This window comes from Petromyzon marinus, unplaced genomic scaffold (assembly GCF_048934315.1).
Source record: "Petromyzon marinus isolate PM22_M1 ecotype Great Lakes invasive population unplaced genomic scaffold, UKy_Petmar_22M1.pri1.0 PM_G_Scaffold_27, whole genome shotgun sequence".
Taxonomy (NCBI): domain Eukaryota; kingdom Metazoa; phylum Chordata; class Hyperoartia; order Petromyzontiformes; family Petromyzontidae; genus Petromyzon; species Petromyzon marinus.
In genome coordinates, this window is record NW_027422839.1 from 1669464 (window position 1) to 1733871 (window position 64408).

A 64408-nucleotide genomic window follows, 5' to 3' on the forward strand; every position below is an offset into this window, starting at 1 on the left:
GCTGCTACGTGCGGTCCCAACTGATGTAGGCGCAGTGTCAATGTTTAAAACATCACTCACATGGACCACGATGGGCTACTCTTTTCACGTAATCGCTGGGGTGGCCTGCGAGATCCGAACCGAATCTCGAACATGCCACCGCCGGGCCATATCACCCCCCCCCTCCCCTCCCCCCCCTACCCCCCCAAGTTTTATTTTAGTCTGAGTCAACCTAAGGGGATCGTGGCCTCTCACCCGGAGCCTTTCGCGCGCGTTCGCTTTGCTCTTCCGAGCTAACGCAGCAGCAGCCGCTGTCCTCGGGGAGGCGGAGGAGCACCAGTGGGAGGAGTGCGAGGAGGTGGAGCAGACGGCGGTGGAGGAGGTGGAGCAGACGGCGGTGGAGGTGGTGGAGCAGACGGCGGTGGAGGTGCTGGAGCAGATGGCGGTGGATGTGCTGGAGCAGACGGCGGTGGAGGTGGTGGAGCAGACGGCGGTGGAGGTGCTGGAGCAGACGGCGGTGGAGGTGCTGGAGCAGACGGCGGTGGAGGTGGTGGAGCAGACGGCGGTGGAGGTGGTGGAGCAGACGATGGTGGAGGTGCTGGAGGTGCTGGAGTTGACGGAGGGACCCGTGAGAGTCCTGCAGAGCCCAGCAGGAATCTGAGACCCCTTGAGAACCACGCAGGACGACCCCGCTTGCAGCACCCGCTGCTGTTGCTGCTGCTGCTGGTGGTGGTGGAGGTGGTGGACCTGCTGCTGGTGGTGGTGGTAGTGGACCTGCTGCTGCTGCTGTGGCTGCTGCTGCTGGTGGAGGTGGTAGACCTGCTGGTGGTGGTGGTGGACCTGCTGCTGGAGGAGGACCTGCTGCTGCTGGTGGTGCTGGTGGTGCTGCAGGAGGACGATATCGACGAGACTTGGCTGGGAGTCGTCTCGCAGCTCGCCACGCTGCACGGCAGAGAAGAGCTCCGGTGCCGGGGTGCGGAACAACCGGGGGGGCGGCACCGGGGTACGGAGGCATCGGGCCACCGGGCCGCCGCCCCCCCGGTGGCCCGGCGCTCGGCGCTGCGGAAGGAGAAGCGCAGGGCAAGAGCGAGCGACCCCCTCTCGATGGGGGGGGGGGGGGGGTAAATGTGTCGGCCTGCTCTTCCACGCTGGCCAAGACGACTCGGGGAGAGGCGGCGGCCACCCCCACGCCTCGGCCCGCCGCACGCGACCTGCCCCGTTGGGCTTCGACTGCCGCGCCACATAGATCGCCACAGAGACCGCGAGTCACTGACAACACACCGCGGTCGCCCTCGTGGGAAACACCAAACAGCGAACAGCGAACACAACACAGCGAACACAACACAGCGAACACAGCACAGCGAATACAGCGAACACAACACAGTGAACACAACACAGCGAACACAACACAGCGAACACAACACAGCGAACAGCACAGCCAACACAGCGAACACAGCACAGCCAATACAACACAGCGAACACAACACAGCCAACACAGCGAACACAACACAGCCAACAGCGAACACAACACAGCCAACACAGCACAGCCAACACAGCGAATACAGCAAAGCTAACACAGCGAACACAACACAGTGAACACAGCACAGCCAACACAACACAGCGAACACAACACAGCGAACACAGCACAGCCAACACAACACAGCCAACACAGCAAACACAACACAGCGAACACAGCGAACACAGCACAGCGAACACAACACAGCCAACACAGCAAACACAGCGAACACAGCGAACACAACACAGCAAACACAGCGAACACAGCACAGCGAACACAGCACAGCCAACACAGCAAACACAGCGAACACAGCGAACACAACACAGCCAACACAGCCAACACAGCACAACACAGCCAACACAGCGAACACAACACAGCCAACACAGCACAGCGAACACAGAGAACACAACACAGCCAAAACAGCACAACACAGCGAACACAGCCAACACAACACAGCGAACACAGCACAGCCAACACAACACAGCCAACACAGCACAGCGAACACAGCGAACACAACACAACACAGCCAACACAGCGAACACAACACAACACAGCCAACACAGCGAACACAACACAGCGAACACAACACAGCGAACACAGCACAGCGAACAGCACAGCAAACACAACACAGCAAACACAACACAGCGAACACAGTGAACACAGCACAGCGAAGACAGCACAGCGAACACAACACAGCCAGCACAGCACAGCCAACACAACACAGCCAACACAACACAGCCAACACAACACAGTGAACAAAACACAGCCATCACCGCCCCTCACCGGCTGGCCAGGCCAGGGGTGCCCCGGGGGTCGACCCGGCTCCGAAGGCCCCGCGGGTCCCGGAGGCCGCTGCCGGAGTCTCGCCGGGTCCGTGGAGGCCACGGGTCCCGGAGCGGTCACGGAGCCCCACGGGTCACGTGACCCCCGGGAGCCGGCGTGCAGCCGCTCCGTGGCGCAGGGGACGACGCGGCTCTGTGGTGCATCAGAGGCGTTCACAAGGCACGTCACGTGCATCAGAGGCGTTCACAAGGCTCTGTGGTGCATCAGAGGCGTTCACAAGGCTCTGTGGTGCATCAGAGGCGTTCACAAGGCACGTGGTGCATCAGAGGCGTTCAAAAGGCACTGTGGTGCATCAGAGGCATTCAGAAGGCACCGTGGTGCATCAGAGGCGTTCACAAGGCACGTCATGTGCATCAGAGGCGTTCACAAGGCACTGTGGTAGATCAGAGGCATTCACAAGGCACCGTGGTGCATCAGAGGCGTTCACAAGGCACGTCACGTGCATCAGAGGCGTTCACAAGGCACGTCACGTGCATAAGAGGCGTTCACAAGGCACTGTGGTACATCACAGGCGTTCACAAGGCACCGTGGTGCATCAGAGGCGTTCACAAGGCACGTCACGTGCATCAGAGGCGTTCACAAGGCTCTGTGGTGCATCAGAGGCGTTCACAAGGCTCTGTGGTGCATCAGAGGCGTTCACAAGGCACGTGGTGCATAAGAGGCGTTCAAAAGGCACTGTGGTGCATCAGAGGCATTCAGAAGGCACCGTGGTGCATCAGAGGCGTTCACAAGGCACGTCACGTGCATCAGAGGCGTTCACAAGGCACTGTGGTAGATCAAAGGCATTCACAAGGCACCGTGGTGCATCAGAGGCGTTCACAAGGCACGTCACGTGCATCAGAGGCGTTCACAAGGCACGTCACGTGCATCAGAGGCGTTCACAAGGCACTGTGGTACATCACAGGCGTTCACAAGGCACCGTGGTGCATCAGAGGCGTTCACAAGGCACGTCACGTGCATCAGAGGCGTTCACAAGGCATGTCACGTGCATCAGAGGCGTTCACAAGGCACTGTGGTGCATCAGAGGCGTTCACAAGGCACCGTGGTGCATTAGAGGCGTTCACAAGGCACTGTGGTGCATCAGAGGCGTTCACAAGGCACCGTGGTGCATCAGAGGCGTTCACAGGGCACGTCACGTGCTTCAGAGGCGTTCTACCAGGACTTTTGCGTGCTGAATGCTGGAATCTGATCCCGCGTCTCCTCCCTCTCCTCCGGCCCTCCCCGCTCACCAGCGGCCTCCCAGACAGCCTCCCCCGGCCCCGACCCCGACCACGACCACTGCCGCCCCCTCCGCGAGGGCTCGCTCCTCCTGGCCCATCCGGGTGCCCAAGCACTCCGCGGACGACGCCGGAGGAGGAGGAGCCGAGTCCCACGCGGCGCCCTCCAAGGTCGCTCGCCCGCTCGGCGACGACGCCGGGGGGCCGGGGCCCGCGCCGGGGCCTCCCCGCCGCGGCCGTCGTCTTCGTCGCCCCGTGACGTTCCGGGCTCTCGAGGGGGGGCGCCGCCGCCGGGAGACTCCGGCGGCGGCGCCCCCCCAGGAGAGCTCTCGCGGCGGCGGCGGCGCCCAGACGACGCCGCCGCCGGGAATCGGCCCGAGGGTCGCCCCGGAGCGCGGAGACGGCGGCGGAGAGTCGGGGCCGGCGCTCGGCGCTGACGAGGCGGCGGGCGAGGAGGAGGCGGAGGAGGAGGCGGAGAGACGCAGGGAGGCCGCGGTTGGACCGCGTGCGGCGCGGAAGAGACACTTCGACTTTTGGTGGCAGGGCGTGGGCAGGAGGGGGAGCAGCAGGAGGGGAAGAGGAGGAGGCGGAGCGAGAGGAGGAGGAGGGGAAGAGGAGGCCGAGGCGGTGATGAAGGCGGAGGAGGAAGAGGAGGAGGTTTTGGCCGGGCGGTCGCCGCTAAGCAAGCGGCGGGAGATGGCGGCGGCGGAGGATTGCCCGGCGGGACCGAATCCCGATCCCTGCCCGGGCTCCTCTACCTGCCGCGCTCCTCCGCCTCCTCCGCCTCCTCCGTCGCCGCCGGCTCCTCTTCTGCCGCCGCCGCCGCCACCGGCGCCGGCGGTCGCGGGCAAGCGGCGCTCGGCCCCGCGTGGGGCGACGTTCCACTTCTCCTCGCTGATGCCGCGGCCGCTGGCTGAGCCGCCGCCGCCCACCGAGAGGCGCCGGGGTCGCGCCCTGGAGAAGCAGCGGCAGCGACGGAAACAAATTCAGCAACAATACCGGCAGCAGAGAGCGTCGCCATCGTCGTCCAGCTGTTGGTCGTTCTCGCACGCATCGTCGTCGTCGTCTTCATCATCGTCATCGCCGGAGGAGGTGGTGGAGGGGGACGAGGCGAAGGAGCGGAGGGACGACGAGGAGGAGGAGGTGGTGGTGGAGGGTGACGAGGTGAAGGAGCGGAGGGACGATGAGGAGGAGGAGGGGGAGGTGGTGGTGGAGGATGACGAGGTGAAGGAGCGGAGGGATGAGGAGAAGGTGGTGGTGGAGGGTGACGAGGCGAAGGAGCGGAGGGACGAGGAGGAGGAGGTGGTGGTGGATGACGAGGTGAAGGAGCGGAGGGACGACGAGGAGGAGGAGGGGGAGGTGGTGGAGGGTAACAAGGTGAAGGAGCGGAGGGACGAGGAGGAGGAGGAGGTGGTGGTGGAGGGTGACGAGGCGAAGGAGCGGAGGGACGAGGAGGAGGAGGAGGGGGAGGTGGTGGTGGAGGGTGACGAGGTGAAGAAGCGGACGGACGACGAGGAGGAGGAGGTGGTGGTGGAGGGTGACGAGGTGAAGGAGCGGAGGGACGACAAGGAGGAGGAGGTGGTGGAGTCTACAGGGGGCGTCCGCAGGCTGCTGCTGAAGTTTCGCGCCAGCCGCCTGCAGCCGAGCGTCGACAGAGCACGAGACGAGGAGGAGGCAGCGGACAACGAGGAGACGGAGATCACGCAGTGCAGCCGATGATGGCGACTGCAAGTCGGGCGACGGGGTGGAGGAGGAGGAGAGGGTGGCGAGTCTCAAGAGGGTGGAGGAGTGCCGGATTCTCAAGCAGATAGACGACATCATGGCTGAGATACACCAGCTGGAGGGGAGATGCAGGGTGAGGAGGAGCAGATGAGGTGTAGGGTGGTGAGGAGGGGCTGGGTGGTGAGGTGTAGGGTGGTGAGGAGGGGCTGGGTGGTGAGGTGTAGGGTGGTGAGGAGGAGCAGATGAGGTGTAGGGTGGTGAGGTGGGACTGGGTGGTGGGTCTTCCTCTGGATTTGGAAACTCGACAGATATAACATCGATTTGGATTGGATGATTTTTTTCTTTCAGCCAGATTAAAATATGAGCGTGGGGAAGTCATCTACATCATTAGACCTCCTTTGGCAGTACCAAAATATAATAATAGGGGTTTTTCCCCTTTTTTCTGGCAACAAACTGAAACCTTTTTACAAGGATTCATATTACAGCATTAACCACAATACCTGCAGTCAAAATGCAAGCAAAAAACACGCACTATGATAATATATATGTGGAATTGTCCTTGAAACCGCTTGTTCCACACCAAGGGACGGCTTTCTTGAGAGCCTCGACCCAATTGGTGCTCGACCAGAGGACGCCAAAAGGTTTCAGTTTTCTTGCCACAAAAAAAGGGGAAACCCCTATGATGTGGAAGTCCTCGTTTCTGCCACTCAGCTGAGTACATCCAGCATCGTTTCTCCAAAAAACACGACTCTCAGTGAATGCTCTCGATGAATTTGACTTGCTTTTGTCTGAACACCCTGGCTGTGAAGTCGTATCGACGGCTGGGTGTCTGGCCGAATGAAAGTTATTATTATTTTTGTTTTATCTCAGGCCAAGCTGGATTACATGTAAAGGTAATAAATAAGTCGGGGACATCCATACGCTTGAACGTATGACATGGCACCTTGAGCATATTTGTGCATGCGTCTAGGGCTTCCTGTGAACGTAGCAGACGCCTGGATGCTACAAGGGGGGGGGGGATGATGTAACGCCATTGTTGGGCTGTATGCGTATTACCACGGGAGCTGACCTGTAATAGCGGACATGTGTCAGCAGGGGGTGGTGTACAGACCAGGTGTGACGAACAGGGCCCCCAGACCCCAAGATGGGGGGGGGGGGGGGCTGGGGGATGTTCCAGGGCCCCCTAGAGAGTTCCAGAAGGCTTGGCCAGGGGCGGAGAGACCCTGGAACGGGGATAAAAGCCGGACCCCTGAACGGGTTTGGCGGTCCTCGTCCACCTGAAGCTCTGAAGAAGTCTCTGAGCGCTACCCTGAAGACCCTGAAGACCCTGAAGCGAAGAGCCCAGTGACCCTGGCTAGGGTCGGGTTCAGACATAACCAGTGTAGGGTTAGCGCTAGAACCAGAGTAAGGGCACCGTAGTGTGGAGGGACTGCCTCCTGAGGTTATCGGCTGTGAGGGGTCGTCACCCCTCTGTGCTGTGGTTTCCTTGTTGAATAAACGTGTTGCCTCCAGCGAACCGTCTCGCCTCGTCTTGGACCCACTGCACGTGTAACCTGTGGTAATGAAACCTCTTGTCGCAAAAAATTAGCGGCGTGCGAACGTGAAAGGTGTTAACGAAGTAAAAATAAATTTTGATTTTAAGCTTTCGTGACTGCTAGGAATTCATGTTCTTGGTTCTTTCGGTAAAGTCACCACGTAGAAGGGAAATAATACAATAATAAAAATATAAAACAATACAATTCTCACGACGTTTCAACTGCAACACAAGCAATCGTCGTCAGGTGTGAAAACCACAAAAAGAAAAATAATAAAAATATAAAATAAAAATTCTCACAACGTTTCGACTGCAACACAAGCATTCATCATCAGGTGTGAAAACCACAGCAAGAAAATTTGAAAAAAGTGGCGTTTTTTTAACGTTAGCACCACGGAGAGCGATTTGACAGTCATTCAGATGGACGAGCCCATCTATGTTCGGGATAGAGGAGGGGGGAGACGAAAATAATGGATGCGGTCTGAAAGCCACCATAAGTGTGAACAATCATTTAAGACCCGAAATGGTTTATCAAATCCTTCCAATGATTGCTAAGCCAGAATTCCTTCCTCTCGGTTGAAATTGTCTCTGTGTATATGTGGATAGCCTCATGAACGAATCTCTCATGGTAGCCAGATGGATTGCAAAGAACCTCCGTCTTGGAGAAGTCAATGTCATGTGAGCCTACTGAATAATAACAGTGATCTGCCACGGCCAAGGTGTTGGTCCTACCGTTTTTTAGGTCTGCATTCTGTTCACGAATGAGGTCCGAGACATGTCGTTTAGTTTCTCCAATGTAACTACTACCACAGAGGCAACTTAGTTTGTAGACGCCAGGGTACTGTATGTCCGGAATCACATCTTTTACAGACGGAACCAGATCACGGATTTTATGTAATGTGTTGAAACGGAACTGGATCTTGTCTTTAGTCAAGATTTTGGAGATCTCTTTTGTGATTCCCGCAATGTAGGGTAAAGTGATGGTTTTGAAAGTCTCCTCAAGAGGGTCCTTCTTCATGGTTGGAGTGATAGCTTTGCGGATTGTGTAGTCGGAGTAACCATTAGCCTTAAGAGCTTGGTGTACGTGCTTGAGTTCACTGGCTATGTGTTCCTGGTCGGATATGCATTGGGCTCTATGGTGCAGAGTCTTGATGAGGGAATTCTTCTGGGATGGATGGTGGTGGGAATCCGGTTTCAGGTAAGCATCCGTATGGGTAGCTTTCCCGTAGACAGAGTGGCTCATTGAACCATCATTTTTTTTTACCAATTCCACTTTACAGTAAAATTGTAGACACGGCACAATATATACTTCTGAATCTTTATTTTTACCAACATTTAAAAAAATATTCTCCCATAAGGCAAAATTTTGAAATATTGGATTTTTTACCAAGCCTTGTGAATTCACCTTGTATCTGAACAAGTTAAATTTGTGCAAATATTTGTTTTCAAACGTAAAAATAACAAAGACATTGCTTACAAATATCAGCTCTATGTTTTCAAGTAAATACATTTTGGGTAGTGAATAAATTATAGTCTAAATAAGCTACACATGACGAATTGTAGGCAATTATAGTTATAATCAAATACATTTTTAAACAATCACGTGGTCCCTGTAGTCGCCGTTAGAGACAATCTGCTTGAAACAGTTTATCAACATATATACGAATACATTGATTCGAATAAGCAGAGTTAATTTCCTATTTATGGCATGCCAGTTATGTGTCAGTTTTCAATATCAACATCACCTTATAAAAGAATAACATTTAAAATACGCACAGAGAAGTATTCATTCGTAATTATTGACAGGCATATTAACAAAATTGAATTACTGCAGTGAAATATACTGCATCAGGTTACATCGTATTAAGAAGCTATTTTAAAAATACGCACCGCCTGCTTAACAGTGTATGTACAACAAACTATTGTAGTGTCATTCAAAACGAGTAGGCCATTGCATGCTTGCATCTGGGTCAAAATGTAGCAAATTCTAAACATTGCCAACAAATAATAGATCACGGAGTTTAGATCGCAACACAAACAATCGTCATCAGGTGGGACAACCACAGCAGCAAGACAAAACTGCTGAAGTAGGCGCCTACTTCAGCGTCTTCTTCTTGCTGTGGTTGTCCCACCTGATGACGATTGCTTGTGTTGTGATATAAACGCCGTGATCTGTTATGTTTCTACCCACGTGGTGACTTTACCGAAATAACTTGAGAGTGTGGATTCCTGCAGTCACAAAAGCTTCGAATCAAGATTGCCGACAAACTACACAACTGAGATGATGCATCAATCATCGCCCCCTACTGACAGGCTCTTGTCCACATGCAGGCCGGTGCAGGGCCACCACCTTGTGCCACACAGGGGCAGCTGCTACCTGGGGATGCTCTTCGAGCATCTCAGACGAGATTCGAAACTCCGAGTTGCCGAGGCGATTAAGCAAGCACCATGTAAAAGCAATTATCATTAGAACATCGTGAATGCTTGGGAGCGTATTGGCTCTCGCTCCTGGTCAGAGATTGACCCAACCCACAGGTCCACAAAGACTGGCCGCTCGCTCTTACTCTGCAGGTTAAACCTAGGAATTGAGTGTTCAACTTCACATTCTTGTCATTAAAGGCCTGTGACAAAGGTGCATCTATTGGAGCGACATCGTCTCTGGCTTACACATCTACCGGGTCTCCACTTGACTTTGTATTGTCTAGGAAGTCCACCCACACCTCCACTTCCACAAACTGCTGAGAGTTGCCTCGCTCTGCCTCACAGTCAGAATTCTCCTCCTGCTTCACGTTGCCTCCATCGATTAGAAGGTCCCATTTTGGAGTTGAATCTTCATCTTCACATTTCACCTTCACTTCTTCACATTTCACCATCACTTCTTCACATTTCACCTTCACTTCTTCGCTCTTCACCATCACTTCTTCCCTCTTCACCATCACCTCTTCATATTTCACCTCGATACCTTTAAAAGTGTCCAAGCTGGAATTTTCTTCCGGTTCTTGTTTAATGAGGGATGGGCTCATGGTGGCACTTTGACTTTCACAAGTGGATTTCAGACTCCACTCCTTGCAGATCTTCTGATGCTTCTGTGTTCTCTGGTGTACTTGAAGATTTGATGAATCTGAAAACGCCTTCCCACACACACTGCACTTGAAGGGTTTCTCTCCCGTGTGTGTTCTCTGGTGTACTACAAGAGATGAACGTGCAAATGCCTTCACGCACACACTGCACTTGAAGGGTTTCTCTCCTGTGTGTGTTCTCTGGTGTTCTACAAGAAGAGATGAACGTGGAAACGCCTTCAAGCACACACTGCACTTGAAGGGTTTCTCTCCTGTGTGTGTCCTCTGGTGTATTACAAGAGCAGATGAATATGCAAACGCCTTTCCACACACACTGCACTTGAAGGGTTTCTCTCCTGTGTGTGTTCTCTGGTGTGCTACAAGAGTACATGAATGTGCAAACGCCTTCACACACACACTGCACTTGAAGGGTTTCTCTCCCGTGTGTGTTCTCTGGTGTGTTACAAGAGCAGATGACCGTGAAAATGCCTTCCCACACACACTGCACTTGAAGGGTTTCTCTCCCGTGTGTGTTCTCTGGTGTTCTACAAGAAGAGATGAACGTGGAAACGCCTTCAAGCACACACTGCACTTGAAGGGTTTCTCTCCTGTGTGTGTCCTCTGGTGTATTACAAGAGCAGATGAATATGCAAACGCCTTTCCACACACACTGCACTTGAAGGGTTTCTCTCCTGTGTGTGTTCTCTGGTGTGCTACAAGAGTACATGAATGTGCAAACGCCTTCACACACACACTGCACTTGAAGGGTTTCTCTCCCGTGTGTGTTCTCTGGTGTGTTACAAGAGCAGATGACCGTGAAAATGCCTTCCCACACACACTGCACTTGAAGGGGTTCTCTCCCGTGTGTGTTCTCTGGTGTTCTACAAGAAGAGATGAACGTGGAAACGCCTTCAAGCACACACTGCACTTGAAGGGTTTCTCTCCTGTGTGTGTCCTCTGGTGTATTACAAGAGCAGATGAATATGCAAACGCCTTTCCACACACACTGCACTTGAAGGGTTTCTCTCCTGTGTGTGTTCTCTGGTGTGCTACAATAGTACATGAATGTGCAAACGCCTTCACACACACACTGCACTTGAAGGGTTTCTCTCCCGTGTGTGTTCTCTGGTGTGTTACAAGAGCAGATGACCGTGAAAATGCCTTCCCACACACACTGCACTTGAAGGGTTTCTCTCCCGTGTGTGTTCTCTGGTGTTCTACAAGAAGAGATGAACGTGGAAACGCCTTCAAGCACACACTGCACTTGAAGGGTTTCTCTCCTGTGTGTGTCCTCTGGTGTATTACAAGAGCAGATGAATATGCAAACGCCTTTCCACACACACTGCACTTGAAGGGTTTCTCTCCTGTGTGTGTTCTCTGGTGTGCTACAAGAGTACATGAATGTGCAAACGCCTTCACACACACACTGCACTTGAAGGGTTTCTCTCCCGTGTGTGTTCTCTGGTGTGTTACAAGAGCAGATGACCGTGAAAATGCCTTCCCACACACACTGCACTTGAAGGGTTTCTCTCCCGTGTGTGTTCTCTGGTGTGCTACAAGAGTAGATGAATCTGCAAACGCCTTCCCACACACACTGCACTTGAAGGGTTTCTCTCCTGTGTGAGTTCTCTTGTGCCGTGTCAAATCTCCAGTCCGATCCGTGCTGTATGCACACCAGTCGCATTGTTGACTTGTCCTACCGAGCTGCGCTGAGTGCATTTGCTCCATCAGACCAATTCTGCAGAGGAAGCGTCAGAGGAAGCGTCAGCTGCAGACAGAAAAAAATAATATCCACACCATCTACACGTCAGTATCGATGCACAGAGGAAAGCATACATACACAGTAACACGTGTGTCTATACTTATTCATATATTCATGATATAGTGGAAAAGTGTCCCAAATTCATCACATGGGCTGTTATGGCACACAATGAGAGGGCAAATGGTTATAAACATGCCTGGAAGCCCTCGTATCTTCAAAATGAATGTTCACCAAAAACTCCGAGCACACAATTATAGCTGTCTGGCTACAAAAGGAATATTTATGAGAGCTAAATTCAGCTGACATAGCAAAGGGTGTTGAAAACAATACTATTTGTGTTAGGCAGAAATTCATAAATTAATGTTCAATCGCAACTTAGAGGTGTGAATCCAGGCTCAGATGTCCTTGAATGCTGGGATGAACAGTTCCGACTTCAGCTGCATGTGCGTGCTGTGTTCACCTCCTGTTTCCATTCTTACAAAGAGTTCCAGAGGAAAACAAAAGTAAACTATTGTTTTGATATAACCTCCGTGTTCAATAGAGTTGATAGACTTTACTGCAAACACAAACTTGACACTGTCACACACTGGCGGTGGCGTGTCCAGAATCATGCCTGGCCACCTTCATCTGCTCAGCATTAATGCTTCCTCACTACACCAAGTAATTAATCGAGGATCAACGAACATAGCCGAGGCTAACTGGAGTTTGCGTGTCTCTCTCCGTGGTGAGATGTTAACTACCTCACCTGGTGTACAGGAAGTCGTGGGTTTGATCCCGACCGTGACGCCTGCTGTATATTTGGAGTTTGCACATCTCTCCGTATAGCGTCTTTGACCGATAGACATTGACACACGTATTCTTGTTTCTTTCAACAAAGTTACGTAGACAGAAAATAACAATAACAGATAATACAATTACATTAAATTAAGACCACTTGTGTTGCGATCAAAACGACGTCAGTTTTTTTAGCTTTATTTACAATTTTTTAAATTATTTTTATTTTCTGTTATTTTCATTAAATTTTCTATCTATGTGACTTTACCGAAAGAACCAAAAATATTAATTCCTGCAGTCACCAAAGTTTTAAGTCAAAACATTCACACACGTTGACAAAGCCTCACCTTGTGTTGTTGTGGGCAGGTCGCTTCTGATAACAAGAGCGGTATAGCAGCTCAAGCGGGCTTGGCCTTGTGAAAAATATAAAAACTGCGTGAATATTTACAACAAAACAAAGCTACAAAGTGGCGATCCGGGTGAAGGCAAATTAAACTTAAAGCGAGATAATTAAAGTGAATGCAATCAGGCGAGGGCAGGAGGCAAGGCCCCGCGTGGCTAGGCCCCGCGTTGTAAAGTTCCAACTTGGACATCGATTCCCATGCTCGCTGCTACTCAACTGACATCCCTACGAGAGAGAGCGAGGCTCTACCTTGGTAAACAACAACCACCACAACAACCACAATCGCAATGAGAATTTCTCACCTCGGATTTCAGTGCAGGAAGCGATAGCATATCCGACCAGGAACACTGGCTATGTGTTCCTGGTCGGATATGCATTGGGCTCTATGGTGCAGAGTCTTGATGACGGAATTCTTCTGGGATGGATGGTGGTGGGAATCCGGTTTCAGGTAAGCATCCGTATGGGTAGCTTTCCTGTAGACAGAGTGGCTCATTGAACCATCATTTTTTTACCAATTACACTTTACAATAAAATTGTAGACACGGCACAATATATACTTCTGAATCTTTATTTTTACCAACATTTAAAAAAATATTCTCTGTTAAGGCAAAATTCTGAAATATTGGATTTTTTACAAAGCCTTGTGAATTCACCTTGTATCTGAACAAGTTCAATTTGTGCAAATATTTTTTTTCAAACGTAAAAATAACAAAGACATTGCTTACAAATATCAGCTCTACGTTTTCAAGTAAATACATTTTGGGTAGTGAATAAATTATAGTCTAAATAAGCTACACATGACGAATTGTAGGCAATTATAGTTATAATCAAATACATGTTTAAACAATCACGTGGTCCCTGTAGTCGCCGTTAGAGACAATCTGCTTGAAACAGTTTATCAACATATATACGAATACATTGATTCGAATAAGCAGAGTTAATTTCCTATTTATGGCATGCCAGTTACGTGTCAGTTTTCGATATCAACATCACCTTATAAAAGAATAACATTTAAAATACGCACAGACAAGTATTCATTCGTAATTATTGACAGGCATATTAACAAAATTGAATTACTGCAGTGAAATATACTGCATCAGGTTACATCGTATTAACAAGAAGCTATTTTAAAAATACGCACCGCCTGCTTAACAGTGTATGTACAACGTACTATTGTAGTGTCATTCAAAACGAGTAGGCCATTGCATGCTGGCGTCTGGGTCAAAATGTAGCAAATTCTAAACATTAGCTACAAATAATAGATCACGGAGTTTAGATCGCAACACAAGCAATCGTCATCAGGTTGGACAAGCACAGCAGCAAGAAGAAACTGCTGGAGTAGGCGCCTACTACTTCAGCGTCTTCTTCTTGCTGTGGTTGTCCCACCTGATGACGATTGCTTGTGTTGTGATCTAAACGCCGCGGTCTGTTATGTTTCTACTACGTGGTGACTTTACTGAAATAACTCGAGAGTGTGGATTCCTGCAGTCACGAAAGCTTCGAATCAAGATTACCTACAAACTACACAACTGAGATGACGCATCAATCATCGACCCCCTACTGACAGGCTCTTGTCCACATGCAGGCCGGTCTAGGGCCACCACCCTGTGCCACACAGGGGCAGCTGCTACTTGGGGATGCTCTTCGAGTGTTTCAGACGAGGTACGACACGAAACTCCGAGTTGCTGAGGCGGTTAAGCAAGCACCGTGTAAATGCAATTATTATTATAACATAGTGAATGCTTGGGGGCTTGTCTCTCGCTCCTGGTGAGAGATTGACCCAACCCACAGGTCCACAAAGACTGGCCGCCCTTACTCTGCAGGTTGAATCTAGGAATTGAGTGTTCAACTTCACATTCTTGTCATTAAAGGCCTGTGACAAAGGTGCATCTATTGGAGCGACATCGTCTCTGGCTTACACATCTACCGGGTCTCCACTTGACTTTGTATTGTCTAGGAGGAAGTCCACCCACACCTCCACTTCCTCAAACTGCTGGGAGTCGCCTCGCTCTGCCTCAGTCAGAATTCTCCTCCTGCTTCACGTTGCCTCCATCGATGTGAAGGTCCCATTTTGGAGCTTAATTTTCATCTTCACATTTTACCGTCACTTCTTTGCTCTTCACCATCACCTCTTCACATTTCACCTCGGTTCCTTTACAGTGTCAAAGCTGGGATTTTCCTCCGGTTCTTGTTTCATGAGGGATGGGCTCATTGTGGAACTTTGACTTTCACAAGCTGATTTCAGACTCCTCTCCTTGCAGATCTTCTGATGCTTCTGTGTTCTCTGGTGTACTTAAAGATTTGATGAATCTGGAAACGCCTTCCAGCAGAGTGCACCGGAAGGGTTTCTCTCCTGTGTGTGTCCTCTGGTGTTTTTTTAGAAAAGATGACTGTGAAAAGGCCTTCCCACACAGACTGCACTTGAAGGGTTTCTCTCGCATGTGTGTTCTATGGTGTCTTTGACGATTTGATGAACGTGCAAACGCCATCCCGCATAGAGTGCACCTGAAGGGTTTCTCTCCCGTGTGTGTTCTCTGGTGTACTTTAAGATGTGGCAACTGTGCAAACATCATCCCGCACAGAGTGCACCTGAAGGCTTTCTCTCCCGTGTGTATTCTCTCGTGTCTTTGAAGATGTGACACACGTACAAACGCCATCCCGCACAGAATGCACCTGAAGGGTTTCTCTCCTGTGTGTGTTCTCTGGTGTACTTTAAGATGTGGTGACTGTGCAAACGCCTTCCCGCACAGAGTGCACCTGAAGGGTTTCTCTCCTGTGTGTGTTCTCTGGTGTTTTACAAGAACAGATGACTGTGAAAATGCCTTCCCACACACACTGCACTTGAAGGGTTTCTCTCCTGTGTGTGTTCTCTGGTGGATCTGAACAACTGATGAATATGCAAACGCCTTCCCGCACAAGGTGCACCTGAAGGGTTTCACTCCTGTGTGTGTTCTCTGGTGGGTCTGAAGAACTGATGGCCAGGCAAATGCCTTCCCACACACAGTGCACTTGAAGGGTTTCTCTGCTGTGTGTGTTCTCTGGTGGGTCTGAAGAACTGATGGCCATGCAAATGCCTTCCCACACACAGTGCACTTGAAGGGTTTCACTCCTGTGTGTGTTCTCTGGTGGGCCTGAAGAACTGATGGCCATGCAAATGCCTTCCCACACACAGTGCACTTGAAGGGTTTCTCTCCCGTGCGTGTTCTCTGGTGTTTTTTTCAGAGCAGATGAATTTGCAAACGCCTTCCCACACACAGTGCACTTGAAGGGTTTCTCTCCCGTGTGTGTTCTCTGGTGTCTTTTAAGATTATATGACTGTGAAAATGCCTCCCCACACACACTGCACTTGAAGGGTTTCTCTCCCGTGTGTGTTCGCTGGTGTCTTTTATGAGCAAATGACTGTGAAAATGCCTCCCCACACACACTGCACTTGAAGGGTTTCTCTCCCGTGTGTGTTCTCTGGTGTATTTTAAGAGCAGATGACGGTGAAAATGCCTTGTCACACACACTGCACTTGAAGGGTTTCTCTCCAGTGCGAGTTCTCTGGTGCTGTGTCAAATTTCCAGTCCGATCCGTGCTGTATGCACGCTGGTCGCATTGTTGACTTGTCGTACAGAGCTGTGCTGAGTGCCTTTGCTCCATCAGACCAGCGTCAGCTGCAGACAGAAAATAAGAATATACACACCATCTACACGTCAGTATCGAGGCACAGAGGAATGCATATATACACAGTAACACGTGACTTATACGTCTATACTTATTCATATATTCATGATGCAGTGAAAAAGTTTCCCAAATTCCTCGCACGGGCTGTGATGGCACACAATGAGAGGGCAATGTCATAAACATGCCTGGAAGCCCTCGCATCTTCAAAATGAATGTTCACCCAAAACTCTAAGTACACAATTTCGGCTGTCTGGCTACAAAAGGAATATTTATAAGAGCTAAATTCAGCTGACATAGCAAAGGGTGTTGAAAACAATACTATTTGTGTTATGCAGAAATGCATAAATTAATGTTCAATCGCAACTTAGAGGTGTGAATCCAGGCTCAGATGTCCTTGAATGCTGGGGATGAACAGTTCCGACTTCAGCTGAATGTGTGTGCTGTGTTCACCTCCTGTTTCCATTCTTACAATGAGTTCCAGAGGAAAACAAAAATAAACTATTGTTTTGATATAACCTCCGTGTGCAATAGAGTTAATAGACTTTACTGCAAACACAAACTTTACACTGTCACACACTGGCGCTGGCGTGTCCAGAATCATGCCTGGCCACCTTCATCTGCTCGGCATTAATGCTTCCTCACTCCACCAAGTAATTAATCGAGGATCAATGAACATAGCCGAGGCTAACTGGAGTTTGCGTGTCTCTTTCCGTGGTGAGATGTTAACTACCTCACCTGGTATACAGGAAGTCATGGGTTCGATCCCGACCCTGACGCTTGCTGTATATTTGGAGTTTGCGCGTCTTTGACCGATAGACATTGACACACGTATTCTTGTTTCTTTCAGTAATGTTACGTAGACAGAAAATAACAATAACAGATAATACAATTAAATTAAATAAAGACTACTTGTGTTGTGATCAAAACGTGGGTTTTTTTTTGCTTTATTTACTATTTTTTTATTTTTATTGTTATTTTTTATTTTCTATCTACGTGACTTTACCGAAAGAACCAAGAATATTAATTCCTGCAGTCACCAAAGTTTTAAGTCAAAACATTCACACACGTTGACAAAGCCTCACCTTGTGTTGTTGTGGGCAGGTCGCTTCTGATAACGAGAGCGGTATAGCAGCTCAAGCGGGCTTGGCCTGCTAACAAAAGAAAATAAAAACTGCGTGAATATTTACAATAAAACAAAGTTACAAAGTGACGAGCCGGGTGAAGACAAATTAAACTTAAGCGAGATAATTAAAGTAAATGCAATCAGGTGAGGGCAGGAGGCAAGGCCCCGCGTGGCTAGGCCCCGCGTTGTAAAGTTGCAACCTGGACATCGATTCCCATGCTCGCTGCTACTCAACTGACATCCCTACGAGAGAGAGCGAGGCTCTACCTTGGTAAACAACAACCACCAAAACCACCACCACAACAACCACAATGAGAATTTCTCACCTCGGATTTCAGTGCAGGAAGCGATAGCTTCCTGTTTAGATCGTGACGTCACACGGTAGCAGGTGACGTGACGTCACGTCCGGAGAACGAGATACGTTCCTCCCACAATGAGCGGCTCCGTAACTAAATTAGAGAATGAATAAATTATGTTAATGTTTCTCGTCCCATGTGTCGTGGGCAATGAACTCGTCGCAATAAACTCGCGAGGGCTTTAACGAGTACATTATGTTAATGAGCCGCCAGTGACTGGGCGTAGCTTTGCCCAAATAAGGATTGGCACTGGAACGCAATCGGCAGTGACCCAAGCGCAAAGTGACGTCACGCTCAAGAGCACAGTGGAATACTTTGGTGACATGACGTCACTAGCAAGGTACACCTCCCCCTGGCGTTTCACGCCGATGAAGTAATGCTGAGTGGTGACGTCACAGAGCGGGATTGGAGTTTAAGTTGATTTAGATTCATTTTCCATTGCTCCCTCCCTTGGGTGTGTGGGCTCAGCTACAACAACGTGGACATTATTGTGTATACACTGTGTGTGTGTACACTGTGTGTGTGTGTACACTGTGTGTGTATACACTGTGTGTATACACTGTGTGTGTGTACACTGTGTGTGTGTACACTGTGTGTGTACACTGTGTGTGTGTACACTGTGTGTGTGTACACAGTGTGTGTACACTGTGTGTGTACACTGTGTGTGTACACTGTGTGTACACGTACACACTGTGTGTGTGTACACTGTGTGTGTGTGTACACTGTGTGTGTACACAATGTGTGTGTATACACTGTGTGTGTACACTGTGTGTGTGTACACTGTGTGTATACACTGTGTGTGTATACACTGTGTGTGTATACACTGTGTGTACATTGTGTGTGTATACTGTGTGTGTACACAATGTGTCTGTGTGTACACTGTGTGTGTACGCAATGTGTCTGTGTGTACACTGTGTGTGTACGCAATGTGTCTGTGTGTACACTGTGTGTGTGTACACTGTGTGTGTGTACACTGTGTGTGTGTGTACACAATGTGTGTGTGTACACAATGTGTGTGTATACTGTGTGTGTGTACACAATGCGTGTGTGTGTACACTGTGTGTGTACACTGTGTACACTGTGTGTGTTTACACTGTGTGTGTACACTCTGTGTGTTTACACTGTGTGTGTGTGTTCACTGTGTCTGTGTACACTGTGTGTGTTTATACTGTGTGTTTACACTGTGTGTGTACACTCTATGTGTGTGTACACTGTGTCTGTGTACACTGTATGTGTGTGTACACTGTCTGTGTACAGTGTGTGCACACTGTGTGTACAGTGTGTGTGTGTACACTGTGTGTGTGTACACTGTGTCTGTGTACACTGTGTGTGTTTACACTATGTGTGTGTGTACACTGTGTGTGTGTGTACACTGTGTGTGTGTACACTGTGTGTATGTGTGTACAGTGTGTGTACACTGTGTGTGTACACTCTGTGTGTGTACAATCTGTGTGTGTGTACACTGTGTGTGTGTTTACACTGTGTGTGTGTACAATGTGTGTGTGTGTACACTGTGTGTGTTTACACTGTGTCTGTGTATACACACAGACACAACCTCTACCGTCAGCAGTGGATGGGTGTAGCGAGGTGCAATGCCCCCCCCCATCTCTGTGGTTAAAACACACAAACACCACTAGCCTATAATAATGTGACCAAAAAGGACAAAGAGTATGTTTGACCTGTCAACTGATGTAAATTCCACATTTATATGGCGTAGCCCAGTCTCTCCATTGGATGACTCCTGTTAACCTCACACAGAGTAGTACTCAATTTATTGAGCTCTGATGCCCAAACTGTATTTTGAAATTGCAACCTTTAAAACTGCGAGACAAACGTTTTAACCACATCACTTTCCAGCCAGATATCTCTGCCCAAGTTGGAGCACTCTACCAATGAATCCAGTCATCTGAAATGAACGTTATTGTAACATGCATTCGGAATTCCTTTGGTCGCCAAAATGAGCCTCCGCACCTTGGCATGGATAGCGAGTCCTGCACTCACGTCAGAAGCAATAACGTCCAGCTATTTTATTTCAGCATGGCAGATTTTAAGCCACGTTGACTTGGGATAAACCTCCCCACGTACTTGGTCCGATTGAAACTGTAAAAATAAAATTGTACCCTTAGGGGTTAGCCTGAATTGAACCCATGAGATCGGATCCAAGCGTAATACATCAAAGCAGCACTCCCATCTCACTGGGTTTGTACGAAATATCTGTGCTATACACCATACTACTTTACAGTAATATACTACTATACTTTAGCTGGAATGTAGCATGTTTATGGTAGAGTGGATTATTTGTAAATTTTGATTGAAAATCCGAAGTGTCTTCAGTTATAAGACTCCGTCATTCTTCAAGCTGCATACCAATGTTGAACAAACATTTACATTGCTAAAGGACATTTGCAGATGATACATTGTTAATGTTTGAGACAGAGGGACATGCCAATGCACGTGAATGTTTTTCAATAAAACATATCAAAACTATACAGTTGCAATGATATTAAAATTAAATCCAAGCAACATTACCATTTTCCCTGCTCCTTGAGTTTGTGCTCAATACTTTAACGTGTACAGGGCCATGGCGGTGTGGGGGCCGACGTCCACCCCACCGCCCTCGCTGGGCAGGTGGGGCGCGACGTCCGCCCCTTCCGCCGCCTCCTCCACCGCGTCGGTCGGCTCCCGCCGGGCCCCCGCCGACCAAGCGATCGGGGCCCCCCGCGCCAGCGCCCTCTCCGAGGGACAGATTCGTGCTGCTGGCTCACGGCCGCACGGAGTAAACCCACGCACCCCCGCGCGCACCGCGGCTATCGCTAACGCAGCGGACAGCGGCACGCTAGCGCCTACACCAGCGAGCGATTACCTCCAGGAGCATCCGCGCGCACCGCAGCCGTCGTTAACACGGGGCCCGAACGGTCTCGAACCTGCGGGCGATTATCTCAACGCGCGTCCGTGCACGCCGCGCGCCCACTACGGCTGACGCTGACGCAGCACGCGGCGGCCCACTCGCGTCCACGCCGACGGGCGATGATCTCAACGCGCGAGCTCCGGCCGCGGCTCCGCCCTCGCTCTCGCCACGCATCCGCCCACGGAGCCGCTCCGCACGGGAATAACACGCGCACCACACCGATGCTCTCTGCTAACTTTTATTCGTGGCGCAAACCCCGCACTGCCCGGAGGGAATATTCTACGAGCGGAGCTTAGGCCTACCGCTACCCAAGTCCGCAAATGCTCGCACGCCCCATCACGCACCTCGCGGCCGTGCTCACGGCGTCGCGCGGACGCCGTGAGAGTCAGAGGGACGAAGACGAAAGGGAACTTTGCCTATCGCCGCCTCGTAGCGGCGCTTGCCGGCGTCGCATGGATTCCGCGAGCGACTCGAGAAGGCGGGGAGCATCGCGTGCGACTCGTCGCCGCCGACCCGGCGAAACTTCGCGCGCCCAAACAATTTGAAGCCAACTCAGGGGCGCCGTAATGTGACTCGCTCTGCGAGGGTCGGCCATTCTCCTGGCGCCGGGAAACCGCGGGACTTTCATCCCAGAGACCCTTCGGATGAAAACCCGTCGTGCCGGGCAATCCCCCGCCAGGACGCTACGTGCGCGCGCTGCAGGTGCGTGCTCAGTGTGGGGGGGCACGGGGGAGTCGAGGCGATGGCAGAGTTGCTCCGAGACCGTGGCACCACAGCGGATCGGGAATTGCGTTGAAATCCGGCTCACGCAAAAGCACAAAAGGGGCGACCCAACGGGGCCCCGAAATCAAATCGATTCGTCGAGTCGACAAATGTGCACATCGCCCCGGGGATGGCAACTGACAGTCGAGTACGGAAAATCGTGATGTGCACCGATTCTGTTTATATGCGACACAACTTCACGCCACATGGTCCCACGGGGAAAGACGGTGGCATAAGTAAATACAAAAACGAACCAGTAAACCATTGGTGATTGATCAAAGCTATGAAGGCGATGATCCAGGAAAATTATATTATGATGCTGTGGTAAAAGGTAATAAGTTACTCTAAAGTGCATGGCCATGGAAACGTTGGTAATGATTAGGAAAAAGTCTGAAATATGTTGACGTGTAAATCAGCAAATCAAGTTAAATCCACAGAGGAGGGAAAGAAGGATCCCAAGCATGCGACACTCAGAACCAAAAGTGGCAGAGACTCGGCCGAGAGAGTGGAGAGAGAGAGAGGAAGAGACTTTTCAGGACTTTATTTCCACTACAAAAGTAACAAAAAAACATTACAGCAAAAAAACACCAAAATTGAAAATCAATAAAACATAAAACTCTCAACAGCGGTATGTGCATGAAATACAAATGGCACCGGGATAGAGGCTGTGGAAACGAGGTGGTGCACGGACATCTCCATGTGCAGCAAAGTTGTTCAGGGGTTTTTCAATTTTATAAAGAATCAAATGTTTTGACATCAGAATGCGATGTGAACAATATATATTTTTCTCCACTACATTTTCAAAACGAAATGGCGTTGACATGTCAAACACCTGAATTCGTTTTTTCAAGGATTCTGTTGTCGTAGCTACGTATGCAGTCTGCAAGTTTTTTATGTGGGCACGTGCAAATATTGTCTGGGTACATGAAAATATTCCTTTGAAAATGTGTCCTAGACTATATATATTTGTAAGTTAATAAAAGTAGAATTGAAACATTAGCACAATGTAGATTTGTATATTGTAGGGTAGAAATATATTTATCATAGCGATGATCTAACTTTGGTTTAATACAATTTATATTTTTACTTAGAATACTTTAGCCATGCAATAGACTAAATATAATGCTCGTGTTTTTAAAGAAAATAATATATTTACCAGGATTAAAGTTGTGCGAAATATGTTATAAAATCTGAGGCTTGGAGAATTGCATGCTGGGAATTAAATTGAGACAGAAAGGGGTTAATGCATGCCTTGTAGAGCAGGCGCACGTTACAGAGATTATTGACAAAACAGAATGCCATGTGAACAATATATATTTTTCTCCGCTACATTTTCAAAACGAAATGGCGTCGACATGTCAAACACCTGAATTAGTTTTTTTTCTTCAAGGATTCTGTTGTCGGTTTTCATTAAAGTGCAATGACAGGGTGACACCTGCTGACATCACAGGGTGACACCTGCTGACATCACAGGGTGACACCTGCTGACATCACAGGGTGACACCTGCTGACATGACAGGGTGACACCTGCTGACATCACAGGGTGACACCTGCTGACATGACAGGGTGACACCTGCTGACATGACAGGGTAACACCTGCTGACATCACAGGGTAACACCTGCTGACATGACAGGGTGACACCTGCTGACATGACAGGGTGACACCTGCTGACATCACAGGGTGACACCTGCTAACATCACAGGGTGACACCTGCTGACAGGGTGACACCTGCTGACATGACAGGGTGACACCTGCTGACATGACAGGGTGACACCTGCTGACATGACAGGGTGACACCTGCTGACATCACAGGGTGACACCTGCTGACATCACAGGGTGACACCTGCTGACAGGGTGACACCTGCTGACATGACAGGGTGACACCTGCTGACATGACAGGGTAACACCTGCTGACATCACAGGGTGACACCTGCTAACATCACAGGGTGACACCTGCTGACAGGGTGACATCTGCTGACATGACAGGGTGACACCTGCTGACATGACAGGGTGACACCTGCTGACATGACAGGGTGACACCTGCTGACATGACAGGGTGACACCTGCTGACATGACAGGGTGACACCTGCTGACATGACAGGGTAACACCCGCTGGCCTGGCAAGGGCTTCACGGGTACGGCCACAGAGGTAACAACCAATCAGGGAAGGAGGCGCATCTGGGGCAAAGGCAACAGGTGGGGCTAGCCGAGTTACTCCGGTCACCTGCTCGAAAGGTTCCACGAGAGGGCGTGGCCGGAGGCGGGGCCTAGCCACGCCTCCGTCCACGCCCTCTCGTGTAACCTGCTCCAAGGTTCCACGAGAGGGCGTGGCCGGAGGCGGGGCCTAGCCACGCCTGGGGGGATATAAGGGGGAGCGGACCCGGAGCTCGGGGCTCGTGCGTGGGGTCCCGGGTCCTGGCGTGTCGCCGTTCGCCGGCTTCTCTCTCCGTCGTCGTCACGCCGCCAGCCGGAATCGTGGCCAAGAAGGGCCGGCATAGTCACGAGACGTTAACGTGGAAAGTCATTTGGTGAGACGTGCGTAGCGAGCGAGGTAGCGGCGCGTGGTCCGGTGAGAAGGAGCGACGAGTCAAATGAGAGAGGCGCAACGTGAAGTCAGGGGTGGTCCCCCCCCCCCCACCGAGGGAAAAAGGAAAGGGGGCGGATGGCTGAGTGGAGAGCGTGCGGGAACGTGAACGTGGAGAGCGAGTGGCCGGGCAATTTGCAGTTTGACGGCAAACGCCGCAATGGACGTGAGGTTCAGAGTGAACGCTAAGTGAGGGCTCGTGGGTAGAACATCGTCAGTGGTGTGACGAACGCCGCTGCAATAGACACATGCGCTACGGGTACATGTCGCTTTTGGTGCAGGTACAGCACGTGGCGACCACCTGCCGGGTCACGGAGAAGGAGCCGGGTTACGTCGAGAGGCCCTGGAAGAGGCAGCTGGGAGGCGGTGTCGCGGCAGGGGCTGGGCACATTCTCAGAGGATTCGCCTTGGTGAGGATGTTGTAGGCGTGCTGACACGCCACCTCCCGTGCTCCCTCCTCGCTGGAGCTCAGAAATGCGGGGAAGATGCTGGCGCCTTCTCCCATCCCGGGAATCGACACCTTATAGAGGGGGCCCGCGGGCATCCCGGGCCCCGAGTGAGCGTGCAGCTCGAAGATCGGGTAGCTGATGCCGGTGGTCCGGCACAGCATCCGCAGCCGCCCCGCCCACGACAGCATGGCCACCTCCGGCAGCGCCTCGAGAGCCACGGGCATGGGCCGCAGGTGGCGAGGTACCCACCACAGGCACGTGCGTGCCCCCCAGCCCTCAAACAGGCTGTGTGCGGCTTTGCCGGTGGCCGTGCACTCCGGCTCCGGCAGGTCTGGCACCGCTGCCTCCATCTCCTCCTCGTCTTCCGTTGCCGCGGCCGCAGCCGCAGCCACTGTGTGCCACTCCGGGATGGCCCAGTCCACCTTGATGGTCCGGCCCCATAGCTGGAAGTTGATTCGAAGGAGCTTCTTCCGGGCCATGGCGGCCGCGTGATGGCTCCCGTACTCGATGAACGCGTAGCCTCGGTTGAGGGTTTTGTCCCAGCGACAGACGCTCATCTTGACGTCCACCACGCCCTCCGTGGCACCGCTCATCGCCATCATCACCTCCGCTCGCTTCTTGTCTTTTGGCAGCCCCCCAATGAAGAGGCGGCGATTGTCCACGCTGATGCAGACTCCAATGCGGCGTCCGGGACGGATCTCTAATTTGTTGAGTTTCTTGACGGCATCCGTGGCTTGGGCGAGCGTCGCGTAGGTAGCGAACGCATAGCCGCGGGTCTCCCCGCCATGCTCCATCATGAGGCGGAGCTGGTAGAGCTTCCCCACCGTCTCCAGCACGGGCATCAGCTCATCCTCGTAGAGGTCGCGCGGGATCCTCCCCAGAAACACCTCGCAGCCACGGGCGGGAGGGGGCCCCTGCCAATCAGGCGGCGGTCCGAACTTCCTCTGTCTGCTCTCCTGGACGATGTTGTACCCCGTGCGCAACATGCGGTCCAGCAGGACCTTCATACAGGCCATGCCGAGCACCGGTGGTTTGGCTGCTACGGTGATGCTGGGGCGGCAGCTTGGGGCCCGGTGGAGCCCTTGACGCTCCGCGCGGTCGCCTCGTGCCGGCAAAGCCACAGGGGGAATCAACTCCTGAAGAGCCAAATCCCTGGCAGGAACTCGCTCGGCCCACACCTACAGGGGATAGGAAGAGAGAGGGAGAGAGGGAGAGAGTGGAGAGAGAGATGGATGGAGAGAGAGAGAGAGACGCGTTTAAGCAGAGCTACCTATATAAACTCATAATAAAGGTTTTTGGGTTAGATCGCGTTATTTATAAATGTGTCGTAACCCCTCCACCACCCGACACGGCCAATCAGCAAAAAAAAGTGTCACGTTGACAAAAGACAAATAATTCACATTAAAACCATATTTTTGGTTTAGATATGTGGATGACACTTTGGTTGTCTGGCCACATGGTAAAGATACACTTAATGATTTTCTAAATCATCTCAATGCACAAAACCCGGCCATCCAGTTCAGCATGGAAATGGAGGTGAATAACACATTCCCATTCCTAGATATTTTGCTTGGAAAAGGCCTAAACGGTAAAATAACACACAGCGTTTACAGAAAGCAAACGCACACTGATGCCTATCTGAATGCAGATTCGCATCATCATCCAGCTCAGAAATCCTCTCTTATCAAGACGCTCATACATCGGACTAAAACAGTGTCAGATGGTGAAAGTCTAGTGAGAGAGATCAAACACGTTAAAGACGCACTAAGACAGAATGGCTACAATAATGCTCAAATCAACAGAGCACTGAATGCCAAATCACGATTGCAAAGCAATACTGCTGAAAGCGATCAGATTGTCAGTAACTGACAAATTAACCCATGTTTTGCAAAAGCAAAACATTACAGTAAGATTTGGTACAGTACACAAAATTCAAAAACTAGTATCTTGCACTAAAGACGCATTACCTAAATTATCAACAGAAGGTGTATATCGGATTAATTGTTTATGTGGCAGATGCTATATTGGACAGATGGGACGTAACATCAGCGTAAGACTAAAATAACATCAGAGAAATATTAAATTATCTCAAACACAACTGTCAGCAGTGGCAGAACATGCTTGTCAACAAGGACACTCAATTGATTTTGATAACGTTGAAGTGTTGTGTAAAACTAATTATTACTGGCAAAGACTAATTAGAGAATCCATTGAAATTGAGAGGAATAAAAATAACTTTAATCGCTCTGACAGCTACAGGCTTAGTGCGTCCTGGAAGCGTATTATTAAATAATACACATTACAATTCCTTATAGGGGAAACACATACTAATAAACGGATTACTAACATAGCATGTAATCACTAACACACATTACAACTAATTACTAATCTACAACTCATTACTAATCATAACCATTGACTCATTACTAATCGATTACATAATTACAATACCCATCCGCCTCTAATCACTGCACCTGATATGAGTTAAATGATGACGTCACCCTGCTGCTGCTCTATTTAAGACCGGGAGCAAGTGTAGAGGGCTTTACCATTCTGGCGAATTGCCCGATGATGCCGGATGTATTTACCAGTGAAACGTCACAGTACTACTCAAACTGTAAATGTTGTGGATTCACTCTTCAACACACCGGTGGGCTAAAGTAGTGAACTATTTGTCTTTTGTCAACGTGACACTTTTTTTGCTGATTGGCCGTGTCGGGTGGTAGAGGGTTACGACACATTTATAAATAACGCGATCTAACCCAAAAAACTTTTATTATGAATAATATTGGTCGCGAAAGCCTACGTGTTAAACTATATAAACTCGAAAAATCACAATGAACTTAAAAAGAAACCCAAGAAACTGTCCTGACTTTTGTACCGCCCTGTATAATAATCATTACCCCTCACCCCCTGTACACCCCCCCACCCTCCGCAGTACCCCTCCTCACTCATCCACTCACTCACCGAGTCGCTCACACATTCACCCACCCATTTACTCGCCCACTCACTCAGCCACTCACCCACACACTCACCCAACCACTCATACACTCACTCGTCCAGTCGCTCACATACTCATCTACACACTCACCCACCCACACACTCACCCAGTCGCTCCCTCACTCACACATTCACCCATTCGCTCACACACTCACACATCCACCCACTCACTCACCCAGTTGCTCACCCAGTTGCTCACTCACTCACACAGTCACCCACCCACTCATCCACCCACACACTCACCTAGTCGCTCACCTAGTCGCTCACACACTCACCTCACACACTCACTCACTCACCCACACACTCACTCACCCAGTCGCTCACACACTCACCACCCACTCACCCACTCACTCACCCACACACTCACTCACCCAGTCGCTCACACACTCACCACCCACTCACCCACCCACTCACCCAGTCGCCCACACACTCACCTCACACACTCACTCACCCAGTTGCTCACCCAGTTGCTCACTCACTCACACAGTCACCCAGCTACTCATCCACCTACACACTCACCTAGTCGCTCACCCAGTCGCTCACACACTCACCTCACACACTCACTCACTCACCCACTCACCTACACACTCACTCACCCAGTCGCTCACACACTCACCACCCACTCACCCACCCACTCACCCAGTCGCCCACACACTCACCTCACACACTCACTCACTCACCCACTCACTCACTCACCCACCCACACACTCACTCATCCAGTCGCTCACACACTCACCACCCACTCACCCACCCACTCACCCAGTTGCCCACACGCGCACCCACTCACTCACCTGCTCGCTCACCCAGCCACTCACCCAGCCACTCACTCACAACAATCGCCACTAATTGGCGGTGACGTCACCACGACGCTTGTGCCAGGGTCACGTGGTAAGCGGTAATTAATTGAAGGTGGAGATGGTTTAATTAATTAATGCTAACCACGTGAGCCTGGCACAAGCGTCGTGGTGACGTCACCGCCAATTAGTGGCGGTTGTTGTGAGTGGCTGGGTGAGTGGGCAGGTGGGTGAGTGGGTGGGCGAGTGGGTGGGTGGCTGGGTGTGTGGGCGGGTGAGTGGGTGGGCGAGCGAGTGGGTGAGCGAGCGTGTGGGCATGTGGTTGGGTGGGTGTGTGAGTGGGCGACTGGGTGAGTGGGTGGGTGAGTGGGTGGGCGACTGGATGAGTGGGTGGATGTGTGTCTGGGTGAGTAGGTGGGTGAGTGGGTGGGCGACTGGGTGAGTGGGTGTGTGTGTGGGCGGGTGGTTGGGTGGGTGAGTGGACGACTGGGTGAGTGGGTGGGTGGGTGAGTGAGTGGGTGGTGAGTGTCTGGGTGAGTGGGTGGGTGAGTGAGTGGGCAACTGGGTGAGTGGGTGGATGTGTGAGTGTCTGGGTGAGTGTCTGGGTGAGTGGGTTGGCGACTGGGTGAGTGGGTGGATGTGTGAGTGTCTGGGTGAGTGGGTGGGTGAGTGGGTAACCCCTCCACCTTCAATTGAGTAAATGAAGGTGGAGGGGTTACCAGCCCCTCCACCTTCAATTAATTAGCCGCTATGGTGGTCGCAAATGCCCTGAGAGTAGAGGCCGATTGGAATTGGCCCTCCACCCCACAGCACTGTCCACGACAACGTTGCCCGTCCGGCACCACGTGGAGGTAGGGAGTTGTTTTTGCCAACAACAACAACAACCGCCATTCGCCACTAAGTGGCGGTGACGCCACCACGACGCTTGTGCCAGGCTAGGTGCACCTTGAAGCCACGTGAAGTGTCGAACGCCCGCTGGCAGGAAGTCACAGGGCAGGCCCAGCAGGTGCCACGGGTCGACTGACTGAGACGGCTGAGATGACTGGCTGATGCACCACCTGTGCCTCCTACTGCACCAAACTCACCCACTCACCCAGTCGCTCACTCACTCACTCACCGACACACTCACCCACACACTCACCCAGACACTCATACACTCACTCGTCCAGTCGCTCACATACTCATCTACACACTCACCCACCCACACACTCACCCAGTCGCTCACTCACTCACACACTCACCTATTCGCTCACACACTCACACACCCACTCAGTCACCCAGTCGCACACACACGCACACACAATCACTCACTCACCCAGTTGCTCACCCGCTCACTCACACAGTCACCCACCCACTCACTCTCCCATTCACACATACACACTCACACACCCACTCACTCACCCAGTTGCTCACTCACTCACACAGTCATCCACCCACTCATCCACCCACACACTCACCCAGTCGCTCACCCAGTCGCTCACACACTCACCTCACACACTCACTCACCCACTCACCTACACACTCACTCACCCAGTCGCTCACACACTCACCACCCACTCACCCACCCACTCACCCAGTCGCCCACTCACTCACTCACCCACCCACACACTCACTCACCCAGTCGCTCACACACTCACCACCCACACACAGTGTACACACACACACAGTGTACACACACAGTGTATACACACACAGTATACACACAGTGTACACACACAGTGTACACACACACACAGTGCACACACACACACAGTGTACACACAGTGTAAACACACACAGTGTACACACACACAGTGTACACACACACATTGTGTACACACACAGTATATACACAGAGTGTGTATGTACATACATAGTGTATATACGTACACACAGTGTACAAACACATTGTGTACACACACATACATTGTGTACACACACACAGTGTACACACACAGTGTACACACACATTGTACACACACACACAGTGTACACACACACAGTGTACACACACAGTGTACACACATACACACAGTGTACACACACAGTGTACACACACACAGTGTATACACACAGTGTACACACACACAGTGTACACACACACAGTGTACACACACAGTGTACACACAGTGTATACACACACAGTGTACACACACACACACAGTGTACACACAGTGCACACACACAGTGTACACACACACTCAGTGTACACACACACATTGTGTATACACACAGTGTACACACACACAGTGTACACACACAGTGTACAAACACACATAGTGTACAAACACACAGTGTACACACAGTGTATATACACAGTGTAAACACACACAGTGTAAACACACAGTGTACACACACACACACACAGTGTACACACACACAGTGTACACACACACAGTGTATACACACAGTGTAAACACACACAGTGTACACACACAGTATATACAGTGTGTATGTACATACATGGTGTATATACGTAAACACAGTGTACACACACACATTGTGTACACACACACAGTGTACACACAGTGTACACACACAGAGTGTACACACACACACAGTGTACACACACTGTGTATACACAATGTACACACACACACAGTGTACACACAGTGTACACACAGTGACACACACACAGTGTATACACACACAGTGTACACACACACTGTATACAGTGTACACACACAGTGACACACACAGTGTATACACACAGTGTACACACACACAGTGTATACACACACAGTGTACACAAACAGTGTACACACACACAGTGTACACATAGACACCTGGGAGCCAGAAATCTTTCTGATGGGTCAAATACTCATTTCACTCATTAAAAAGCAAATCAATTTATAACATTTTTGACATGCGTTTCTCTGGATTTTTGTTCTTATTCTGTCTCTCACTGTTCAAATAAATCTACCATTAAAATTATAGACTGATAATTTCTTTGTCAGTGGGCAAACGTACAAAATCAGCAGGGGATCAAAATATTTTTTTTTATTTTATTGTTTCCATTCTACGTGGTGACTTTACCGAAATAACCAAGAAGATGAATCCCTGCAGTCACGAAAGCTTTAAATAGAAATTTGAATTGCAAGTGCTTTGAGTGTGTGCACGTGCCGTGTGGAAAAAAATGTACGATACGCTTATGTTGGATATGATTAGGTAATATCGTAGTGTCGCCATATCGCGATAACTTTCGGAGTTAAATGTTGTACAATTCTGCAAGAGCGTTCCGAACTTTGATCGCGTTGTGTGAACGTCATCATTTGGAACGAACCAACTTACCGCTTTAAATAGGGGGGGGGGGTCGCAGACGCGATAATATTTTTTAAAATATATAAATATATACATCTCCAACAGCAATACAATGACGGAGCGACCGTGACTATGATAGTAGATCATTCAGCATATATTCTTTGAGTAAATACGATTCAAATTATGCGATGGAAGTGAAAGTATAAGATTGATAGTTTGAGCGTCAACCCTTGGCTGGGAGTGGTAGCTCCCAAGTGCCAATGGCTGACGCCTCTAGCCCGGCTCCCAGGACGCTTCTAAACTGTTCGGAATATAACGACTCCCCACCCCCCACCCTAAACTCTAAACTTGCACGAACAATTCCTCTCGCCCCTTAAAACTCTGAGCAGGATTGAACTCACGCGAACCGGTAAGTGGGTGTTTTGGTTTTAAAATTTTGACGAAAAAAAAAATCCGGTGTTGTGTGACCCCCGTTGCGGCGGTGACACCGCAGGCTGTGGTTGCTCCCCGCCGGGGAAGGCGTCTCCTTCTCGGTAGGCAATCCAGGCCATTCAGGCCCTCCCTGGCGTCTCGGGCCTAGTCTGTCCCAAAGAAAATAAACATTTATACATGCTTTGTGGAACTGTTTTCACAGTAAGATACACAGGCAGCAGTCGTAAGAAGAAAGGCTTAAATACAATCGTCGGTAACAGAGGCGTTATGAAAAAGGGCCATTGCCCGATTATGCACTACAGTATTTACTTTTAAGGGCAGTGTTATTGGTAAATATGTAGGGGTTTTTTTCTCTCGTGATATACCCGTCTTTGTATTTGTCCTCATGCTTTGGGTTTCGGGCTGTTCCACGCGAGTTTGAAGCCTTTGGTTAAACGAGGTAACACAACCACGGGTCAAGTTATCTTTTGATGCATCACAGCTGTCATAACCCGTACGGTTTACCCCGTATTCTTGTACAGAGACATTGAGTTTTCACGCCCATACGGGGTACAGCCGTTTCAATACGGACAAAAAAACATGCTTTGGTAACAATATTGTCTATTTGTGTTTCTACATTGTGATGGGACTTCGTAGGACGAACGTTGATATTTATAAAGACACTTGGTAGCCGATACGGTCTGAATTGATCTGTAATAAGGTAGGGGCACTGATAGAGGTTGACAGCTACGTGGTGGTGAGTGTACTCGAAGTGAATTTCTATTTGTGTGTTTCTCCCTTGTGATGGGACTTTGTTGTTGTTGTTGTTTTAGGCGGCTGCGGGACTGTGCAACGTTGGTGAGTGGCATAGGAGCGGTGGGGGCAACATCCATTGTAGAGTACAATGTCACTACGCTCCCACGTCTGCGCTACCCTCCTCCACCAAGCCGCCACACGGACGAGCGTGGTGAAGTATGGTTAAATCACGACCCGGGGCGGTGTGGGGAGATCCTCGTCCGGCAATGGATTAACAAATTGGCTCCTACTGTTTACCTCCATATATATAAAAATATGCAAAGTTGTGATTGTGTGTGTTGTCCAAAATGTTTAGCGTACTTCCCGACATGCAACAAACTGGAAATTTGCCATGTGGGTACTTTCCAGACTGTACACCGTGCAAACATTATACAAATACACTTTTGTGTTTTTGGGGGGGAGAGCTCAATAATGTATAGATTTTTTGCACGGCAAGAGAGCTGTGACGTCAAATCTGTCACGTGACCCTCGCACGTGGAAGCGTAACGCGTTGTAGTGTAGTGGTTAGCGTTGTCTGTGTGTGTGTCTTTGTGTGTGTCTGTGTGTGTGTCTGTGTGTGTCTGTGTGTGTGTCTGTGTGTGTCTGTCTGTGTGTGTCTGTGTGTGTGTGTCTGTGTGTTTTTTTTGTGTGTTGTGGGGAGCGATAGTGTAGCGGTTAGCGTGCTGCGCTATGAACCCGGCGACACGGGTTCGATTCCCGCTCATGGCCAACACCAGTGACGATTATCTGAACTGGTCCCGGGCCTCCCCTAGGTCGACTCAGCTTCAAATGAGTATCTGGTGCGGTGTGTAAACGTCGCCACTAGGGAGACAAAGGCGGTCGGGCGTGGTGCTGGCCACCCACCCCCCCGTGTACCGTTCCGGCCTTCATAGGTGCTCGCTAACAGCACTTGCCCCTACAGTCTGTTAAGGCTACATGGGGGATCTTTGTTTTATCTTTTGTGTGTCTGTGTGTGTGTCTGTGTGTGTGTGTCTGTGTGTGTGTGTGTGTCTGTGTGTGCGTGTAAGCGTAACGCATTGTAGTGTAGTGGTCAGCGCTACGCCGCGCTACGAACCCGGTGACCCCAGTTCGATTCCCGCTCACGGCCACCACCGGCGACGATTATTTGAACCGCTTCTGGGCCTCTCCTAGGTCGACTCAGCCTCAAACGAGTAACTGTTGTGGTGTGAACATTGCCACTGGGGAGACAAAGGCGGCCGGACGTGGTGGATCCAAGTCCCGGGCAAAACCGGGTAGTACAGCTAGTCATGAATATATGAATGAATATAGACGCGTAAGTCACGTGTGACTGTATATATTCATTCCTCCATGGCTTGTTACTGACGTGTAGATGGTGTGGATATTCTTATTTTCTGTCTGCAGCTGACGCTAGTCTGATGGAGCAAAGGCAGTCAGCGCAGCAGCTCGGTACGACAAGTCAACAATGTGACCAGCGTGCATACAGCATGGATCGGACTGGAAATTTGACACAGCACCAGAGAACTTGCAGAGAAGAGAAATCCTTCAAGTGCACTGTGTGTGACAAGGCATTTGCAAGGTCATCAGTTCTTGAGACCCACCAGAGAACACACACGGGAGAGAAACCCTTCAGGTGCAGTGTGTGTGGGAAGACATTTTCACAGTCATCTGATCTTGTAAAACACCAGAGAACACACACGGGAGAGAAACCCTTCAGGTGCAGTGTGTGTGGGAAGACATTTTCACAGTCATCTACTCTTAAAACACACCAGAGAACACACACGGGAGAGAAACCCTTCAGGTGCAGTGTGTGTGGGAAGACATTTTCCGATTCATCTACTCTTAAAACACACCAGAGAATACACACGGGAGAGAAACCCTTCAGGTGCACTCTATGCGGGAAGGCGTTTGCAGTTTCATCAAATCTTCAAGTACACCAGAGAACACAGAAGTATCAGAAGATCCACAAGGAGTGCAGTCTGAAATCAGCTTGTGAAAGTCCAAGTGCCGCAATGAGCCCATCCCTCATTAAACACGAACCGGAAGAAAATCCAAGCTTGGACACTTTTAAAGGTATCGAGGTGAAATGTGAAGAGGTGAAGGTGAAATGTGAAGAGGTGATGGTGAAGAGCGAAGAAGTGAAGGTAAAATGTGAAGATGAAGATTCAACTCCAAAATGGGACCTTCACATCGTGAAGCAGGAGGAGAATTCTGACTGTGAGGCAGAGCGAGGCAACTCCCAGCAGTTTGTGGAAGTGGAGGTGTGGGTGGACTTCCTAGACAATACAAAGTCAAGTGGAGACCCGGTAGATGTGTAAGCCAGAGACGATGTCGCTCCAATAGATGAACCTTTGTGACAGGCCTTTAATGACAAGAATGTGAAGTTGGACACTCCTTCCTAGGTTCATCCTGCAGAGTAAGGGCGGCCAGTCTTTGTGGACCTGTGGGTTGGGTAGATCTTTAACCAGGAGCGAGAGACAATAAGCTCCCAAGCATTCACTATTTTATTATAATTGCATTTACACGGTGCTTGCTTAACTGCCTCAGCAACTCGGAGTTTTGTGTCTCGTCTGAAGCACTCGAAGAGCATCCCCAAGTAGCAGCTGCCCCTGTGTGGCACAAGGTGGTGGCCCTGCACCGGCCTGCATGTGGACAAGAGCCTGTCAGTAGGGGGCGATGATTGATGCGTCATCTCAGTTGTGTAGTTTGTAGGCAATCTTGATTCGAAGCTTTCGTGACTGCAGGAATCCACACTGTTGAGTTCTTTTGGTAAAGTCACCACGTGGGTAGAAACATAACAGATCACGGCGTTTAGATCACAACACAAGCAATCGTCATCAGGTGGGACAACCACAGCAAGAGAAACTGCTGAAGTAGTAGGCGCCTACTCCAGCAGTTTCTTATTGCTGCTGTGCTTGTCCCACCTGATGATGATTGCTTGTGTTGCCATTCGAAACGCCGTGATCTATTATTTGTAGCGTAATGTTTAGAATTTGCTACATTTTGACCCAGACGCCAGCATGCAACGGCCTACTCGTTTTGAATGACGCAACAATAGTTTGTTGTACATACACTGTTAAGCAGACGGTGCATATTTGTAAAATAGCTTCTTGTTAATACGATGTAACGTGATGCAGTCAATTTCGCTGCAGTAATTCAATGTTGTTAATATGCCCGTCAGTGATTTAGAATGAATACTTGTCTGTGCGCGTACATGTATCATTTTGTCTGAGGTCACACATTGAATAAGTGATGTTAGGACAAAGTGTGTGTGTGTGTGTTTTGGAAGTAACCTGTACAGAGAAGTCAGGTGAGACCCGTTGTTCTTGTGATACAGGTCAAAGGGTACTTTTGTGTTTCACAAAGCGTTTGCCTCTGGAGCAACTCATTTTCCTTGAAATAGGGAGCACGCTCGGATCATTCATCAGTTACAAGGCATACCACTTGAAGGTTACACGTATAGGAGGAGGTACATTCTCTACAACACAAATTGTAGTTTTGTCTTACGTGTTGACGTTGATTTTGTCTAACTGGGACTAGATATGGTCCTTGCTGATTCACGTCTGGATGTTCGTAACCATCGGTTGAAGCAAACCCCACTGCTGTTGTTGAGACGCTGTGCACCAATAAAGGTCCAACACGTTGACGGCCTTCAGGCCAGGAAAGTCACAACATTTGCACACGAAGGACGCATTCAACATTTGCACACGAAGGACGCATTCACGCAAGTACCCCATGCTCCGTTTTGAAGTTTTAGAATGAAACATCTTTGAATTGTGTTGTGTTTTGAGTTAGATGATTTTATTTCTTCAATGAAAGCTTGTATCAATTTACATCTGGAAGACTTCATTGCAAAGGACATTTCGTGTGAATTTTCTCTCGTCATTAAGTAGATGGCCTTGCCGGGGGTTCGGTTCAATGCGGACACACACTGTGTACACACACACAGTATACACACACAGTGTACACACACACAGTGTACACACACAGTGTACACACAAACAGTGACACACAGTGTACACACACAGTGTATACACAATAATGTCCACGTTGTTGTTGCTGAGCTCACACACCCAAGGGAGGGAGCAGTAGAAAATGAATCTAAATCAACTTAAACTCCAACTCTGTGACGTCACCACTCTGCCATACCTCATCGGCGTGAAACGCAAAGGGGAGGTGTAACTTGCTAGTGACGTCATGTCACCAAGGTATTCACCCCTCCCCCGTCCACCGAGCTCTTGAGCGTGACGTCACCTCCGCCTGGGTCAGGCGGAGGTGACGTCGGTCCAGTGGCAATCCTTATTTGGGCAAAGCTACGCCCAGTGACTGGCGGCTCATTAACATAATGTGTTCGTTAAAGCCGTCGCGAATTTATTGCGACGGGTTCAGCGCCAACGCCCCCATCCCTCGACGTATGGTCTGGTCTCATTAACATAATTTATTCAGTTACAGAGCCGCTCGTGGGAGGGAAGTGACGTCATACTACTTCCTGCTGTCGCGAGGCAACAGGAAGCTGCCGTGTGCGCGCTTGCACTGAAATCCGAGGTAAGAAATTCTCATCGTTGTGGTGGTGGTTGTTGTTGTTTACCAAGGTAGAGCCTCTCTCTCTCGTAGGGATGTCAGTTGAGTAGCAGCGAGCATGGGAATCGATGTCCAGGTTGGAACTTTACAACGCGGGGCCTAGCCACGCGGGGCCTTGCTTCCTGCCCTCGCCTGATTGCGTTTGCTTCAATTATCTCGCTTAGTTGAGCAATCTTTGTAAGAAAGTAATCTACCAGGCTATGCGTTTATTGTGTGTTGACCGACTCTCTGTGTTGCATTGCATTACATTTGCAAGTTTTACTCAGTTTATTTGATAAAGTGTGCTTTTGATTTAAAGCTTTCTTGACTGCAGGGATTCATATTCTTGTTCTTTTGGTAAAGTCACCACCACGTAGAAGGGAAACAATAAAATAATAAAAATATAAAACAATAAAATTCTCACGACGTTTCGACTGCAAGACGAGCAATCATCATCAGGTGTGAAAACCACAGCAAGAAAATTTTCTTGCTGTGGTTTTTCTTGCAGTGGTTTTCACACCTGACGATGATTGGTTGTGTTGCAGTCGAAACGTCGTGATAATTTTATTGTTTTATATTTTTATTATTTTATTGTTTCCCCTTCTACGTGGTGACTTTACTGAAAGAACCAAGAATATAAGTGTGCTTTCTCTCTCTCTGCGTGTCCTCGTGTTATTATTATTTCCTGCAGTCACCAAAGTTCCAAATCTCTCATTGACACAAGGCCGTAATTATAATATATTATAATAATTATAATATATATTGGTGGGGGACATATCCCCCCACAATAATCAAACATGCTCAAAATGTCTCCCCCAATATATTGCTATAAAAATATATTTTTTAATAATAATTGCTATGCTATGTTAATAAAAACAATTTCGCTAAACCTTGGCCACAAAATGTGGACTTGTCTTCATATAACAATGCGTAGATTTCTGTTTATATGATTGTGTTGTACTTTATGAATCCCTAATCTCTGCCATTACATACTATGAAACAAGAAAAGTAAAAAAATAAACAGAGCAATGTAATACAATACAATATACATTATTGTATCAAATAAAAATACATTCCATCCCATGTGTTGGTGAAATTTTTCAATATTTAGGAAATGTCAGGAAATTAGTTTTCAAATTTAGATTTTTTTTCTGGGGGGGGGGGGACCCCAGAGCCCCTGGTAGATTTGGTCCCCCCCAATGTTGACTCCATGGCTACGGCCTTGCATTGACTCGCGGATTTCTCTACACCCCCTCCCCTCTCTCTCTGCCCCCTCTCTCTATTTAAGCCCTCGACACAGAGGCGTTGTTTCTCTGTGTGCCTACAGTGAGGGAAAAAAGTATTTGATCCCCTGCTGATTTTGTACGTTTGCCCACTGACAAGGAAATTATCAGTCTATAATTTTAATGGTAGGTTTATTTGAACAGTGAGAGACAGAATAACAACAAGAAAATCCAGAAAAACGCATGTCAAAAATGTTATACATTGATTCGCATTGAGCAATCTTTGGAAGAACGTTATCAACCTGGTGGGGTGTTGACTGTTATGTTGACCGACTCTCTGTGTTGTACTGCATTACATTTCTAAGTTCACTAGGTTTGTTTTCTCTTGCATTTGTACCTGATGATGATTGCTTGTGTTGCAATTGAAACGTCGCATGCTATGTGCACACAGCGTTGGTGTACGGTGCTTTTTGTTGAATATTTTGCTGTTTTTCCCTGGATTTTATGTTTGCACAGTCACACAAAGTCACTTCAAGATGTTTTCTTGTTCATGTTTTAGTTTTTTGTTTGTTGTGGTTGCACCCGATTCAAGAGCCGAATGGCTCACAGGGCTATACCAAATAAATGAAACTAAAGCTATCAATTTATTTATTTATTTTTTCTACGTGCCTTTGCCGAAAGAACCAAAGAGTATCTTGCTTAAGTTATAATTTCTCTTCACCTGGCTCGCTACTTTGTAACTTTGTTTTGTTTTAAATATTCACAGTTTTTTTTCATTTTTTACCAGGCCACGCCCGCGTTCAGCTGCTGTACCGCTCTTGTTTACAGACGCAACCTGCCCACAACAACAATAACAACAACAAGGTGGGGCTTGTCAACAGCGTGGTGGTGTTCACTCTAGACGCGTGGTGGTGTTCACTCTAGACGCTTGGCGGTGTTCACTCTAGACGTGTAGTGGTGTTCACTCTAGATGTGTGGTGGTGTTCACTCTAGACACGTGGCGGTGTTCACTCTAGACGCGTGGCGGTGTTCACTCTAGACGCGTGGCGGTGTTCACTCTAGACGCATGGCGGTGTTCACTCTAGACGCTTAGTGGTGTTCACTCTAGATGCGTGGTGGTGTTCACTCTTAAGACGCGTGTCGGTGTTCATTCTCTACATGTAGAGGGGAGACCGGGGGATCGGGAAGGAAATCCACACGACCACGGGGAGAGAGAGAGACACGCAGCCTCGGCTGTGTTGATTGATCCTCAATTAACTACTTGGTGGAGTGAGGAAGCATTAATACTGAGCAGGTGAAGGTGGCCAGGCGTGGGTCTAGACACACCACCACCTGTGAACCATGCCAGTGTGTGACAGTGGTGGAGCCAGTGAGGGGTGGGGTGGTACGTGCCCCCCCAACGATCCGATAGAAATCCCTAATTTTGATAGGATCATTGGGGTTTATTAGTAACGAGCTTCACTACCCAGCTTCGCCCAGGGGCCGACGGAGCTAGGGGGGGGGGGCGACGGAGCCAGCGGGGGGGCGATGGAGCCAGGGGGGGGGCGACGGAGCTGGGGGGGGGGGGCGACGGAGCCAGCGGTGGGGCGACGGAGCTGGGGGGGGCGACGGAGTCAGGGGGGGGGGCGGGGCGACGGCGCAAGCAGAGGGAGCCGACACTGACTTTCTCACACATCATACACTGACTCACTCACACATCATACACTGACTCACTCACACATCATACACTGACTCACTCACACATCATACACTGACTCACTCACACATCATACACTGACTCACTCACACATCATGCACTGACTCACTCACACATCATACACTGACTCACTCACACATCATACACTGACTCACTCACACATCATACACTGGCTCACTCACACATCATACACTGACTCACTCACACATCATGCACTGACTCACTCACACATCATGCACTGACTCGCTCATCATGCGCTTACTCACACATCATACACTCGCACAACCACTGACCCATTCACTCATCATACACAGGTTCACTCATTGTTTGCTGGCTCACTTGCACATCATATACTGACTCACTCATCATGCGCTGACTAACACATCGTGCGCTGACTCACACATCATACACTCACTCACACTGCCACTGACTCGCTCACACATCATACACTCACTCACACATCATTCACTAACTCACTCTTCATACGCTGACTCGCACATCATACACTCACTCACGCTGCTGCTGACTCACTCATCATACACTGACTCGCACATCATGCACTCACTCACTCTGCTGCTGACTCACTCACACATCATACACTGGGAGTGTCGTGCTGCCAGCTATGGCTGCAGTTTTTTTGTCGTACGTGTTATGTATATCGTTTATTGTTAAATTTAAATTCACAGTTCCTATGATTATTGTTGTTACATTGTTTTTACAGCTTTATTTTGGAGATTCGAAAACATATGGTTAATATAAATTGTCTTGTGATTGTTGTTGTTGGCTTGCACCACATTGATTTTTGCACACGGCGTTTTAATACGTTTTTTTGCGTGGAATATTTGCTGGTTTATTCCAGAATGCTTCTGTTACGCGTTGTCGCTTTAAGATGTTCCGTGTTCAAATTTTGTTTGTTGCGGTTGCACCCGACTTAAGAGCCGCATGGCTCACAGGGCTATACCTAATAAATTAAACTTGAAACTTGATTTCACTGAAAACCCCTGGAAAAAATTGATGCTTGCAAGAAAGAAAAAAGCCGAAACAAATCAATTTACCTAAATCGGATGTTTTCACTCAAGGAAATTCAACCTTACCCCACTTCTACGTAAGGTCGATTTTGGCCACTCGGGAAGGGAATAATGACATGGCGAGCTGAAAATAGTCACGTTCACTTAGAAATTCCAGACAGCGTTAGCTGTGCAAATTTTCCCGACGCCAGAGCTCAGCATTGGAGAGGTTTTTGCTGCTTCGCACAAACAAACAGATGGAATGTTCTGCTTCATACTTAAGATAGCAGTTCTACCCGTTCTCCGCACGGAGGATATGCATTGAACTCCCGAGAAACCAATGGCTTCATCGGCCAGGAGCGAAGCGCCACCTAAAATCTCCCGGCACGCTGTTAACAGCTCTAAGCATTGCAGAGCGCTTAACTCAGAGGTGTTGCGGGTTGATGCCAGACACTTCATGGTCATTTCCCCCCCCCCCAAAAATACAAAAGACTATTTTTATATTTTTTTACATTGTGTACAGTATGGAACATACGCACATGCCAAATTTCAAGTGTGTGGCACGTTGGGAAGTATGCTAAACATTTCGAACAGACACGTATCCACACATTTCCCTTTCATATATATAGATAAATCAGCATTTTGCGACCCCCACTGCCACCGTGTGGCATATTATTACGTGCCAGGGACTCTATGAGAGGGCAACAGACCTTGTCCATAATTGGCAATAAGTAACGGCAAAGCAGTTGTAAGTGACTCACAGAATTTTGCGCAGTTGCGTATACAGTACACGACTTCCCTGAAGGCAAACACCTTCAGCGAGCGCAATGCCGATCACACGCGTCGAATAAAAATCAAGGGACAAGTCATTACTTACTAACAACTACTTACTAACAACTCCTTACTAACAACTCCTTACTAACTAACAACTCCTTACTAACAACTCCTTACTAACAACTCCTTACGTACTAACAACTCCTTACTAACAACTCCTTACTAACAACTCCTATCATTTTTCATTGCTGGAGGGGTTGCCCCCCCTACCTGAAAATCCTGGCTTCGCCTCTTGAGTGTGTGACAGTGTCAAGTTTGTGTTTGCAGTAAAGTCTATTAACTCTATTGAGCACGGAGGTTATATCAAAACAGGAGTTTAGTTTTGTTTTCCTCTGCAACTCTTTATAAGAATGGAGTCAGGAAGTTAACACAGCACACACGTGCAGCTGAAGTCGAATCTGTTTATCCCAGCATTCAAGGACATCTATGCCTGGCTTCACACCTCTAAGTTGCGATTGAACATTAATTTATGCATTTCTGCCGGACACAAGTAGTATTATTTTCAACACCCTTTGCAATGTCAGCTGAATTTAGCTCTCATAAATATTCCTTTTGAAGCCAGACAGCTGAAATTGTGTGCTCGGAGTTTTTGGTGAACATTCATTTTGAAGATACGAGGGATTTCCAGGCATGTTTATAACCATTTGCCCTCTCATTGTGTGCCATAACAGCCCGTGTGATGAATTTGGGACACTTTTCCACTATATCATGAATATATGAATAAGTATAGACGTGTAAGTCACGTGTTACTGTATATATGGTTTCCTCTGTGCATCGATACTGACGTGTCGATGGTGTGGATATTATTTTTTTCTGTCTGCAGCTGACGCTTCTTCTGACGCTTCCTCTGCAGAATTGGTCTGATGGAGCAAATGCACTCAGCGCAGCTCGGTAGGACAAGGCAACAATGCGACCGGTGTGCATACAGCACGGATCGTACTGGAGATTTCACACGGCACAAGAGAACTCACACAGGAGAGAAACCCTTCAAGTGCAGTGTGTGTGGGATGGCGTTTGCACATTCATCTACTCTAGTAGAACACCAGAGAACACACACGGGAGAAAAACCATTCAGGTGCAGTCTGTGTGAGAAGGCGTTTCCACGTTCATCTGCTCTTGTAATACACCAGAGAACACACACGGGAGAGAAACCCTTCAAGTGCAGTGTGTGTGGGAAGGCGTTTGCACGTTCATCTCTTCTTGTAGTACACCAGAGAACACACACAGGAGAGAAACCCTTCAGGTGCACTCCGTGCGGGATAACGTTTGCACAACAACCACATCTTAAAGTACACCAGAGAACACAGAAGCATCAGAGGATCCACAAGGAGTGGAGTCTGAAATCAGCTTGTGAAAGTCAAAGTGCCACCATGAGCCCATCCCTCATGATACAAGAACCGGAGGAAAATCCCAGCTTTGACACTTTTAAAGGTATCGAGGTGAAATGTGAAGAGGTGAAGCTGAAGAGGGAAGATGAAGATTCAACTCCAAAATGGGACCTTCACATCGTGAAGCAGGAGGAGAATTCTGACTGTGAGGCAGAGCGAGGCAACTCCCAGCAGTTTGTGGAAGTGGAGGTGTGGGTGGACTTGCTCCTAGACAATACAAAGTCAAGTGGAGACCCGGTAGATGTGTAAGCCAGAGACGATGTCGCTACAATAGATGCACCTTTGTCACACACTTTGTGGGCCCGTGGGTTGGGTAGATCTCTAACCAGGAGCAAGAGCCAATAAGCTCCCAAGCATTCACTATGTTATCATAATTGCTTTTACATGGTGCTTGCTTAATCGCCTCAACAACTCGGAGTTTTGTGTCTCATCTCAAACGCTCGAAGAGCATCCCCAAGTAGCAGCTGTCCCTGTGTGGCACAAGATGGTGGCTCTGCACTGGCCTGCGTGTGGACAAGAGCCTGTCAGTAGGGGGCGATGATTGATGCGTCATCTCAGTTGTGTAGTTTGTAGGTAATGTTTAGAATTTGCTACATTTTCACTCAGACGCCAGCATGCAATGGCCTACTCGTTTTGAATGACACAATAGTATGTTTTACATACACTGTGAAGCAGAATGTGCAATTTTTTTTTAAAAGCTTCTTGTTAATACGATGTAACGTGATGCAGTATATTTCACTGCAGTAATCCAATTTTGTTAATATGCCTGTCATTAATTTAGAATGTATACTTGTCTGGTTTTGTGCATACTTGTAACATTTGATCTATAAGGGTCAAACATTGAATAAGTGATGTTAGGACAAAGTGTGTGTGTGTTTGAAAGTAACCTGTACAGAAGTCTCAGGTGAGACCCGTTGTTCTTGTGATACAGGTCAAACGGTGTTTTTGTGTTCCACGAAGCATCCGGAGCAACTCATTGTCTTTGAAATAGGTAGCACACTCGGATCATTAATAAGTTACAAGGCATACCACTTAAAAGTTACACGTATAGGAGGAGATACATTCTCTACAACACGAATGATAGTTTTGTCTTACGTGTTGACGTAGATTTTGTCTAACTAGGACTAGAAATGCTCCTTGCTGATTCACGTCTGGATGTTCGTAACCATCGGTTGAAGCAAACCCCACTGCTGTTGTTGAGACGCTGTGCACCAATAAGCGTCCAACACATTGACGGCCTTCAGGCCAGGAAAGTCACAACATTTGCACACGAAGGACGCATTCACGCAAGCACCCCATGCTCCGTTTTGAAGTTTTAAAATGAAACATCTTTGAATTGTGTTGTGTTTTGAATTAGATAATTTGTATTTCTTCATTAAAAGCTCGTATCAATTTACATCTGGAAGACTTCATTGAAAAGGACATTTCGAGTGAATTTTCTCTCGTCATTAAGTAGATGGCCTTGCCGGGGGTTCGGTTCGATGCGGGCACACACAGTGTACACACACAGTGTACACACACACACAGTGTACACACTGTACACACAGTGTATACACAATGTACACACACACACAGTGTACACACATAGTGTACACACACACACAGTGTACACACACTGTACACACACACAATGTACACACACACAGTGTACACACACAGTGTACACACACACAGTGTACACACACAGTATACACACAGTGTATACACACAGTGTACACACACACAGTCCACGTTGTTGCTGAGCTCACACACCCAAGGGAGGGAGCAATGGAAAATGAATCTAAAACAACTTAAAAGCCAACCCCGCTCTGTGACGTCACCACTCTGCATTACCTCATCGGCGTGAAACGCCATGGGGAGGTGTACCTCCATAGTGACGTCATGTCACCAAGGTTTTCACCCGTCCACCACGCTCTTGAGCGTGACGTCACCTCCGCTTGGGTCGCGGCCGATGTCGTTACAGTGGCAATCCTTATTTGGGCAAAACTACGCCCAGTGACTGGTGGCTCATTAACATAATGTATTCGTTAAAGCCGTCGCGAGTTTATTACGAAGGGTTCAGCGCCCACGCCCCCACACCTCGACATATGGGCCGGGTTCATTAACATAATTAATTCAGTTACAGAGCCGCTCGTGGGAGGATGTGATGTCATACTACTCCTTGCTGTCGCGAGGCAACAGGAAGCTGCCGCCTGCGCTCTTGCACTGAAATCCGAGGTGAGAAATTCTCATCGTTGTGGTGGTTGTGGTGGTGGTGGTTGTTGTTGTTTACCAAGGTAGAGCCTCTCTCTCGTAGGGATGTCAGTTGAGTAGCAGCGAGCATAGGAATCGATGTCCAGGTTGGAACTTTACAGCGCGGGGCCTAGCCACGCGGGGCCTTGCCTCCTGCCCTCGCCTGATTGCATTCACTTTAATTATCTCGCTTAAGTTTAATTTGTCTTCACCCGGCTCGCCACTTTGTAACTTTGTTTTATTGTAAATATTCACGCAGTTTTTATTTTTTTCAGCAGGCCAAGCCCGCTTGAGCTGCTATACCGCTCTTGTTATCAGAAGCGACCTGCCCACAACAACACAAGGTGAGGCTTTGTCAACGTGTGTGAATGTTTTGACTTAAAACTTTGGTGACTGCAGGAATTAATATTCTTGGTTCTTTCGGTAAAGTCACGTAGATAGAAAATTAAATAAAAATAACAGATAATAAATTAAATGAAAAATAATTAATAATTGTTAATAAAGCAAAAAACCTACGACGTTTTGATCGCAACACAAGTGGTTATTGAATTTAATCTGTTATTTTTATTTTCTATCTACGTGACTTTACTGAAAGAACCAACAATACGTGTGTCAATGTATCTATCGGTCAAAAACGCTAAGCGCGTGCCGCTGTTGACTCTGAATGTGTGGAGGGGAACACCTTCACCACGGGGAGAGAGAGACAGAGACACGGATAGCCTCGGCTATGTTGATTGATCCTCGATTCATTACTTGGTGGAGTGAGGAAGAATTAATGCTGAGCAGATGAAGGTGGCCAGGCATGGTTCTGGTCACACCACCACCTGTTTACCCATGGCAGTGTGTGACAGTGTCAAGTTTGTGTTTGAAGTAAAGTCTATTAACTCTGTTGAACACGAGGATATATAAAACAATAATTTATTTTTGTTTTCCTCTGGAACTCTTTATACAAATGGAAACAGGAAGTTAACACAGCACACACATTCAGCTGAAGTCGGAACTGTTCATCCCCAGCATTCAAGGACATAGCCTGGATTCACACCTGAGTTGCGATTGAACGTTAATTAATGCATTTCTGCACAACAGAAATAGTATTGTTTTCAACACCCTTGGCTATGTCAGCCGAATTTAGCTTTCATAAATATTTCTTTTGTAGTCAGCCGAAATTGTGTGCTTAGAGTTTTGGGTTAACATTCATCTTGAAGATATGAAGGCTTCCAGGCATATTAATGACATTTTCCCTCTCATTGCGTGCCATAACAGCCCGTGGAGAGAAACCCTTCAGGTGCACTCTGTGCGTGAAGGCATTTGCACGTTCATCAAATCTGATTAATTTGGGAATTTTTTTCACTACATCATGAATATATTAATAAGTATAGACGTGTAAGTCACGTGTGCATTCTTCTGTACCTGACGTGTAGATGGTGTGGATATTCTTTTTTTCTGTCTGCAGCTGACGCTTCCTCTGCAGAATTGTTCTGATGGAGCAAAGGCAGTCAGCGCAGCTCGGTACGACAAGTCAACAATGCGACCAGCGTGCATACAGCACGGACCGAACTGGAAATCTGACACGGCACCAGAGAAGTCACACAGGAGAGAAACCCTTCAAATGTACTGTGTGTGGGAAGGCATTTTCATGGTCATCTGCTCTTAAAAATCACCAGAGAACACACACGGGAGAGGAACCCTTCAAGTGCAGTGTGTGTGGGAAGGCATTTTCAGATTTATCTACTCTTAAAAAACACCAGAGAACACACACAGGAGAGAAACCCTTCAGGTGCACGATGTGCGGGATGGCGTTTGCACAGTCATGTAATCTTGTAACACACCAGAGAACACACACAGGAGAGAAACCCTTCAAGTGCAGTGTGTGTGGGAAGACATTTTCAGATTTATCTACTCTTAAAAAACACCAGAGAACACACACAGGAGAGAAACCCTTCAAGTGCAGTGTGTGCGTGAAGGCATTTGCACAGTCATCTGATCTTGTAAAACACCAGAGAACACACACGGGAGAGAAACCCTTCAGTTGCACGATGTGCGGGATGGCGTTTGCACAGTCATGTAATCTTGTAACACACCAGAGAACACACACAGGAGAGAAACCCTTCAATTGCACTGTGTGTGGGAAGACATTTTCATATTCATCTCATCTTCAAAGACACCAGAGAACACACACGGGAGAGAAACCCTTCAAGTGCAGTGTGTGTGGGAAGACATTTTCAGATTTATCTACTCTTAAAAAACACCAGAGAACACACACAGGAGAGAAACCCTTCAAGTGCAGTGTGTGCGTGAAGGCATTTGCACAGTCATCTGATCTTGTAAAACACCAGAGAACACACACGGGAGAGAAACCCTTCAGTTGCACGATGTGCGGGATGGCGTTTGCACAGTCATGTAATCTTGTAACACACCAGAGAACACACACAGGAGAGAAACCCTTCAATTGCACTGTGTGTGGGAAGACATTTTCATATTCATCTCATCTTCAAAGACACCAGAGAACACACACGGGAGAGAAACCCTTCAAGTGCAGTGTGTGTGGGAAGACATTTGCAGATTCATTTGCTCTTAAAACACACCAGAGAACACACACGGGAGAGAAACCCTTCAAGTGCAGTGTGTGTGGGAAGGCATTTTCACATTTATCTACTCTTAAAAATCACCAGAGAACACACACAGGAGAGAAACCCTTCAAGTGCAGTGTGTGTTGGAAGACATTTTCAGATTTATCTACTCTTAAAAAACACCAGAGAACACACACAGGAGAGAAACCCTTCAAGTGCAGTGTGTGCGTGAAGGCATTTGCACAGTCATCTGATCTTGTAAAACACAAGAGAACACACACAGGAGAGAAACCCTTCAGGTGCACGATGTGCGGGATGGCGTTTGCACAGTCATGTAATCTTGTAACACACCAGAGAACACACACAGGAGAGAAACCCTTCAATTGCACTGTGTGTGGGAAGACATTTGCATATTCATCTCATCTTCAAAGACACCAGAGAACACACACGGGAGAGAAACCCTTCAAGTGCACTGTGTGTGGGAAGACATTTGCAGATTCATTTGCTCTTAAAACACACCAGAGAACACACACGGGAGAGAACCCCTTCAAGTGCAGTGTGTGGGAAGGCATTTTCACATTTATCTACTCTTAAAAAAACACCAGAGAACACACACAGGAGAGAAACCCTTCAAGTGCAGTGTGTGTGGGAAGACATTTTCAGATTTATCTACTCTTAAAAAACACCAGAGAACACACACAGGAGAGAAACCCTTCAAGTGCAGTGTGTGCGTGAAGGCATTTGCACAGTCATCTGATCTTGTAACACACCAGAGAACACACACAGGAGAGAAACCCTTTAGGTGCACGATGTGCGGGATGGCGTTTGCACAGTCATCTACTCTTGTAACACACCAGAGAACACACAGAGGAGAGAAACCCTTCAATTGCACTGTGTGTGGGAAGACATTTTCAGATTCATCTACTCTTAAAACACACCAGAGAACACACACTGGAGAGAAACCCTTCAGGTGCAGTGTGTGGGAAGACATTTTCACATTCATCTACTCTTAAAAAGCACCAGAGAACACACACGGGAGAGAAACCCTTCAGGTGCAGTGTGTGGGAAGACATTTTCACATTCATCTCTTAAAAAGCACCAGAGAACACACACGGGAGAGAAGCCCTTCAGGTGCAGTGTGTGTCGGAAGACATTTTCAGGTTCATTTGCTCTTAAAACACACCAAAGAACACACAGGAGAGAAACCCTTCAAGTGCAGTGTGTGTGGAAAAGCATTTTCAGATTCATCTCATCTTCAAAGACACCAGAGAACATGCACGGGAGAGAAACCCTTCAAGTGCAGTGTGTGTGGGAAGACATTTTCAGATTCATTTGCTCTTAAAACACACCAGAGAACACACACAGGAGAGAACCCCTTCAAGTGCAGTGTGTGTGGAAAGGCATTTTCAGATTCATCTGCTCTTTAAAAACACCAGAGAACACACATGGGAGAGAAACCCTTCAAGTGCACTGTGTGTGGGAAGACATTTTCAGATTCATCTGCTCTTTAAACACAACAGAGAACACACACGGGAGAGAACCCCTTCAAGTGTACTGTATGTGGGAAGGCATTTGTACAGTCATTTGCTCTTAAAACACACCAGAGAACACACACGGGAGAGAAACCCTTCAGGTGCAGTGTGTGTGGGAAGACATTTTCACAGCCATCTGCTCTTAATACACACCAGAGTACACACACGGGACAGAAACCCTTCAAGTGCAGTGTGAGTGGGAAGGCATTTTCACAGTCATCTGCTCTTAAAACACACCAGAGTACACAGAAGCATCAGAAGATCCACAAGGAGTGCAGTCTGAAATCAGCTTGTGAAAGTCAAAGTGCCGCAATGAGCCCATCCCTCATGAAACACGAACCGGAAAAAAATCCCAGCTTGGACACTTTTAAAGGTATCGAGGTGAAATGTGAAGAAGTGATGGTGAAGAGGGAAGAAGTGAAGGTAAAATGTGAAGATGAAGCTTCAACTCCAAAATGGGACCTTCACATCGATGGAGGCAACGTAAAGCAGGAGGAGAATTCTGACTGTGAGGCAGAGCGAGGCAACTCCCAGCAGTTTGTGGAAGTGGAGGTGTGGGTGGACTTCCTCCGAGACAATACAAAGTCAAGTGGAGACCCGATAGATGTGTAAGCTTGAGATGATGTCGCTCCAATAGATGCACCTTTGTCAAAGGCCTTTAATGACAAGAACGTGAAGTTGGACACTCAATGGCTAGGTTCAACCTGCAGAGTAAGAGCGGCCCGTCTTTGTAGACCTGTGGGTTGGGTAGATCTTTTACCAGGAGCGAGAGACAATAAGCCCCCAAGCATTCACTATGTTATCATAATTGCATTTACACGGTGCTTGCCTTATCGCCTCGGCAACTCGGAGTTTTATGTCGTACCTCGTCTGTAACACTTGAAGAGCATCCCCAAGTAGCAGCTGCCCCTGTGTGGCACAAGGTGGTGGCCCTGCACCGGCCTGCATGTGGACAAGAGCCTGTCAGTAGGGGGCGATGATTGATGCGTCATCTCAGTTGTGTAGTTTGTAGGCAATCTTGATTCGAAGCTTTCGTGACTGCAGGAATCCACACTGTTGAGTTATTTCGGTAAAGTCACCACGTGGGTAGAAACATAACAGATCACGGCGTTTAGATCACAACACAAGCAATCGTCATCAGGTGGGACAACCACAGCAAGAGAAACTGCTGAAGTAGTAGGCGCCTACTCCAGCAGTTTCTTCTTCTTGCTGCTGTGCTTGTCCCACCTGATGACGATTGCTTGTGTTGCCATCGAAGTGCCGTGATCTATTATTTGTAGCGTAATGTTTAGAATTTGCTACATTTTGACCCAGACGCCAGCATGCAACGGCCTACTCGTTTTGAATGATGCAACAATAGTACGTTGTACATACACTGTTAAGCAGACAGTGCGTATTTGTAAAATAACTTCTTGTTAATACGATGTAACGTGATGCAGTCAATTTCGCTGCAGTAATTCAATTTTGTTAATATGCCCGTCAATAATTTAGAATTAATACTTGTCTGATTGTGCGCGTACATGTAATATTTTGTCTGAGGGTCAAACATTGAATAAGTGATGTTAGGACAAAGTGTGTGTGTGTGTGTTTGGAAGTAACCTGTACAGAGAACTCAGGTGAGACCCGTTGTTCTTGTGATACAGGTCAAAGTGTACTTTTGTGTTTCACGAAGCGTCTGCCTCTGGAGCAACTCATCGTCTTTGAAATAGGGAGCACGCTCGGATCATTCATCAGTTACAAGGCATACCACTTAAAAGTTACACGTATAGGAGGAGGTACATTCTCTACAACACGAATTGTAGTTTTGTCTTACGTGTTGACCTAGATTTTGTCTAACTGGGACTAGAAATGCACCTTGCTGATTCACGTCTGGATGTCCGTGACCATCGGTTGAAGCAAACCCCACTACTGTTGTTGAGACGCTGTGCACCAATAAGGGTCCAACACATTGACGACCTTCAGGCCAGGAAAGTCACAACATTTGAACACGAAAGACGCATTCACGCAAGTACCCCATGCTCCGTTTTGAAGTTTTAAAATGAAACATCTTGGAATTGTGTTGTGTTTTGAATTAGATGATTTTATTTCCTCATTAAAAGCTTGTATCAATTTACATCTGGAAGACTTCATTGAAAAGGACATTTCGTGTGAATTTTCTCTCGTCATTAAGTAGATGGCCTTGCCGGGGGTTCGGTTCAATGCGGACACAAACAGTGTACACACACACACACACAGTGTACACACAGAGTCTATACACAGTGTACACACAGAGTCTATACACACAGTGTACACTGTGTGTGTGTGTACACACACACAGTGTACACACACTGTGCAGGACCGCCCTTTCCTGAAATCGCATTGGGGCTCCGCAAGCCTCTCCTCAGCGTGCCTGGCAAGGCGATGCTGAATAATCCTTGCCAGGACCTTTCCCGGCACACTGAGGAGTGAGATGCCCCTGTAGTTGTTACAGTCTGTGCGGTCCCCCTTCTTAAAAAGGGGGACCACCAGGGCATCCTTCCAATTCTGCGGAACCCGTCCAGTGGTCCAGACTGTTGTTATGATGTCATATAGGGTAGTCTGTGCACAAACGCCACCCTCCCTCAGCATTTCGCTTGGGAGATCATCTCTGCCCGCTGCCTTTCCTGGTCTAAGACTCCGGATCGCCTTCAATACTTCCTCAGCAGATGGCACCTCAGCCAGCCACTCACAGGGGGTGACTTCTTCCAATATTTGAGGCACCGCAGCCTCAGCAGGGTCATCCTCACTTTGTGCCACGATGTTTTCCTGGCTGAGGGATTTTCCCTCCCCCAGGACCTCACAGAAATGCTCAGCAAATCTGCGAACCTGTTCCTGGGGGTTGGAAATTGGATCACCGTTTTTTCCCCTAATGATGGTAATAGGTGTGGCGCTGCAGGTTACTTTTTTGATGGAGTTAAATAGAGATTTGTGATCACGGGCCACTGAGGCAGACTCCATTTCCTCAGCAACCTGCGACCACCACCCATCCTTGCAGCGCCTCACGGCTCTCCGAACCTCCGAGCGAAGGCTGCGGTAAGCCTCCTCATTCTCTGACGTGGGATTCTGTAGCCGATGACAGTGGGCCTGTCGCTTTTTCTCAACCATCCTGAACACCTCCTCTGTCAGCCAGGGTCTCTGGGGAGGTCTGGACCGCGTACCCAAAGCAGCCATTGCAGCTGCATGAGTCACAGTCCTAAACCTCGCCCATTTACCCTCGACATCAGGAGGAGTCGGGGACGATGCCAATCCCAGCCGCAAGCGATGATGAAATTCTCGCTTGCAACTTTCATCAGATAACTGAGACCAGGCCACTTTATGTTGGAATGGGGTCCTGGGTGTACACCCACCACCAAGCTTGTGCCAGGCACAGTGACACACACACAGTGACACACAGTGACACACACAGTGTATACACATAGTGTACATACACACAGTGTACACACACAGTTTATACACATAGTGTACACACACACAGTGTACACACACACAGTGTACATACACACACAGTGACACACTGTATACACATAGTGTACACACACACAGTGTACACACACACTGTACACACACAGTGTACACACACACAGTGTACAACAACAACAACCGCCATTCGCCACTAAGTGGCGGTGACATCACCACGACGCTTGTGCCAGGCTATGTGCACCCTGAGGCCACGTGAAGTGTCGAACGCCCGCTGGCAGGAGGTCACGGGGCAGACCCAGGTGCCACGGGTCGACTGACTGAGATGACTGGCTGATGCACCACCTGTGCCCCCTACTGTGCCAACCTGCTGTGCTTTAGCCACCCGGCGCTCCGCTCGCTGTTGTGAGCGTCGCTCCTCCGCCCTCCGTTGTTGTTGGAGGGCGACTGCCTCCAACTGCCCAGTAGCATCCTTCACGAGCCTCCTCCACAGGGGCCGATCTTGACACCGCTGGTACCAGTCATCGGCAAGTCCACTCAGCTCCACGTCCTCCTGTACCACATCACTCCATCTCTTCTCTAGCCCGTGCCGCGCCCGCTTAGCCCCCTCAATCCGGCCAAACAAAAGCTGTTTCGGCATGCGGTGGCTGGGCATGCGGGCTACATGACCCAGCCATCGCAGCCTTGCCTGCCGGAGGAGCTCACCGATGGGACCCTGCCCAGATCTTTCAAGGATTTGTGAGCTCCTCACACAATCCAGTCTGGTTAAACCCAGGATGGATCGTAGGCAGGCCAGCCTAAATGTTTCTAACCGGCGAAGATGTTCCATTAGGGGGGTCCACGTTTCGCAAGCGTAGAGAAGGGAGGGAATGACCGTGGCCGAGAAGACCTGAAGTTTAGTGCGGAGCGACAGACCAGGTAGCTTCCACACAGCGTTACGCAACCGATGAAAAGATATTGCCGCTCGACTGATTCGGAGTGAGACCTCTGCTGTTAAACTGGAGCCAGTCATAAGCACACTGCCCAGGTATGGGAAACTCTCCACTCTCTCCACAACTGCCCCATCACCGATTGGGAGTTGTGGGGGTGGAGTGTCCGATGGTACAAAATACCCAGGCAGGTGTTTAGTTTTGGTGGGGCTGATGGTAAGGCCCCACCTCTTAGTGGCACGCTCCAGTCTCAGCAGCAGCGTCTCCAACTCCTCCTCTGACTGAGCAGCTATTACCAAGTCATCAGCATACATAACGTGGTTGAGTAATAGGGAGCCATCCCTTGACCGCACCCGGGCATCGATTAGCCTCCCATTATATCTGTACCATATGGAGATTCCCCCGGTACAGCTATTGAAGGCTTCACGAACTACGTGGTCAAAATAGATGTTAAATAATGTGGGAGCCAGAGGACATCCCTGTCGCACCCCAAGGTGTACAGGGAATGGCTTTGACTCCCGGCCACGTAGTTTTACCCGGGCCCGCTCACCATCATGAAGGTCCTTAATGATCGTGAGCAGAGGGTCAGGTACTCCAAAAGCACGAAGAACGACCCAGAGCCCAGGCCTACTGATGGTATCATAGGCCTTGACCAGGTCAATAAAGCAGAGATGTAGGTCTTGTTGGAATTCCCTACACCTCTGCTGTAGCAGACGGACAGAAAATATGGCATCTGTGCAGGACCGCCCTTTCCTGAAATCGCATTGGGGCTCCGCAAGCCTCTCCTCAGCGTGCCTGGCAAGGCGATGCTGAATAATCCTTGCCAGGACCTTTCCCGGCACACTGAGGAGTGAGATGCCCCTGTAGTTGTTACAGTCTGTGCGGTCCCCCTTCTTAAAAAGGGGGACCACCAGGGCATCCTTCCAATCCTGCGGAACCCGTCCAGTGGTCCAGATTGTTGTTATGATGTCATATAGGGCAGTCTGTGCACAAACGCCACCCTCCCTCAGCATTTTGCTTGGGAGATCATCTCTGCCCGCTGCCTTTCCTGGTCTAAGACTCCGGATCGCCTTCAATACTTCCTCAGCAGATGGCACCTCAGCCAGCCACTCACAGGGGGTGACTTCTTCCAATATTTGAGGCACCGCAGCCTCAGCAGGGTCATCCTCACTTTGTGCCACGATGTTTTCCTGGCTGAGGGATTTTCCCTCCCCCAGGACCTCACAGAAATGCTCAGCAAATCTGCGAACCTGTTCCTGGGGGTCGGAAATTGGATCACCGTTTTTTCCCCTAATGATGGTAATAGGTGTGGCGCTGCAGGTTACTTTTTTGATGGAGTTAAATAGAGATTTGTGATCACGGGCCACTGAGGCAGACTCCATCTCCTCAGCAACCTGCGACCACCACCCATCCTTGCAGCGCTTCACGGCTCTCCGAACCTCCGAGCGAAGGCTGCGGTAAGCCTCCTCATTCTCTGACGTGGGATTCTGTAGCCGATGACAGTGGGCCTGTCGCTTTTTCTCAACCATCCTGAACACCTCCTCTGTCAGCCAGGGTCTCTGGGGAGGTCTGGACCGCGTACCCAAAGCAGCCATTGCAGCTGCATGAGTCACAGTCCTAAACCTCGCCCATTTACCCTCGACATCAGGAGGAGTCGGGGACGATGCCAATCCCAGCCGCAAGCGATGATGAAATTCTCGCATGCAACTTTCATCAGATAACTGAGACCAGGCCACTTTATGTTGGAATGGGGTCCTGGGTGTACACCCACCACCAAGCTTGTGCCAGGCACAGTGACACACACACAGTGACACACAGTGACACACACAGTGTATACACATAGTGTACATACACACAGTGTACACACACAGTTTATACACATAGTGTACACACACACAGTGTACACACACACAGTGTACATACACACACAGTGACACACTGTATACACATAGTGTACACACACACAGTGTACACACACACTGTACACACACAGTGTACACACACACAGTGTACAACAACAACAACAACCGCCATTCGCCACTAAGTGGCGGTGACGTCACCACGACGCTTGTGCCAGGCTATGTGCACCCTGAGGCCACGTGAAGTGTCGAACGCCCGCTGGCAGGAGGTCACTGGGCAGACCCAGGTGCCACGGGTCGACTGACTGAGATGACTGGCTGATGCACCACCTGTGCCCCCTACTGTGCCAACCTGCTGTGCTTTAGCCACCCGGCGCTCCGCTCGCTGTTGTGAGCGTCGCTCCTCCGCCCTCCGTTGTTGTTGGAGGGCGACTGCCTCCAACTGCCCAGTAGCATCCTTCACGAGCCTCCTCCACAGAGGCCGATCTTGACACCGCTGGTACCAGTCATCGGCAAGTCCACTCAGCTCCACGTCCTCCTGTACCACATCACTCCATCTCTTCTCTAGCCCGTGCCGCGCCCGCTTAGCCCCCTCAATCCGGCCAAACAAAAGCTGTTTCGGCATGCGGTGGCTGGGCATGCGGGCTACATGACCCAGCCATCGCAGCCTTGCCTGCCGGAGGAGCTCACCGATGGGACCCTGCCCAGATCTTTCAAGGATTTGTGAGCTCCTCACACAATCCAGTCTGGTTAAACCCAGGATGGATCGTAGGCAGGCCAGCCTAAATGTTTCTAACCGGCGAAGATGTTCCATTAGGGGGGTCCACGTTTCGCAAGCGTAGAGAAGGGAGGGAATGACCGTGGCCGAGAAGACCTGAAGTTTAGTGCGGAGCGACAGACCAGGTAGCTTCCACACAGCGTTACGCAACCGATGAAAAGATATTGCCGCTCGACTGATTCGGAGTGAGACCTCTGCTGTTAAACTGGAGCCAGTCATAAGCACACTGCCCAGGTATGGGAAACTCTCCACTCTCTCCACAACTGCCCCATCACCGATTGGGAGTTGTGGGGGTGGAGTGTCCGATGGTACAAAATACCCAGGCAGGTGTTTAGTTTTGGTGGGGCTGATGGTAAGGCCCCACCTCTTAGTGGCACGCTCCAGTCTCAGCAGCAGCGTCTCCAACTCCTCCTCTGACTGAGCAGCTATTACCAAGTCATCAGCATACATAACGTGGTTGAGTAATAGGGAGCCATCCCTTGACCGCACCCGGGCATCGATTAGCCTCCCATTATATCTGTACCATATGGAGATTCCCCCGGTACAGCTATTGAAGGCTTCACGAACTACGTGGTCAAAATAGATGTTAAATAATGTGGGAGCCAGAGGACATCCCTGTCGCACCCCAAGGTGTACAGGGAATGGCTCTGACTCCCGGCCACGTAGTTTTACCCGGGCCCGCTCACCATCATGAAGGTCCTTAATGATCGTGAGCAGAGGGTCAGGTACTCCAAAAGCACGAAGAACGACCCAGAGCCCAGGCCTACTGATGGTATCATAGGCCTTGACCAGGTCAATAAAGCAGAGATGTAGGTCTTGTTGGAATTACCTACACCTCTGCTGTAGCAGACGGACAGAAAATATGGCATCTGTGCAGGACCGCCCTTTCCTGAAATCGCATTGGGGCTCCGCAAGCCTCTCCTCAGCGTGCCTGGCAAGGCGATGCTGAATAATCCTTGCCAGGACCTTTCCCGGCACACTGAGGAGTGAGATGCCCCTGTAGTTGTTACAGTCTGTGCGGTCCCCCTTCTTAAAAAGGGGGACCACCAGGGCATCCTTCCAATCCTGCGGAACCCGTCCAGTGGTCCAGACTGTTGTTATGATGTCATATAGGGCAGTCTGTGCACAAACGCCACCCTCCCTCAGCATTTCGCTTGGGAGATCATCTCTGCCCGCTGCCTTTCCTGGTCTAAGACTCCGGATCGCCTTCAATACTTCCTCAGCAGATGGCACCTCAGCCAGCCACTCACAGGGGGTGACTTCTTCCAATATTTGAGGCACCGCAGCCTCAGCAGGGTCATCCTCACTTTGTGCCACGATGTTTTCCTGGCTGAGGGATTTTCCCTCCCCCAGGACCTCACAGAAATGCTCAGCAAATCTGCGAACCTGTTCCTGGGGGTCGGAAATTGGATCACCGTTTTTTCCCCTAATGATGGTAATAGGTGTGGCGCTGCAGGTTACTTTTTTGATGGAGTTAAATAGAGATTTGTGATCACGGGCCACTGAGGCAGACTCCATCTCCTCAGCAACCTGCGACCACCACCCATCCTTGCAGCGCCTCACGGCTCTCCGAACCTCCGAGCGAAGGCTGCGGTAAGCCTCCTCATTCTCTGACGTGGGATTCTGTAGCCGATGACAGTGGGCCTGTCGCTTTTTCTCAACCATCCTGAACACCTCCTCTGTCAGCCAGGGTCTCTGGGGAGGTCTGGACCGCGTACCCAAAGCAGCCATTGCAGCTGCATGAGTCACAGTCCTAAACCTCGCCCATTTACCCTCGACATCAGGAGGAGTCGGGGACGATGCCAATCCCAGCCGCAAGCGATGATGAAATTCTCGCATGCAACTTTCATCAGATAACTGAGACCAGGCCACTTTATGTTGGAATGGGGTCCTGGGTGTACACCCACCACCAAGCTTGTGCCAGGCACAGTGACACACACACAGTGACACACAGTGACACACACAGTGTATACACATAGTGTACATACACACAGTGTACACACACAGTTTATACACATAGTGTACACACACACAGTGTACACACACACAGTGTACATACACACACAGTGACACACTGTATACACATAGTGTACACACACACAGTGTACACACACACTGTACACACACAGTGTACACACACACAGTGTACAACAACAACAACAACCGCCATTCGCCACTAAGTGGCGGTGACGTCACCACGACACTTGTGCCAGGCTATGTGCACCCTGAGGCCACGTGAAGTGTCGAACGCCCGCTGGCAGGAGGTCACTGGGCAGACCCAGGTGCCACGGGTCGACTGACTGAGATGACTGGCTGATGCACCACCTGTGCCCCCTACTGTGCCAACCTGCTGTGCTTTAGCCACCCGGCGCTCCGCTCGCTGTTGTGAGCGTCGCTCCTCCGCCCTCCGTTGTTGTTGGAGGGCGACTGCCTCCAACTGCCCAGTAGCATCCTTCACGAGCCTCCTCCACAGAGGCCGATCTTGACACCGCTGGTACCAGTCATCGGCAAGTCCACTCAGCTCCACGTCCTCCTGTACCACATCACTCCATCTCTTCTCTAGCCCGTGCCGCGCCCGCTTAGCCCCCTCAATCCGGCCAAACAAAAGCTGTTTCGGCATGCGGTGGCTGGGCATGCGGGCTACATGACCCAGCCATCGCAGCCTTGCCTGCCGGAGGAGCTCACCGATGGGACCCTGCCCAGATCTTTCAAGGATTTGTGAGCTCCTCACACAATCCAGTCTGGTTAAACCCAGGATGGATCGTAGGCAGGCCAGCCTAAATGTTTCTAACCGGCGAAGATGTTCCATTAGGGGGGTCCACGTTTCGCAAGCGTAGAGAAGGGAGGGAATGACCGTGGCCGAGAAGACCTGAAGTTTAGTGCGGAGCGACAGACCAGGTAGCTTCCACACAGCGTTACGCAACCGATGAAAAGATATTGCCGCTCGACTGATTCGGAGTGAGACCTCTGCTGTTAAACTGGAGCCAGTCATAAGCACACTGCCCAGGTATGGGAAACTCTCCACTCTCTCCACAACTGCCCCATCACCGATTGGGAGTTGTGGGGGTGGAGTGTCCGATGGTACAAAATACCCAGGCAGGTGTTTAGTTTTGGTGGGGCTGATGGTAAGGCCCCACCTCTTAGTGGCACGCTCCAGTCTCAGCAGCAGCGTCTCCAACTCCTCCTCTGACTGAGCAGCTATTACCAAGTCATCAGCATACATAACGTGGTTGAGTAATAGGGAGCCATCCCTTGACCGCACCCGGGCATCGATTAGCCTCCCATTATATCTGTACCATATGGAGATTCCCCCGGTACAGCTATTGAAGGCTTCACGAACTACGTGGTCAAAATAGATGTTAAATAATGTGGGAGCCAGAGGACATCCCTGTCGCACCCCAAGGTGTACAGGGAATGGCTCTGACTCCCGGCCACGTAGTTTTACCCGGGCCCGCTCACCATCATGAAGGTCCTTAATGATCGTGAGCAGAGGGTCAGGTACTCCAAAAGCACGAAGAACGACCCAGAGCCCAGGCCTACTGATGGTATCATAGGCCTTGACCAGGTCAATAAAGCAGAGATGTAGGTCTTGTTGGAATTCCCTACACCTCTGCTGTAGCAGACGGACAGAAAATATGGCATCTGTGCAGGACCGCCCTTTCCTGAAATCGCATTGGGGCTCCGCAAGCCTCTCCTCAGCGTGCCTGGCAAGGCGATGCTGAATAATCCTTGCCAGGACCTTTCCCGGCACACTGAGGAGTGAGATGCCCCTGTAGTTGTTACAGTCTGTGCGGTCCCCCTTCTTAAAAAGGGGGACCACCAGGGCATCCTTCCAATCCTGCGGAACCCGTCCAGTGGTCCAGACTGTTGTTATGATGTCATATAGGGCAGTCTGTGCACAAACGCCACCCTCCCTCAGCATTTCGCTTGGGAGATCATCTCTGCCCGCTGCCTTTCCTGGTCTAAGACTCCGGATCGCCTTCAATACTTCCTCAGCAGATGGCACCTCAGCCAGCCACTCACAGGGGGTGACTTCTTCCAATATTTGAGGCACCGCAGCCTCAGCAGGGTCATCCTCACTTTGTGCCACGATGTTTTCCTGGCTGAGGGATTTTCCCTCCCCCAGGACCTCACAGAAATGCTCAGCAAATCTGCGAACCTGTTCCTGGGGGTCGGAAATTGGATCACCGTTTTTTCCCCTAATGATGGTAATAGGTGTGGCGCTGCAGGTTACTTTTTTGATGGAGTTAAATAGAGATTTGTGATCACGGGCCACTGAGGCAGACTCCATCTCCTCAGCAACCTGCGACCACCACCCATCCTTGCAGCGCCTCACGGCTCTCCGAACCTCCGAGCGAAGGCTGCGGTAAGCCTCCTCATTCTCTGACGTGGGATTCTGTAGCCGATGACAGTGGGCCTGTCGCTTTTTCTCAACCATCCTGAACACCTCCTCTGTCAGCCAGGGTCTCTGGGGAGGTCTGGACCGCGTACCCAAAGCAGCCATTGCAGCTGCATGAGTCACAGTCCTAAACCTCGCCCATTTACCCTCGACATCAGGAGGAGTCGGGGACGATGCCAATCCCAGCCGCAAGCGATGATGAAATTCTCGCATGCAACTTTCATCAGATAACTGAGACCAGGCCACTTTATGTTGGAATGGGGTCCTGGGTGTACACCCACCACCAAGCTTGTGCCAGGCACAGTGACACACACACAGTGACACACAGTGACACACACAGTGTATACACATAGTGTACATACACACAGTGTACACACACAGTTTATACACATAGTGTACACACACACAGTGTACACACACACAGTGTACATACACACACAGTGACACACTGTATACACATAGTGTACACACACACAGTGTACACACACACTGTACACACACAGTGTACACACACACAGTGTACAACAACAACAACAACCGCCATTCGCCACTAAGTGGCGGTGACGTCACCACGACGCTTGTGCCAGGCTATGTGCACCCTGAGGCCACGTGAAGTGTCGAACGCCCGCTGGCAGGAGGTCACTGGGCAGACCCAGGTGCCACGGGTCGACTGACTGAGATGACTGGCTGATGCACCACCTGTGCCCCCTACTGTGCCAACCTGCTGTGCTTTAGCCACCCGGCGCTCCGCTCGCTGTTGTGAGCGTCGCTCCTCCGCCCTCCGTTGTTGTTGGAGGGCGACTGCCTCCAACTGCCCAGTAGCATCCTTCACGAGCCTCCTCCACAGAGGCCGATCTTGACACCGCTGGTACCAGTCATCGGCAAGTCCACTCAGCTCCACGTCCTCCTGTACCACATCACTCCATCTCTTCTCTAGCCCGTGCCGCGCCCGCTTAGCCCCCTCAATCCGGCCAAACAAAAGCTGTTTCGGCATGCGGTGGCTGGGCATGCGGGCTACATGACCCAGCCATCGCAGCCTTGCCTGCCGGAGGAGCTCACCGATGGGACCCTGCCCAGATCTTTCAAGGATTTGTGAGCTCCTCACACAATCCAGTCTGGTTAAACCCAGGATGGATCGTAGGCAGGCCAGCCTAAATGTTTCTAACCGGCGAAGATGTTCCATTAGGGGGGTCCACGTTTCGCAAGCGTAGAGAAGGGAGGGAATGACCGTGGCCGAGAAGACCTGAAGTTTAGTGCGGAGCGACAGACCAGGTAGCTTCCACACAGCGTTACGCAACCGATGAAAAGATATTGCCGCTCGACTGATTCGGAGTGAGACCTCTGCTGTTAAACTGGAGCCAGTCATAAGCACACTGCCCAGGTATGGGAAACTCTCCACTCTCTCCACAACTGCCCCATCACCGATTGGGAGTTGTGGGGGTGGAGTGTCCGATGGTACAAAATACCCAGGCAGGTGTTTAGTTTTGGTGGGGCTGATGGTAAGGCCCCACCTCTTAGTGGCACGCTCCAGTCTCAGCAGCAGCGTCTCCAACTCCTCCTCTGACTGAGCAGCTATTACCAAGTCATCAGCATACATAACGTGGTTGAGTAATAGGGAGCCATCCCTTGACCGCACCCGGGCATCGATTAGCCTCCCATTATATCTGTACCATATGGAGATTCCCCCGGTACAGCTATTGAAGGCTTCACGAACTACGTGGTCAAAATAGATGTTAAATAATGTGGGAGCCAGAGGACATCCCTGTCGCACCCCAAGGTGTACAGGGAATGGCTCTGACTCCCGGCCACGTAGTTTTACCCGGGCCCGCTCACCATCATGAAGGTCCTTAATGATCGTGAGCAGAGGGTCAGGTACTCCAAAAGCACGAAGAACGACCCAGAGCCCAGGCCTACTGATGGTATCATAGGCCTTGACCAGGTCAATAAAGCAGAGATGTAGGTCTTGTTGGAATTCCCTACACCTCTGCTGTAGCAGACGGACAGAAAATATGGCATCTGTGCAGGACCGCCCTTTCCTGAAATCGCATTGGGGCTCCGCAAGCCTCTCCTCAGCGTGCCTGGCAAGGCGATGCTGAATAATCCTTGCCAGGACCTTTCCCGGCACACTGAGGAGTGAGATGCCCCTGTAGTTGTTACAGTCTGTGCGGTCCCCCTTCTTAAAAAGGGGGACCACCAGGGCATCCTTCCAATCCTGCGGAACCCGTCCAGTGGTCCAGACTGTTGTTATGATGTCATATAGGGCAGTCTGTGCACAAACGCCACCCTCCCTCAGCATTTCGCTTGGGAGATCATCTCTGCCCGCTGCCTTTCCTGGTCTAAGACTCCGGATCGCCTTCAATACTTCCTCAGCAGATGGCACCTCAGCCAGCCACTCACAGGGGGTGACTTCTTCCAATATTTGAGGCACCGCAGCCTCAGCAGGGTCATCCTCACTTTGTGCCACGATGTTTTCCTGGCTGAGGGATTTTCCCTCCCCCAGGACCTCACAGAAATGCTCAGCAAATCTGCGAACCTGTTCCTGGGGGTCGGAAATTGGATCACCGTTTTTTCCCCTAATGATGGTAATAGGTGTGGCGCTGCAGGTTACTTTTTTGATGGAGTTAAATAGAGATTTGTGATCACGGGCCACTGAGGCAGACTCCATCTCCTCAGCAACCTGCGACCACCACCCATCCTTGCAGCGCCTCACGGCTCTCCGAACCTCCGAGCGAAGGCTGCGGTAAGCCTCCTCATTCTCTGACGTGGGATTCTGTAGCCGATGACAGTGGGCCTGTCGCTTTTTCTCAACCATCCTGAACACCTCCTCTGTCAGCCAGGGTCTCTGGGGAGGTCTGGACCGCGTACCCAAAGCAGCCATTGCAGCTGCATGAGTCACAGTCCTAAACCTCGCCCATTTACCCTCGACATCAGGAGGAGTCGGGGACGATGCCAATCCCAGCCGCAAGCGATGATGAAATTCTCACATGCAACTTTCATCAGATAACTGAGACCAGGCCACTTTATGTTGGAATGGGGTCCTGGGTGTACACCCACCACCAAGCTTGTGCCAGGCACAGTGACACACACAC

General features: G+C 49.5%; 5 protein-coding genes across 7 annotated transcripts; 3 read left to right on the forward strand and 2 right to left on the reverse strand.

Moving 5' to 3' along the window:
- Positions 1-9233: 9233 nt before the first annotated feature.
- LOC142913960 (uncharacterized) lies at positions 9234-11604 on the reverse strand. Its single transcript, XM_076061085.1, has one exon. The coding sequence runs from the start codon at positions 11596-11598 to the stop codon at positions 9475-9477; it is 2124 nt and encodes a 707-aa protein (XP_075917200.1). The 5' UTR covers positions 11599-11604; the 3' UTR covers positions 9234-9474.
- Positions 11605-13992: 2388 nt separating this feature from the next.
- On the reverse strand, positions 13993-21351 carry LOC142913979 (uncharacterized). The gene is made up of 2 exons (XM_076061102.1): positions 21286-21351; positions 13993-16015 (listed from the first exon to the last, which is right to left on the reverse strand). Exons 1-2 carry the CDS (start codon positions 21349-21351, stop codon positions 15038-15040), a joined length of 1044 nt encoding a protein of 347 aa, XP_075917217.1. The 3' UTR covers positions 13993-15037.
- Positions 21352-31878: 10527 nt separating this feature from the next.
- LOC142913933 (uncharacterized) lies at positions 31879-36681 on the forward strand. Of its 3 annotated transcripts, none has more exons than XM_076061052.1 (3): positions 31879-32101; positions 32937-32961; positions 34282-36681. In XM_076061052.1, the coding sequence occupies exon 3, from the start codon at positions 34296-34298 to the stop codon at positions 35193-35195; it is 900 nt and encodes a 299-aa protein (XP_075917167.1). In that variant the 5' UTR covers positions 31879-32101; positions 32937-32961; positions 34282-34295; the 3' UTR covers positions 35196-36681. The 3 variants fall into 3 exon arrangements, with proteins under 3 accessions (XP_075917167.1, XP_075917165.1, XP_075917166.1); XM_076061050.1 differs by having other exon boundaries at positions 31880-32101; positions 32937-33075; XM_076061051.1 differs by having other exon boundaries at positions 31880-32101; positions 32937-33070.
- A 687-nt stretch (positions 36682-37368) lies between these two features.
- Positions 37369-44368, forward strand: LOC142913961 (uncharacterized). Its single transcript, XM_076061086.1, has 3 exons — positions 37369-37422; positions 39448-39524; positions 43051-44368. The coding sequence occupies exon 3, from the start codon at positions 43061-43063 to the stop codon at positions 43832-43834; it is 774 nt and encodes a 257-aa protein (XP_075917201.1). The 5' UTR covers positions 37369-37422; positions 39448-39524; positions 43051-43060; the 3' UTR covers positions 43835-44368.
- A 2924-nt stretch (positions 44369-47292) lies between these two features.
- Positions 47293-50081, forward strand: LOC142913962 (uncharacterized). The gene has a single exon (XM_076061087.1). It carries the CDS (start codon positions 47299-47301, stop codon positions 48979-48981), a length of 1683 nt encoding a protein of 560 aa, XP_075917202.1. The 5' UTR covers positions 47293-47298; the 3' UTR covers positions 48982-50081.
- The last annotated feature ends 14327 nt before the right edge of the window (positions 50082-64408 follow it).

What these genes read in the sequence shown, in the direction of transcription:
- LOC142913962 (XM_076061087.1), top strand. Translation starts at nt 47,299, where the DNA reads ATGGAGCAAAGGCAGTCAGCGCAGCTCGGTACGACAAGTCAACAATGC.
- LOC142913979 (XM_076061102.1), bottom strand. Translation starts at nt 21,351, where the DNA reads ATGCTCCCCGCCTTCTCGAGTCGCTCGCGGAATCCATGCGACGCCGGC. An exon ending in GCAAGCGCCGCTACGAGGCG is followed by an intron (nt 16,016 to 21,285) that starts GCGATAGGCAAA and finishes AAAAAACACCAG; the next exon opens with AGAACACGCACGGGAGAGAA.
- LOC142913960 (XM_076061085.1), bottom strand. Translation starts at nt 11,598, where the DNA reads ATGGAGCAAATGCACTCAGCGCAGCTCGGTAGGACAAGTCAACAATGC.
- LOC142913933 (XM_076061052.1), top strand. Translation starts at nt 34,296, where the DNA reads ATGGAGCAAAGGCAGTCAGCGCAGCAGCTCGGTACGACAAGTCAACAA.
- LOC142913961 (XM_076061086.1), top strand. Translation starts at nt 43,061, where the DNA reads ATGGAGCAAATGCACTCAGCGCAGCTCGGTAGGACAAGGCAACAATGC.